At 39.0% G+C, this 66,021-nt stretch overlaps 1 protein-coding gene across 1 annotated transcript; it reads left to right on the top strand.

The window, feature by feature from the left end:
- Positions 1–14,214: 14,214 nt before the first annotated feature.
- On the top strand, positions 14,215–52,985 carry ENPP1 (ectonucleotide pyrophosphatase/phosphodiesterase 1; the record flags this gene model as incomplete). Its single annotated transcript, XM_009878965.1, has 24 exons — positions 14,215–14,287; positions 15,877–15,993; positions 18,220–18,345; positions 18,527–18,587; positions 23,364–23,461; positions 26,285–26,364; positions 27,763–27,882; positions 28,968–29,077; positions 30,302–30,367; positions 30,678–30,750; positions 31,630–31,738; positions 33,415–33,546; positions 35,065–35,096; positions 36,161–36,288; positions 37,332–37,401; positions 40,528–40,615; positions 43,624–43,799; positions 44,343–44,394; positions 47,078–47,232; positions 48,381–48,516; positions 49,472–49,552; positions 50,586–50,718; positions 51,570–51,717; positions 52,818–52,985. Coding segments are annotated over 24 exons (2,532 nt in total), but the record flags the coding sequence as incomplete, so codon positions are not given.
- Positions 52,986–66,021: the final 13,036 nt, after the last annotated feature.

The following is a 66,021-nucleotide window of genomic DNA, read 5'->3' as shown; positions in this document are numbered from 1 at the left end:
GAGGGGATTCGTAATTGCTCGGCTGATTTATTTCACTCTTTGGGCAACGCTCTGGCTTGAATCGTCCCAGTTCTTTTGTAACGCTAAGGGCTGTGATATCTTCTGTCGGTGGCCTTAGGTGTTTGGTGGGGGGAGGCGCCAGGGAAGACAAAACCAGGTTAAACCGGGAACATAGGCTGGGAAAAGCTAAAAGATGTTCAAAAGCCGAAAGGATGAAGTAGAAAAAATTGCTTGTCGTTGAATTTAAAGTGCTGCGGATTGGAAGTTTGTCTCCAAGTGCTGCTTGGAGCCACTTTCAGTCGTGGTTCGGAGGCCCCAGTGGCCAAAGCCGTTGTTAGCAGGCAGGTCACTTTCCAGTTTTAGCCGTGCTGCTGTATTGTAATTATCCTCCCTGTAGAGATGGGGAAATAAAACCTTCCAGACTGCCAGGAGTGATCATTATGAGGCTGAAATCATTATCAAGATGGAAGAACTGTGGTGTCGTTGGAAGGAAGCTTCAGTGGAACTACAGCAGATGGTCACTTCCAACCCCGAACATTCTGTGATTCTGTGTTATATATATAAGCATATATATAATATACACACACCTAAGTAGTCCTCTTTCAGTGCATTAAAGCATAAAGATGCCTTTCTAGATTTACCTATAGCTTTGTGAACTGGATAGTGTTTCAAACGAACCATCCAAAATTTCCTAGCAACTGCATGTTGGTCATACGTTTGGTTAGAATGAGTGGTAAGCTGCATTTCCAAATTTGTCAGAACAATTATAAGAAAAATATCAAAATTCATGTAAGGTTCTATGGTAGTTTCCATATAGAAGTGTTTTTTTTGTGGCAACTACCCTGATGAAAAATTCCCTTAAATAAAAGTAGCACTTTGTAGCTTGTTTCATTACTTTATTTCCTTCTGGGGAAGTTATGTTGTGTCATAAAAGCCATTGTAGTTAGATGATGAAAACAGGCCAGCTTTTATTTTTTTGGGGGCTTAAAAATAGGTAATAAGAGTGAAAAGTAATAATATACTATTCAAAACCTAATGCAGAGCTTTTTAGGCTCTAATACTACAAAAATATTACTGATACGTAGCCACTTAAAGACTGGAGTTGAGCACAAGTTAACCTGTTTGCACGTTCTGAATTAAGCCCTTATTTTCCAAACCGTAGCTGTTCCCTGAGAACTGGTAAAATGTTCACCTTGTGTTGACTAAAGTGTCAGAGTGAAATACATTATTTCTGTATAGCTGAGTTATAAAACTTGTAAAGATAAATGACCACATGGTATTGCTTTTGGTTATTACAGATACTGAGACAACTTAGAATAGTCAGAGCGAAACTGAAAAGCTTTCTAATACTGCAAGTAGTGTTGAACGAAATAAGAGTATATTTGTCCTAAACATCATGTTAGAAAGTGGAAAACTGGAGCTGGAAACACAACATTTTCTTTCTCATAAGCCAATGCATTTATAACGCATCGATGATATCATCTCGATGTAAGAAAGAAGTTAGTAGACTTATCTGCTTGGCCTTTTATGTTAGGCAGTGTGAAACTACAGAACTCTTACATGCTTGCATTTAACCTAGTTGTATGCACCATTGCTTCTATTTGGGTAGGAAGAAAAACAAATCCCAACCCCCTGGTTTCAGTTAAGTTTATGTTTAAATTTAGTTTTTACAAAGAATTTAAGTTCAGCTGTAGGTCACTCTTCTGTTGCTGCCACGCAGGGAGGATTCCCCAACCAGGGAGGATTCCCCAACCGGTGGGGCAGGCCCACAGGAATTTACTAACCTATAGTACTTCCCTAAGGCAATGGAATGAAAACATCCAGCTTTGAGTAATGGTGGACTGGAGGTCTTTTTATCCATTTATGTAGTTTCTGTAGTCACCTTTTCTTTTAGTGTCTTGCCAGTTTTCTGAGCTTGTACCTTTATCCATCAAAGTCCAACAAGTTCACTAGCTGCCGGCTGCGTGAGAGCAGTGTAGCTTCTGCTTAGGTTTGAGGTTTCCTATTCCAGCTTGCCAGTGACTCTTGGGCATTGCATTTTGCTCTGATTCATTCATTCCATTAAAATGGTTTTCCATGCGTTTATAACAGCTGAAACCCTGAGGAAAAAGTAAAAAAAAAATAAATATAAAAAATACAATGTTTATTTTCAACAGTTTCAGGCTTTCTTTGTCAGCACTGGAAAACTCATTTAAACTGATACTTTTGTTAGGAAACATCTTAAAGGAGTTTTTGCAATTTGAGAATTCCTGACTAGAAAAGAAAATCATCAAAAAGTGCCAGGTGAATTCCAGAGTGAGACACTGGAAGTGTCTTAGTCTCTAAAGTGTAACTGAAGCATTTCATAGTGCATAAATATAACAGTGAAGTTTTAACAAATGCTGTGGGAATACACTTGAAATATTTTTAAGTCTGAAATTATTTTTTTCCTTGCACTTTCATTAAGGCAGTTAATTTTATTTTGTTTTTAGACTAGTGCTTTATGCATGTGCCAAATGCTAAACAGTCTTCTGAAGTTTTCCTTTGTTCATTTGCCTTCTGCCATTCACTGAGAGGGTCGTTAGGACTTGTATAATACCTGTGAATTAAAACAACTTTACTTAACAAAGACAGTGAAACTCTTGGTTGGCGCATACTCTCAGAAAGCTGCTGTTTTACAGCTGGTTGCAGATATAGGGAGAAGCAATCCAGGCTACCTGGCTGCATTCCTGTAGGTTTGGTTACTTTTTATTTTTGATGATTAGTGAACTCTTTATCAGTCCGAGGATCAGACTAAGGCAGTGGGTGGACTAAGGCCTCCAAATTATTTGACCCTGATAAAATGGCATCACTGGAAACTTCTGTGCTGATCTTGGTTGTCTTTTTACATAGCAGTGAAAATTCGGTATGCTGGCCTGTGACAAGAGATTGGTACACCAAGAGAGGGGTTTTTTTTGTTTGTTTGTTTGTTTTTTTTCTGATGCTCAGCACTTGTTAGAGGTCCCCATTTGGTCCCCATGTGTTGTCTGATCTAGTTGAGAGGTGTCCCTGCCCATGATAGGGAGGTTGGATTAAATGATCTCTGAGGTCCCCTCCAGCCTAGGCCGTTCTATGAAAGATTAGTTCAAGTGGAGCAGGATCAGCAGGGTGCCACCAAGATGGTCTGGGGCTGGAGCTCTTGCCCTCTGTGGAGAGGTTGAGGGACCTGGACTTGTTCAGCCTGCGGAAGAGGTGGCTTAGGTGAGGAATACCCAAGAGCAGCCTTCCCATACCTCTGAGGACACAACGGAGAAGGTAGAACTTGGCTCTGTACTGATGTGCATGGTGGGAGAATGAGACAATGACAATGAATTGAAACAACTTCTTCCTGCATATAGGGATGGGAAATCACTATGAGGACTATCAAGTGTTGGAACAGGTAGAACAGAGATTGTGTTATCTCTGCCCTTGGAGTCTTTCAAAGACTCAATAGTGAAGCCGTGGTTTTAGCTGGAACCATAGTTATAGCCAGAACTGTAGTTTTAGCTGGTATGTAAAAGACTCAGGATGCTCTTTCCAAAGAGAATTAGTGGGACAATGGAGGTGTGAGACAGGTATTCCACAAGCAGAGCTTATCCCCGAGGGCAGGATGCTCTTATCTTCAAAGATGGAATACTTCAGGACTCACAGGGGCCAGTAAGATATGCAGAAAGAGCCTAGGCCAGCCTTGGAGTCTCTTAACAAAGACAAGGAGTTAACTGAATGGAGCCCATCAACAAGACAGCCCGATGAAGACTACCATGATGAAGTAAAACGACCACCAGAGACCCTGAGGACCACCGAAAGACCGTATTATGCATGCGGGAGCGGGTGGCAACATGTTAATGAGTTCTCGGAAATTGCATGAATATGTATATCTAAACTGTATAAAAGCTGTATGTCTAGCCTTTCTCGGGGCACACACCAGGTGGAGCTATCCCAGGTGTGCCCAGCGCTGCAGTAAAGAATACCTGCTTAATAGACATCAAGGCTATTAAGTTCTGATTTCGGCCTTTTCACAGCATCAGTAGTGTAAAGGCCTGAGCAGCCAGGTCTGAATTCAGTTTTGACCCAGCTTTGTACAGGAGATTGGATTAAAAATTTCTTGAGAACTCTTCTAGCCTTACGATTCTATAAATCTGTTCCAGTTGTCCATTGGTCTCAATATTGTTTAGTGTGCAAGACCTGAATCATAAACCACCATAAATCATAAATGAGACAGTGTCAGCCCAAGGGAACTTATCTCTCATCAGTTAATATCTGCCATTGCTGCAGTCAGGAGAGAGTCTAACTGTAGAAGAGGGATCTTTTGGCTGTCAAGGTATTTTATGAGGCCTGAAAAGTTTTCACCACTTTATTCCAAAAAAATTCCATAGCTGCTGTGTTTCTGTTCATACAAAGAAAGATGGGTGTGCAGTGTCAGGATTTTTGAGACAGCTGTAAGTTTGTTTTGACCTGGGTGCCATGTTAAGTCTGTGTTCTGATCTCTTTTGGTACTCAGCAAATAATTCCATTTCAGCCTTTTTTGCACTGTTCTGCTTTGTGTGCCTTCCCCCCCACCCCAGTAAAGAAAAATAATCTTCGCTGAAATTGCTTGCTCCTGTGAAAATGTAGGATTGATCTTAGGTGGCACTTTCGTGTTCCAAGAAACTCCACACAGCTTAACAGTAATATTAAAGTAGCTTGCTATGAGGCATTTTTTTTTAACATCAAACATCCTTTGGAGAAATATGGAGTAAATAATGAAAGTGGCAGGATGACCGTAATTTAGCTAGACGTTAAAGTGCTTTTGGTTCAGAACCACTAACACAGTTCTTGGCCTATGTCCAATATTTTTCTATTTTGTAGGAAACTCTATTCCAGTGTTTGGAAACAAGGGTGCTTTATAGTAAATGCCCTGCCTGTCTTCCATCAACATTACTGCTCTCCAGCTTCCATGGGGACTCGTTCTGAATTCTGAAGTCAAATGAAAACTGGTGTTTGACAACTTTTATTATTTCCTTTAATGTAATTTGCTGTTGATATTGCTTAAATGCATTTAATTATGATAAAATTGTACCTATAAATACATGCTATCAAAAGAAGATTTAGGTTTTTGCTGAAAGAAAATCATTATAACTTTTAAAGTTTCTCTTTGGTCATGTCATTTTTCAAGGAAGACTTTGCAAATCCTCCTCATTATACACAGGGAGTTGTAACTGCACAATTTCTCTGCTCTTCCTCAGGTGGGTACCTTCATGCCGAGTATTGAAGACAAAAATCATGATCTTGCTCTCATACGGTAAAATGCTAAGAAATATTTAGCCGCTTCCAGGGTTAATTTGTATTCTTACTGTACTCGCACTTTGCTCCACAGAGCTAGTAAGCGTCTCCTCTCCTAGATGACAGAAGCTGATATAAAATAAAAAATATTATCCAAAGAAACACTTGCAGGAATTGAGACTTTGCATATACTTAAACCAAACAAAACAACAAGAAGTTCCTCTTATAAAAATTTTCACTGAGCGAGAGTAGGTACTACCTTTGTTTATAGTTGTACTTAGAACTCCTGTGCAGTTTTACTGCCAGACTGGGTTGACTTTGGGTGTGGCTGTGCCACAGTCAGAGGTGTGATTGCGCCGTCGCTAAGCGTACTTTAGCTCGCTTTGAGCTAACTAGCTGAGATACTGCTTTCAGCATAGGCAAAGAAACATGGAGCTTATTACAGGCTGCAAGATTGTCTCCTGTGTAGCTGAGCTGTAGGATTTGAGCCATCTGGGAGGATTTGGCCACCCCTTGGAGTGCAGTGTGTGAGTGCTCCTGACTTCGGGGACTGCAGCTGGAGTGCAAAGCTTGGAACAGGCTGAAGTACACCCAGCTGTGTGTCTTGTGTGCTGCTGGCCACACTGCTGGCTGGTTGCCTGCCTGAAAACATCCACGTTGTGCCTAGGAATCGAGTATAGGCCACCTGCTGATGGTTTGGGCTGTGGTGTGCAGCCATTTGGTCCTTTCAGGCAGAACAAATGAGTGATTGGGGCCCTGAGCAGTGTCTGAGGAGTGACTCTGCTGAGGCTCCTTCTAGATTTTTGTCTTCAAGGCTGGTTGAGGTTTCCCAAACATTGCTTTCAATGGCTGAAACTATTGTGGAACTGGCCCCAAGCTCAGGCAGCCGAATTCCTGGGAGGTGGGGGAGTGTGCTTTGAACACCACCTCCATATAGTTCTGCAAGCCTCTTGGATACTAAAATAATAAGGAACTAATAGTTTAATAAGGAATTAATGGCTTAAGTGGATAAACTTTCCATAAAGGTAATTACTAATTTGAGTTCAGAACAACTTAGCTATTATGCTAAAACTTGTTAGGTTTCAGGCAAGGCCAAAGATAGAAAGGATATGCAACTCTTCCTCTTCAAAATTTTTTCCTCAGCATTCTTTCACTGATATGAATAGAATTGCACAAGGAGTGAATTGTTCGAATTTGACTTGCCATGGAAGATACATTTCTGTTGCTTTCAGCTGGAAGATGAAAGGCGTCCCTGCCCAGGGTAAGGAGGTTGGATTAAATGATCTCTAAGGTTCCTTGCAACCGAAGCCATTTTGATTCAGTGATTATATGAAAGGAAGAGTAGAACAAATTATTGGCTTTGGTAACACGGAAAGTAGGAAATGTTTCTTACCCTGGAACCAATTTTAGAAACTAATATATTGACAAACGTCACTGTTGACCATATGCTATGGGTAGCGGATAAATAGTTGTTTTAAAGAATGTTCTGTCTGACAGATTTGAGAAAGTATATACAATTTTCAGAAAAACTATTTTATAACTATAAATACCAGAATGGTATTTTGGAAATGCAACAGGAACTACATCAAAACAAGGTAAAAAAGTAGCTTGTGTTGCACAGGCTAGCTGTATGAAAAGTTTCCTATAAGGGTATTTATAAGATAGTGGTGGGTTTTATTGTAAAGAGGATGTGGTGGAGGGCAAAGAAAAGTAGTTCAAGTAAGGACTTTTTAACTTATAGGTTATTTAACTGTCCAACACCAAATAAATTAGCTAAGAAGAAAAGATGAAATATTTGCATTTCTCAAGAGACAGGTGAGTGTGAACCCTGTCCCATTTCTGCTGTGTAACGGCATAGAGACAAATCAACCTATAAAGTGTCTCCTAGTATGTGGTAGTATTTGGGTGCAAGTTTGTGTTAAGGTTTTTAGTTGGTTTGTTGTTCATAGAATAACAGAAGGTATAATGTTGTTACAGCTGTTTGCCCAGAAGTCGGTAATCAAAGCCAGTCATTTATCTTCCATTGTGCTGTTCAACTCTGGCTTGTTCAAGTGGGCCAGTTCTTGAGTCCTCTTCTCTCTGAAATATGTTTTGGTGTTGTGAAGCATCAAAATTTGATAGTATGCCTTTTGTTTTTTGAGGGGCTATATTCAAAGGGTGCAGAGGTGCCTCTGTGTTTTGGGAAAACGGCCAAATGATTTAGAGCTAAAGATGTGCCTCTGATTGAGGTCAGTGCACTTAGTAAAGACCCATAGTGAGCATCTCTGAGACCTTATTTGTCCCATCTTTTCCCTGTACCACTTTGTGGTTCTGCAGTTTTTGGCACTGCAGTTTTTCGTCACTTGTTCTTTAAGTTTGTTGTGTTTTCGTGCTCAGCCGAGTGTTGTGGTTGTGGTGGCAGGAGCAAAAGCATCTGCCATGGGAAAATGGAGGTGAATATGTTTTGTTGGTATATTCTGTGGCATTATCAGTACCCAGAAGCACAACCCTTTTTAGACTGTTCCTGTTAAAACTCTCATGACGATACTACAAACTGGAACAGCTTTAGCTTTATTATTGAAAAGGGACTTTTGGAATAAGAGCATGAAGATGGCTCAAGGCCATACTTTCTTCACCAGTTTTGCTTTGATTCATGGGTCAAGTGCAGCTTGTTGGAGAACACATTTGAGTTGGCATAATGCTGGTAGTTTTTTCTTTTTCTGACTTACCATGCATTCAGCTGGGGTTACCACTAAAGCAGGTGGCACATGGTGTTTTTTATTGGGTTCAGTCTGCTGTGCTAAATAAAAGAATTGTTTGAAAGTACAGTGTTTTGGTTTTTTTTTCTCATAAATCAAGATCAGTTTTCAGTCCTGTTTATCCTTAAGTTTTAAAAAAACCTACCTGCTGATTAAGTACTGGAGACAGCTGCCATCAGTTTTCTGGGAATTTAACCAGAAATTATGTTTCCTCCTCTTTCTGGCCAGCATATCGTTGTACTTTAGTTTCTCTGAATTTTCCCATGATGTAAAATGCATTGAAAACCAAAAGAGCCAGAGGTGAAATATGTGTGCTTTGATAACAATTCCTGTATTAATGCCTTCCAGGTGAATACATACTTTAACAGTCGGACAAGCAACAAACAGAAAAAATATTTTAGATTTTAACTGAGAGTTGCTAGGTCTGTTCTATTTTTTCTCACTTTTTTTTTTTCCTGTTAAAAAGCAGATGCCTGAATAGTTTTGAAAGGTATTTAGAGAGCTGTAGTATGCTAATGTCTTCAGCTGATAATTCCCTGCTGAATGAAAAGTTATCACTCTCTGGTAAGCTCTGTGAATGAAGACTTTTTATAAAATCTTGAACTGTCTCTAGCTACCTTTTAAAGTATTCTTGTCCTCTGAATGACCTTAGGTTGCAATAATCTGTAATAAGTCTTGAACATTCACTAGAAATACCAAGAGTAGACCACCTGCATGCTGCTTGGAGAAGAACAACAGTAATACCAATACATCTTTAGAATAAATCTTATTAGCTCTGAAAAGGTTTTGGGTATAAACTCCAGCTTTTTCCTTCCACTGACTTCAGGATAATTCAGTCACCTTCGGCATTTTAGGACAACCCTCAGCAGCTCTCCTCCTCCTGGGCTCAAGATGTGGAATGTGTATCAACAGAAGCAAGTCTTTGAAGAGCATAAAAATATTTACAAATGTGGAAAGAAGAAATGAGTGGTGCAAGAGGAGGTGGTGCGCTTTTTTTGGTGCTGATAACTTTTTTTTTTAGGTGATTTATTTAGGTATGTAGCTGTGCTCTTATGAGCAAAGTACTCCTTTCAGTTTAGTAAACTTTATTAATTATCCTCTGCTTATGAGCAAAGTGAAGCTGTTGGGGGCTTATCCCTGCTTAAAAATCACTTTTATGAGCATGAGTAAGTGCTCCACTGCCCCTGGCAAGTGTAGATAAGTTGTTTCTTTTTCCTCTGTACAGTACATTTCCTGCATTTTTTTCAGTGTTTTTTTTTAAAGATAGAAGGTGAGACTGTTCTTACTTGAAATTCAGTATTTATTACACTTTTGCAGATGAAATTTTTTCTCAGAAGTATTTCAGTATTAAGGTCCAGATCCTTAGTCATCTATTCTAGGTGCACAAAACAGTAAAAACATAGTATGCCCTTTACAGATCTCAGTGGTTTTGGAAAATTCCATGGATTTTTGTAACACTGGTGTTACAGACTCAGTCTAGACATTCTCTCTTCATGGAGAGACGTGACACAACTGTGAGAGTCAAGCATGCAGATTAGAATGGAAACCCACTACTTAGCATTGCTGCTTTGTTAATTGTGCAGCTCTTAATGGATGTGCCTTAAACCTTGGAGTGACAAGTTTTGGCCATGGAATGCCAGGGGTGAAAAAGGGAAGATGGAAAGCAACGGAGTACATGGTAGAGTGAGGAAGATTAATACAAAGAAACTCAATTCAGAATAATTCCCTTAAAAGAAATATTAGTGTGTTTTTTGCCAAAGAAAATGCAGAATAGAGTAGAGGAGGAGTAGGGAAGATGAACAGAGCTAGGGAAGAGTGAAGAGAAAGGGACAGTAGGGCTGAGTGTGTAACGGAAGAGCAAAATACAATAGCAAAGGAAGAGTGACAGTAGCTAAGGCTGGTGAGACATATCTTTGTGTGTCACCGAGACCTGTACAGTTGACGAGTCAGCATCCTGCGTGCTTGCTGCCTCTGTGGCCATGCCACCAGCTCCCTGAAATCACTGCTCAGAAATTCTCTTCAGCTGCAGTTCTAGAGGTGAGTGAGAGAAAGGATTCTGCTCTCTAACCATGTTATCATATTTCCATCTGCCCAGCTCAAAATAAAAGGCTTTTGAAATGTTTTTCAGGATTGCAGTTTTCCAGACATGCAACCACCTATTCCCAACCACTATAATGTTTACAAAACAAAGCTTTTATTGCTTCCTCCCACATAAAGGAAGCAGTGATGGGACGGAGATTCATCCCTAGATGACAATGTTTTTTGATTCCAAAACAAACTTTCTAAAAAATATTTTTAAAATAAACAGGACACTTTCTTCTCTGCAGTTGTTACTGTGTTGATTTAAAAACTTTTTTTTCAGATACTATATTAAAACCAGATCTGACATTTTGTCCTAGCAATCTCAAGTTTCAGACCATAAAAAGTTCATGTACTACTTTTGTGGATAACATGGCCAGGTTCTTTAATTTTATTTGCCCTCCTACTAAATGTTGGATTCCCGCGTTCTTTCACCATTGCACCTTTTCCTCAATTCTTGCTTTTTCTTTGGAGGGGAAGAATATGGGAGAAAGAGCAGGTAAGACTTTTTTTGTTTAAAAGACAAGCTGAACCTTGAAGACAGGCATTAGGTTGACAGTGGGGTGGTAGCTAGAGATTCGAGTCTGGTGCTTGCAACAGTATGCTGCAGGGTTCTAAGGAAGTTCCTGATAGTAAACCATAAAGTCTGTGTGCAGCTTCTTGTCCTTACATGAATAAAAAAATATAATCTTTACACAGCAGGCTGCAGCATCTCAAACCTGAACTACCTGCATGAAAAATTGTTCAGGTAATATTAGTAACCTACCTGTTGTAGCAACATCATGTACTGCAAGAAGCAAAGGAATTAGTCTACATGTGGACTGCAGCAGTAAGGTATTTTCTGTATACCTGGGCAACCTTTAAAGCTAGCTTGAATATTCCTTTACGTCTGCAAAGTTGATGATTTTAGGGCCTTTCCAGAATGCCTAGTCAAGATTACTGCTGCTGTTGGACCGTACTAGTCACTCCACATTGTTCCAGCTGAACATTTGTGCTGTTTATGTGGGTAATGTTGACATAACTGAAGTAATTCAGGCTTCAAGTAAAGCTTTGATTCACAAGGCTTAAACACTCAGCTGCAGTTGCTGTGTTAGAGTTGGCTGTCTAAGAATATTGTCAAATGCTTTACCTCTCGGCTTAAAACTTTTGTGAAGCTTCTTTATTAAGCATTAAAAAAAGAAAGAGAAGAAAAAGGTGGGGGAGGGGAAGCTTGACTATTTTGCAATTAAATATTTTCAGAATAAAACTTAAACTATTGGGACTAGCATTTTTTAAAAGTCTTGAGTATGATGAGTCAATAGCAGCTCCCAGATCTTCTTTTGTTATAGGTAGACATAGTGTACCAGGTAAGGACCTGCACCATGTTTTCCCTTGTGTATAGATAAGAAATCTGGGAGCAGAACTGATTTGCAGTAGAGACACAGAGAGCATCTGTAGTATGTTGTGGTTTGTGATGTTCTGAGGTTTCTGGAGTATTGCTTGCAGGAAACACAAGTTGTGCTATCGCATCAAGTAGCATTACGAATTTTTGTAGTATTTCCTACCCAAAAGAACATTCATATGCCCCAGTGAACATAATCCTTTCCTGTTTTTTCTTGTGGGAATTATTTTTGTTCACAGAAGTGTAAAACTGAAAACCTGGAATACAACACAAGACTGATTTTTTAACGTGGTGGCAAAATCTCAGGAATTGTTTCTGAGAAGTTTAGTAAGTTTTAATTGGGAAGTATTATAATGCTACCACTTTGGAGTGTGTTTTATTTTTACATTAATTTGGTGTCACAATTAAATTTCTGGTTTCAAACATGCTTTACCTACACTAAAGGCTCCATAAAGGAATTCTAATAGTCCTCTTAGTGGTACTGCAGTGTGTTTCCCTTACAAGGATGCCCTAGATAACAGAAGTCTCGAAAGTCATACAGCTTTTTGAAGACAGGGGATTAAAGCTTTTACAGATAAGGGGAGGTGTGGGGTTTGCTTTAAAGCATGTTTGTGGTTGCATGTTGGAGAACATTCTATTCTTTGATCTTCATAGCAGAGCCTAGTGAGAATAAAGAAGGGATGTATCAGCACCCTGAAATGAAATGTTCTCAAGTTTGCTTTTTAAAAGCAAATGGATCAATTTTTAATTTCCAAATAATATATAAGTTAAAAGGACAGTAACAGGCTTTGCTCTTTCCATGGATTTTGCTGGGCTTTGACGTTTTGCATCTGATGTGCTACTTACTTACCTGTGCACGTGCTCTTACTTGGATGATATTTCATGTGGAAGATTGCAAAAGTCTGGAAGAATTTACATGGAAGATCCCCATGGGTTGCCTGATCCAGTCGAGAGGTGGCGTCCCTGGCGGCAGGGAGGCTGGATTAAAATGATCTCTAAGGTCCCTTCCAGCTTAGGCCATTCTATGATATGATACTGTTGATACTGACTTAACAGAAAATATCCTTGATATTGCACATGTTAGTATGCTGTATAAAAAAAAGGCATGTACAGAGCTTTGCAGCTGTGTTCATTCTTGGCACTTGGATTAGTGGAAACTTGCACCTTTCTGTCTTTTGCATTGTATATTGATCCATTGACAATGCCAGATGTTTTTTCTCATTATTTTATCATTTTTCTTCTTTCTCTGTCAATTCAAAGAGAGTTTTGAACTCAAGAAGTACTTTTTTTTCTGTGCTAGGCATTACATTGAATTACCTAAGACTCCAGACCTGCCTTGTTCCGAGTTCTAGGCCAAAGCTTCATCAGGTTCAGTCTATAATTCTCTTTTGTTCAGGAAGGCTGTATATTTACTATAAACCATAGCAATCAACATAAAATATTAACTCATACTTCACAAGTACAGAATAATGTCTGAATTTCACTGCTACAGGCTCTAGAAATGGCTTTCTTACTGTCTTTATTAACTGGTTGTGTAGTGAACTTCTGTTTGTTAAAAACAGCACAAATTGCTTTTTAGTCAAATGTTCAGTCTTAAATAAGCTTGTGACATAATTAGGTGCATTTAAAAATGGAATGAATTTTTGTCACCTCAGAATATGATTCAGGCGTTATACTCAAAAGGTTGACTCAATGGCTTTTGTTGGTGGGGGAGGAGGGAAAAATGGAGAGACTTTGTGTAGGCATATAAGTAAAGTTATTGAAGTATTGCTTGAAAGCATTTTTTCCTCAGAAGACAATGATCAGAAAGATAATGTATATGTGATCTTCTACTCATACCTCCCAAATACTTCTGAATAAGAAATATGAATGATATTACAGTGCTTTCTCTTTCAGGATTTTTGGAAGACTACCTTATTCATGCTACTCTTGAAAATCACAGCCATCATAAGTTCATTGTTGGCTTTCCTGAACTCTTGAGTTAATGTACATACATTAATTAATACATACACTTTTCCTGAAGATTTTATGGACCAAATCCCATGCTTAATGAGGTTAAAAGGAATCTTCCCTTGAATTTGAGCAGGTATTAGGTCTTGCTTTAAAATGCTAGGCAAGGGCAATATGGTGCTTGTTTGATAACTTTAATGCATTCAGTATCCAAAATAAACATGGTCATAGTTTCTGGTCAGTGTAAGACACTGTGGTCAGTCTAATGTGACATACCACAGTTGCTTACCATGGTATGGACCAACATCTAGTATGAACTGGATACTAGGAAGTGGGACAAGCTTTTTCTGCCTCAGAAAATTATAGGTATCACTTAAGGGCTATGTCTTCTGTTTGTTGTCTGTGGTCAATGGCAAAACTTTGCTTCACCTTCTTTGAACATCCTAGGAGTAAGGAAGAAATAAAGCAAAGAAAGTTATCTATAAAATTGATAGGTGTGTAACCATGAGCATCTTATTTTTTTTGTTAGCTGATACTTATTTTTCTCACTGTGTTAAATAACTTGACAAAGAATGAAACACATGGGCCCAGTCTTGAGAATACTCATGTTCATTCACCAGTAAATAATTGCAAACGGTGTAACTTCTTGTGTGAATGCAAACTTCTTGTGAAAGCAGTGTAATCAACCTCCTAATCTGCATATTTATCAATTTCAGTAGCACTGTTTAGTACTATAGAGGAAATGAGGGCTTCCAAAACTTTTCAGTGGTCATTAAAGATTGCTTTCTTTTCCTTCTTATCCCACAGGTGCTCTGTGTCTGCATGTTAACAACAATCCTAGGATGTATATTTGGTCTGAAGCCTAGCTGTTCAAAAGATGGTAATTAATATGCCTTTTATTTAGTAATACTTCTAAGCAATTAATTATTTTCTTCTTTTTGTAAACTAATTTTGATATTAGACTGCCACCCTTTCTTATTTCAGGAAGAGGATTGGATGCAATGCTTGAAGCAGTTTCAGTTAGAGGGGAATGACAATACTAGGAAATAAACCTCAGGTGTGCTTAGTACTTGAGTGTGGTCACTTGAGAGGTAAACTGATCCTGGCACATTGTGTCTGGTTTGGCAGCTTCCATGTACCCTAGTTGTCACTGTGGTGATGTCACATGGCTGGCTTTTCTCAGTTCACTATAAAAAAAAAAATACCCAACAATTTCTATTTCATGTTGTCCTGGAACATTTGTTTTTCATTTTTTCCAGTCAATTATGAGGGGGGAAAAAAAAGTTATTTTTTTTACTGGTTAGAATTATAGTCTGAAAATGTTCCTTGTGGAATTCCTCTGTCTGTTTTCTGTCTTGAAAAATATGTGGGTTTTTTTCAGTGGTGAAGTTTCTTCAGGTAGTAGATTATGAAAGATATTTTAGGAAATCAAGCTTCACTTTGGGAACAACTATCTAGAATAATTTCAAAAGTGATCTGTTTAACAAACAGTCCTACAAATGTTTTTAACTAGAATTAAGATAATTAATTTTCCATTAAAATAAGTTTAGTTTTTTTCTTATTTTCTTACAGCTTTGCAATATTGGTTCATTATTATTCTTATTTTCTTAATGCCACACACTTCAAGATTCCTGAAGACAAATTATATTTATCTTGTTCTCTTCTGATGATTGCACAGTGTGAAACAAACTGACCAACTACTTGTGGTACTAATGCTTCATATCACCAGTTTCTTCCCTTGCTTCCTCTCCCTGGGCAACCCCAGCCTAGTGGAAGAATGCTATGCCTTTTTATACGTGAAAACCAAACAAGAGCTAAGCCACTGAGCAGTACACAAAAGTTCATATCTCCTGTGCCTTGTTTGGAACAGCCCTTCCCGTGTCTTGAGATAGTAACTTAACCATGGTCCAATGGGGTTTGGAGTTGGAGCTTCTTCAGTTCTTCTGATTTGTCTGGAAACACTCATTCAAATAGAGTATGAGCATGGGCGAGTTGTAGGCACAGCCAATGCAGTCTAGATTCTGATTAATGTTTATTAACAGAAAGTGGAACATTGTCAGATGTGAAGATGAAGATCTCTGCAAAAGCATTTTCGGATTTCCTCCAACAGAGATATTTCATATTGTGAATAATGGTATTTGCATCTTCTTGTGATACAGAAAGGCAGGGACTGACAGAATGGTAGTCTTTTGCTTATTTCCGCCAATAACGAAACACCATGTTCGTACTAAAAGAGAACATAACCCTTTGTTCAACAGGATGAAAAAATATTTTTGTTCCTTAAGAGAAAATAAATGTTTAGTTGGACCAAGCCTTTTCTTTTTCTTTGGCTGTTGCTGTTTGTGCAGCCATCCTGCAAGCTGTGGAGTGACCAGCTGTGCCATTCCACACGCTGACTTTATTCATTGCTTTGGCATATTGTCTGATTTGGGCTAAGCCTCTGACATCTAACACTATCCAATATTACAGTGAAGACCTGCAAAGGTCGCTGCTTTGAAAGGACCTTTGGAAGCTGCCGCTGTGATAGAGATTGTGTCAAGCTCCAAAACTGCTGCTTAGATTACCAGGAAACATGTATACAACCAGGTAAGGATGGAAGAAAACCTTGTGGGGGCAAACTCCCTATTTGGTGGTGTGGGATGGCTCTGTGTATGTGAGTACTGTTGTGGTCAGGTGGCTGTAGCCCCTGACTGCTGTCAGATGGGCTGCAAGCACAAAGAGTGGCTGCTGAACAACACGGTGGGTGTGATGCTGGTAGTTTCCTCCTCTTTGCGTTCCCTCCGTTGGAACCGTGGGCAGACTTGCAGTAGTGATTGCAGTCCTGGGGATTCCCGTGGAAATGTGGGCTCTGGTGTAGCTGTTTCACGCAAACTGGGCTACTGTTTCACCCAGCTGGGCTACACAGGAGCTGACACAGCCAGTCTCTGGGTTTTCCCATAGCTCCTGTGGGGTGAAAGGCTGTGGGGGGCTGTGCTGCTCCCCTCCACCTTGGAAAGAGGAGGGACAACTGCAAGTCGATCTTGGCTAGCCTTTTGTTCTCTGTCTGGGGGTGAGAGAACAGTGACCTGCATTGTCCCTGGCATCAGCGACGACTCCTACATTACCGGGCAAGCCAGAAATAGAAGCGCATTCTGCATGTTGTATCTTTCTATCATTGCCAGCATGAAGAAGGGGAAGGACAGAGCAGCTCTGTGAAAGCTGCCATCTCTCCTTACCCAGCTACTCAGGCCCTCTGCCTTGTCAGATCCCCAGCTTGACTGTGAAGCAAGGGTCATGTGCTGGCCTTTGGGACAAGGCAGGATGACAAAACAGACTGCAGTCATTATCCACCAGTGCAAAATAAGAAGCAGTTCTCATGATCTGCCGGAAGGCAAAAGTCAGATAGGCAAAGGTGTGAAAAGTACCACGGGGAAATTTTAGAGAGAAAGATGTTAGTGTGGGTGGTAACATTAACGATAGCACTTGACAGTTTTATCATATTTAGTTTTGCTTTAATGCTTCGTATGCAGCATTCTTTTCAGTTAACTATTTTTCTTCTCAATTCTTTTTATGTGTATTTTAAATTTTCTCAGTGTAGTCTCACCTTAGAATTAAAAATTCCAATGTTGACTTTTAAAACCAAAGGATTAAACCGAGCTCAGATCCCTGCTTCAACTGACTGCTGTTGAAAGATCCTCTAAATTACATGAAACTCTTTGCTTATAGAATAGTTGCATGGGATTTACTCTCCACTGTTTCATTACACCACTGTCCCTCAGTTTAAAGAATTCTTTACAAACAAACTGTAGAGTCTGCCTTAGCACTGAGAATGGGAATTACATTGTTTGATGGCTTTTGGTTATGGATCTGTTTTTTTTTGTTGTGGTTTTTTTTTTTATTAATTAGCTTTTAGCATCAGTGGAGAATCAAATTCTTATTTCCAAATAGTATCATGTAACTAAAACCATAATATATTCTTCTATGTCTCGCAAAAGTAAAGATATACAGGTATTGGTGGAAGTACTGAAGTTCAATGTTCCTGAAAGTGGGATTAACCTCCTGAGAATACTTTTAGGGACTTCCAGTTTCTGGTCATGGATGAAGATCACTGATCGTCCCGTACTTAAAAATTTAGATTTGACTTCCATGTCTCTTAAGATCTTCACTTAAGCATTCACTCAAAATGTAAATTAATTCATGTTTATCCTCACTGATGGCAAAGGAGCTACTTGTGTTTACAGCTGATAACAAAATTGTCTTCAAATGATATGATGTATTGGAATATATCATTCAGAAAAATCAGTATGATTCAAGGAAAAAACCCTCTACTAAAGACAGCAATGAAACTGAAGTCAGTAGTTCTTCCTTATGTATCTAGTCTCACATAGTGGCAGAGTGATGTCTAAGGGGTGCTGGAAAAACCTGGAGTGCCTAATAATGACTGATGAAATTCATTGTGACTTCCATGCAGATCAGAAAAAGTTACTGCTGCTCTGTGCTTTCTAGACATTCCAGATTCAGACTCAAGTTTGGGTAATTTCCAGGGGAGTCGTTTGGAAGCTTTGTAGTATGCATGTGTCAAATTAAACCCATATAAATGACTACATTTAAGGAGGTCTGTAAAAGAGATATTTATAACCATCTGCTGCATAATGGCACTTGGATTATTTAGCCATGGGTGTGTCTCTTTTTTCCAAAGTGCCAAAGCTTGCAACATTATGCATATATGAGATATCAGTGAGTACACATTTGAGACAGAACTTAACACTCAGTTTATTAATTCTGCACTTAACGCTGGTATTGTGCTGTCCTTTTGTCTCATCTGCTTTTCAGCCCACATATGGACCTGCAATAAATTCAGGTGTGGAGAGAAGAGGCGACCAGAATATCATTGTTCCTGTTCAGATGATTGTATGGAAAATTCAGACTGCTGTGTCAATTATCAGGCTGTTTGTAAAGGTAAATATCCTCAACAAGTTCCTACCGTCTGTCATATATATACACCCATATTTGTATAAAAGGAGCAAGGACATGATATGACTTAAAAAACATCTACTAAAAAGAAAAAAAACCACAGCACTTGCCTTTATCAATAATAATGTATTGTCTTAAAAAATAAATTGCACTCATTTGTTTTAAGGAGAGGCAAGCTGGGTTGAAGAGGAGTGTGAGGACATTACTGAACCTCAGTGTCCGAAAGGGTGAGGATATTGCATATTTGCATAGCTCTGCTCTTTGCTTACATTTGATTTCTGAGATAATTTTCCCTACTGTGCCTTCCTGGAACCTGCTTGCCTTTCTTCTCCACAGTAAGAGCAACTGTCAGACCGAGAGGGACACCTGTTGAGCCAGCTCTTGGTAGTGCTTACTAACGGATCAGGTTGCTCTGTCCCAGCAGCACTCATGTGTCACAGCATTTGCTTGACTTGCAAGATGTGCCTATTCCTGTACCCCGCTGCCTCTCACAGATGCGTGTGCTCTGGGCAGCTCTGCCTTGTGCCGGCATTGGTATTGTCCTACATGTGCTCCAGTAGCTGCTGTCTCAAATATTTTGCAACTCATTTCAGGCTCCCAAGACTGCCTCCCTCCCCAGTCAGTTCTAAAGACCTTTCCACTTTTTGCCTATTCTAGCCCCAGAGCTGCAGAATGTGGACAAGTCACTGTTCCGGTTTCGCCAGCGGTTGGACAATGTTATTTGCAAGTTGTCTTTAAAAGTTGTTCTTTAAGAGGTGTAAAATGCCATGGGATCCTTGTATTCTCTGGCTTAGCTCCACAATGGGCCCGTTCCTGCAAGTTATATATACACACTGCAAGGAATGACTCATGTAATTTATGGCATCAGCACTTGGGCTCAAATAGTACAGCAAAGCTCCCAGCCAGGAAAAAAGCCTACTTTTCTGTACTGTTTTTGCTGTGGGATCTTCAAATTAACTTTAAAGTTGACTGCAAACTCTGATTGTATGACGAAGTTATTATAGAAGCGACTTAAATATTCTTGATTGAAAAGTGTTCCACTGGAAAACAGCTTGTATATATGTTGTGGAGATGAGTTGAATTCATTTATGTTCTTCTCTGAAGAGTGTCAGAAAAACCAAGAGTATTTTCATTTTGATGATTTTGGAATCATGTTGTACTGGAGCTATTTCTAGTAATGTAAAACAATTTCGTTTTGTTCTTATGTCATTACTTTTATTGGCTTATGTTAAGATACTTAAACCATGCTAAATTTATTCATTAGAGTTATAATACTGTCAAAATACATTTTCTTTTGTAATATTTTTTATACCAAGCAAGTACTTTTCATTCTACTTCAGAGCAATAACAAATGCTGACACTTTAGAAACTTCATCCAGACAGAAACTGGAGCTTCTGTCCAGTTTCGATAAGTTTCCCCCACAGGAGGATGGTAGCCGAGTGGTTCTGGAAGCTTTTGTCATTAACTCCTCTTGTTGAAGTCAGGGGCTGCTTACGAGTGTGTACTGGGAACCGATTCTAGGATGCTGATGTCCGTAAGGTGGAATTGGGAAGCATTACCCCCAAGGGGTGGATAAACAAACAACAGCCTTGTGCAAATCCACTGTCAAAGCTAATGGTGTACATGCTGTAGGGCAACTCATGTTGATTAACTTGTTTTTACTGTTTTTTTTTTTTTTTTTGTTATTTCTCTTCAGCACATGAAAGGGATACGTAGTTCCTCTACCAAAATTTATTTAATCCTGGCAAACCCAGAAATGTTGCAATAAAACCCAGCCCAGTAAAGGGTAATGTGTGGGCAAAATTGAACCCAACAGTGTTGACTGAAAGCTCATCTCAGACTATTAGCACACAAGCCTCTCCCAAAACTAACAACTCTGTAAACAACCTACTTCTTCCTATGGTGAGATAGGTAGGAGTGCAGGTGACTTTAGCTCAGTGCTCATTTTGAGGCCTCTGTATATGAATTCTGATTCTGTACCTATTAATACAGCATGTTTTGTGGGCTCAAATTGCTGGTTTTATTGGTTTTAGTTGGGTTTGGTTTTGTGGTGCAGAGCAGACAAAAGACAATGAGGTGTTCAATGAAATGCTTAAGCTGAGAAATCCCACTGCTTTCAATGAAACTGATCAAATGCTTAAATTTAAGTATATACCTCAGCCTTCCCAAGATTAGGTTATGTGTTATTAAATAGGATTATAAAGTTAACAGGCTCTAAGGTTTCAGATGTGATCTAGTCCTTCCTGCTGTTCTAGGAGTGAAATAATACCCTGAAGATTAAAACCTACCTATGCAGCTTGTCCTCCTACTTAGCTAAGTGGTTTTTTTGTTGTCTTAGTATCTCTTGCTGCACTTTGAGCCTACTACTATTTGTGTTCGCTGAGCTTGAAGAGCAGCTGATTCTTTTCCTCTTTGCAGATCTCTCCTGTATATTTGAAGATTGCTCTTATGCCTTCTGTTGAGGCTTTATGTACATTTAGAGGGAAAGATTTACTTCTTATACTTTGTGGCTGTGTGGTGGCAGTAGTGCATTTGTGGTGAGGGCGAATAGGAAGGTTTTTGTTTAGCTTTTCAAGGGGACTTCCTTTTTTCCTTTTCTTCTGGGTTTTTTCCTTTAATTGTGGTCTAACTTGCCTGTGGTGAGGCAGGTCAGCTCGGCAGCATGATCTGCAGTTCTGGGCTCTTGATCATCCAGATGGGTGAACCTGCTAGACCACAGCAGACCTGTGTTACTGCATTATGTTTCCATAGAAGCCAGTTTATAGGAGGGGATAATTACCACTGCATTTCCTTCAGTTTGGAGTCAGGATGTGACTGTGGTGTATGTATTTATCCAAAGGCTGTGAAACGCCCTTGTCATACTCTTTGGACACAGTCAGCCTGAATCGCTGGCAGGGCCAAAACTTAAGCCTCCCAGGTTTGCTTGTTCAGGGTGGCACATTTTTGAAGTAGCGAGTGTAACCTTGGCTACCAACAGGAAAAAGTCATGGAAATCGCTGATGTATCTCTGAACTGAGCTCAGGTCAGTTTATGTGGGGCTTTTACTGGAGCTGTTCCAAAGAGAGTGCAGTTTAACAGGGTCTGTCATGCTTTGCTTCCCTAAGCAAATCCCTAACTCTGAGTTTTGGCATGTGTGGTGTATGTGAGAAGTGAAATGGCCAGTCTTCCTAGCTGTGACAAGGATCTATTTTGCCAAGTTTAATTTTGTGTATTGAGGGGCTCAATAGCTGGATTTGCAGACAACCAAAACATGTACTTAACATTTGGTTTACTTGTAAGTGCCAAACCAGAATGAGTTGCATAAAGTCCATTTCTAAGGAGGTTTTTGGTTTTGGTTTTATTTTTTGTTTGTTTTGGTGGTGTGCTGGTTTTTTTTAAAGTTAGACTTGTTGGTGTTGAACAGCCTTCGCCTCAAAGTTCATATTTTATTGCAGGAAACATCACAGTGAAGAGTTTTAGACCTCTGCATTGGAGGGAATCTGTTTACTGGGGTAGAGGGGAGAGGAGAAAGCGTTTGCAAAAATTCCAGACATCAAACTGTGGTGTAAAAAAAATACTTCTGATACAGGCAAAGGTACTACATGAAGTTTCCCTCCTCTATCCTCCTAAGGAACTTTAGTCTTAGTCTGAAGATCATTTATTGCTTTTTCCCACCTGCCCCTACTGGGATTTGCAAAAGATGCTGTTAAATATACCATATAAACAAAAACCAGGCTACAGACATGCATCTTTAAATATATCTCAATGTTTTATTCTGTCTGGAGTGCAGAGTAGGCTATGTAATGGGTCTGAGTAATGAAACCCTTGTGGCTGAACTCTTGCACAAATTGTTGATCAAAATTTTCTTAGGATAAACATGTTTTGCTTTCTTGACTTATCTTGAGTTTAATATAGTCACGTTTATTTGGCTGAATTAAGGCTTATAAATGTTTCACTTGTAAATGACTATTTGGATATTTTTTGTGGGGTATTCTACTAAACCAACTGGCATTAAATACTAAATATTAAATACTTTTATGTGAATCTATTTTCGGTGATTGTTGCTGCACTGCAGTGATTTTTTTATTTTTTTTTTTTCCAGTCTCCCATGTCCACATATCTATATGTCAAACATAGGATATTTTTTCTTCAGGAAAGAAGTTACAGATGACTATTCCAGTTTGTGATGGAATGTTTAAAATACAGTTAGAGGGAAATTGTTTGAAAAAGGTTAAAGCTGGAAAACATAAGTCCTGTGGAGACTGGAAGGGAAGAATTTATTTTCGCTAGTTTCAGTGAAATCAGTTTCTGAATTTAGCTGTCAAATTTCAAGCAGAAATACTGTTATGGTGTTCCAGTGATAGGGCCACAGTTTTCAGTTTGGAGATTGTCAGTGCTTGTGTTACAATAACTTAGTGCTTCTTGACTAAATAATCTGTATAAGATCAAAACATAAATGTGTGTTATTGTTGCTGATTTAACGTCTCCTGTACATTAGACTATTACAGCTTTGTGCACTGTCTATGTAAAAAGACAAATATCTCCTTTTTTTTTTTTTTTTAATCCCTAGCTACATTGCAAATTGCTCGTGAGCAAAGTGAATAAAGGAAAGCCATGGCTTCACTTTGCCTTTTCTCCTTCCCTGCTATTACCTTAGGGTGAGAGAGAGGGTTGCAGGGGCTGAGCGTTGCTCTGGTGGGACTGGTTTCAAGATAAGGAGTACCAAAGCCACCAGAAGGATTACATGAGCATCTTGACTTGTTCTTTGTTTTTATGGATGTTTGAGAAATCAGGCCCTGCATCGTGATTTTCTTGTGCATGCCCCACTGCAATCCTCAGACTCTGCACAGGGTATGCACAGAGGGAGTGGGGACTGGTCTGTTCACCGTTGTGCTGGGCTGTGAACCTTCCTGCTCAGGAACAGTGAACATCCCTGTGATTTGGAGAAAAATTTCTTGAAATAAATGGGAGGAAATAATTTCTCAGAATCTGTCTTTTAATATTTCGATTTCTATTTGTTTAGATTTACCAAATCTCCAGTGTTACTGTTTTCATTGGACGGCTTCAGAGCAGAATATTTGCAGACCTGGGGTGGACTTCTACCTGTTATTAGCAAATTACGTGAGTAGTTTCATTGGCTAAGACGTGATGTCTTACCTGAAAAATCCATAGATACAGCTATACTTACTTCTAAAAATCTTCCCTCTTCTTCCACTGAAATTGAAGCTCTTGCACTAAATAACAACCACATAAATAACTAAATAACAACCAGAGAACTTAGGGTAGAATGGCAAAGAGAGGGGGAGAGTTTAAGGAAAGGGCCCTGTGGATTTTCACTGAAACCTTAAAAATTACTAAGGAGCCCTTGCTATATGTAGGAGATGGATACTTTTTGCTGTGAGCTTTCTTCAGAATAGAAGTAGACCCACTTTTTACTCTGTATGCCTTATTGTCTCATATTTAGGTGAATCATAGAATCATAGAATGGCCTAGGTTGGAAGGGACCTTAGAGATCATTTAATCCAACCTCCCTGAAATGGCTTTGGAAAATTGAAAGCAAGGTAGAAAGCATTTATGTTTGAAAAAGAAGATAGAGAAGGAAGAGATTAGGAAGAGGTGATACAAAAGGGCTGGTAGAAATGTGATGAATCTTGGAAAACCTTAATTTAACAATTAATTTAATTCTCAAAATAAATAAGAAACTCATAAATACGATTTTTTTTTTCTTGGGTTTTGTAGTGTCTTATTTAACTTTGTAGTGTCTAAGTAACTTTAGTTACTTTTCCTGTCTCTATTTTGGCTGTGGTCTGTAAGGAACCGATGGCATTTCTTGTGTGAAAAATATGCCAATCTTCTTGTCATTCATAAATTACTACCTGGGGTGGCTGGTTTCAGTTTGACTAAAAATAAATCAGTAAAAATACTTGCTTTTTTGTACAGTGGTTGTTATAGCTTGATCTGTTCCAGTGGATAACAATTCACAAATGTATTTGAGTTTTTAGCTTTTTCTGTTTTGTTCTGCGTTAGAGTAAAATGAGGTGTTTGAAGCAATTTCGTTAGTTACGGTTATAAAAAATTTCAACTCAAGACAATTTCTTGGGAATTGCTGGGAGAGGCTGGCTCTTACAAGTGGTTATAGCTCTGGCTAAAATACAACATAACAGTGCCACAAAGCTTCTGTAGGACATCCAGGCTGTGACATCCAGTTCCACATGTCAAGTTTCTTCACTTTTTGATCTAACTGCATCTACAAAGCAGTGAGCCGTTATTCAAATTAAGTAACTTATCAGACTGCCCAGTTCTTTATTAAATTAGAACCATGCAAAATCCCTGCATTTTCGTCTTTAAAAAGACCTGAGAAGTGCCACATTCCGTTAAATAAAAATATTCTCATTATCCTGCTAATTCAGCCATTCTTATGTCTCCTTGGACAAATCCGTTGGAGTAGATGTCTGTAAGACAATATGATAATTCATTTTTAGCAAGTTTTGCCACACACTTACTCTCTGCTACTTGCTGAAAGGTGGGCAATTCAACATGGACTTAAGGGTTTTCAATGAACCCAGGCATAGGCATAATATGTGCGTATGGGGTTCAGGGAAGACATTTTCACATACTTCTACTCTGTGATATTGAGATTTTTAAATAAATCCTCTTTTTGTCCTAAATTGTCTTTAACTAAGGCAAGAAGCCAACAAGATGACAGACAACTCTTACAGAAAGTCCGAGCAACACCACCTAGAATTGTGGACAAAACAAAAGTTTTGAAGTGTAGCATTCTCTTTAAAAACAAAACAAACACAAAAAAAACCAACCTCCCCACCCATTCTCACAAAAAAACTCTGCAGTTTAGGAAAACAGCCTCAGTAACAGTCTTGGAAATGTTTGAAATGCATCAAGTGTAGTGCAGGAGCAAAAAGGGTGCAAGTGATGATTTGCTGCTACAGAACACAAATGTGGGACAGAGTGTTTATGTAACCTGAGAGGAGTTATTTTTCTGACTTGGCTCTTTCTTATGTCTATTAGCCCAAATTTATTATTTCAACAGAGATCGAGTCCAAAGTCCCGGGTTGATGAATTCAAAGCTCTTTGATGAAACAATTTTGTCACCAAACCTTTCATTTCTATTTTTTTTTATATTATATATAGTGACTCAGAGGGCCGGTGAAGATGGCCCAGTGGTAGTGTTTCTACAGAGCTGTTACTTTTGGCTCTTTAGCATCAGTTAAAATAGTCTTGGTATTTTTGAAGTCATCAGTTAAGGCTTTTTCTTTTCTTTTTTTTTTTTTTTTTTTTTCCCTCCCTGAAAATTTGGGCTCATAGACTTGCCTGTGGAAATTTAGGCACCTAACTTCAGTAAGGTTTGCTTAAATGCTTTGGCCTGGTTAATGACTTGTCATGCTAGCAAAAACTGTGAACTAATTTCCTTAAGAACTTATGATTTTTATATGAAGATATACAAGATTTTATTTTTATCTTTTAAAAAAAGCCACAAACAAAAAGGAGACTGCTAAATGAATGGTAATTTGACAAGTGACAGAGAGCCAGGGCACCACTGTGCCAGTAGCCATTTCCTCTCAGAAACTGCAGAATTCACTTACTACGTACTTGGGCACCTTTGGAGGGTGTTATTTCTTCAGTTATTCATTCTTATCTATGCAAGTTTTTCATAAGGGTTCTAGGTTTTACTCAAGTAACCATTGAAGCCAGTCACTAAGAGTATATAAAATGAGTAGACATTTAGCCAGTTTCTAAATGAATTTTTGGGAAAAAAAAAAAAAAAGTATTAACTCTGCAATTTTGAAGAATTAAAACTTTTTGTAATTATGTTTTGTTTTTCTCTTTTTTTAATCTATTTTTTAATAGGAATATATCTTCATGATAGAGACTTGCAAGGGATTTTGTTTCTGTAAGTTTGCTGATTTTCTTTGTTCCTCTCTCTAGAGAAATGTGGAACGTACACTTCTAGTATGAGACCAGTGTATCCTTCAAAAACCTTTCCCAATCATTACTCCATTGTCACAGTAAGAATTCTTTTATGTTATATGTTTCCACTACTGAAGTTACTGTTCATTATCAAGATGTCTCCAAGGGAATAGTATAGTTCTCTGATGGATTATTAAAATAATAAAATTTCTCTTCAGAATATGAAAATGTATATATTATACTCTTTTACCTAATTTACATTATCAGTCATTAAATATCACTGCAGCTAAATGATTAAAGCTAATCTAAGTAATTCAGTCCTTCCAAGACTAGCCGCAATAATTCCTATTTAGGTGGAAGCTCACATCACTCTACAACTTCTCGTCTGTGTAAATATTTCCACTAAATTGCTGCTTGCTTTCTTGAAGTGAGAGCAGCCTGAGCCCTTTGAACTGCCAGCCTTATTCCTCTTCTTTAAGGTAGCTTGGAACATTGCAAAGATTGTAAAATGAAAGGAGAGGTTTGAACATCATATTGATGTTGACTCTGTGCGGCACTGTACCCAAACCTGGATGAGAATGTCACAAAGCTGATCTTGTAAATTTATCACCTCTCACGTATAGGAGGAAAAAAAAAAAAAGGAGGTTTTCAACCCTGAATGCAAGGCTGGGACTTGGCAGATCCTTCTAAATTTTATCATGTCAGAACTAACTTCAATCAAATACTTGAGGATCTATAAATTCTTTCTTATCTTCTCACTTTGTCAGGACTGCCTTTTGGTGAGGAGCACAGGTTCAGGAATTATATGTTTAGTTGTGTAATCCTCTTAAATATCCATGGTTGAATATGAAGTAAGAGGCATTAATCATTCCCTGCAGCAATGGGAGTGTCCCTAAATACAGTACAGAGCTTTGCCTCAGCCCTCCAATCTTGTGAGAAGTAGCAGGTCCTGGTGTTGATCGGCATCCTAGTGGTGGTGGTGTTACATCCTTTAATGTGAGAAAGAGCTAGTCTACTTGAAGGCACACCATAAAGTCTGCTAAAACTACCAAACAGCTGGTGCCTCTCAGCATTTCTTTCACTACTTACGTAAAGTCTGTCCTCAGCTAGAGCTTTCACCAGCTGATAAGCAGTTCTTCTTTGAAATTCCTCTATTTTAGTCATGTGATGTAGGTCCAGTGCAGGCAATTGCTTTGTCATTGGTACTAAATATACCACATATGTGTAAACTCAGATGGTGTCTTTCAGTTTGATCCCAGACCAAGTTTCTTGACTATATTTTTTTAATCTCCTCAAGAAGCAATTAAGAATGGGAAGATAGAGCTTGGTATCCATGGTAAGCGATGCTGTTAAATTTGGGTCTTGAGGTGTACTGGTGGAGCAGGTGTCATATAGATTATTCACCAGATATAGTTGTCTAATGGACACATCCATTTGTGTAGATGGAAGGTTCTTTTTCTTTAGACAACTGCAACAAGGTGCACTCTCGATTACAGGGGCTGTATCCTGAATCTCACGGTATAATTGATAACAAGATGTATGACCCCAAAAGAAATGCATCCTTCACCCTTAGAAATGAAGAAAAGTTTAATCCACAGTGGTACCAAGGACAGCCTGTAAGTATTACAGGACTGCAGAGAATGTACATCAGCCTGTTGTTGTGTTACTTAATATCACTTGCATGCATAGCGATGTTGAAAGAGGACGGAGGGTACTTCTGAGCCAGCCAAGAAGCATTACTCAGCACGATTAGAAATTGCCGTACTAGAGCTGCAAAGCGGCAAATGAAGCAAAGTGTAACAGATCTTGTTGAACTTAAATGGAATTTTCTCTAAGGAGAAAACTAGCTCAAAATAACTAATAGAGATACCAGATTTTGTTCTTTTTTTTTAATACGAAGTGGGTTTGCAGTTAACTTCTCTGGGGAAATTGACAAACCAATTTTAGTAATAAGCAGTAGTAAAAGTTTACGCTCTGCCCAAATTACTACTACGTCAAAGGATGTGCTTCTAAAAGAAAACATCTCCAGTCATATAGCTATAGCAAATCTGCTGAGACTGCCATCAACGTGAATTGTTGTGGGAAAGGGAAAGATTGAGTGAGTGACAGCCTGAAAAATAGCAAGGGAACAGATGCCTCTGTTTCATAATATGGGGAGGACCAATGGTGTCTTGCTTTGTGGGGTATTTTTGTTGTTTTTCTGAGGAAAGAACACACAACTGTAGACTGTAAACTTGTGTATGGATCAGGAAGGAAAAGACATAGAAGGCAGACAGGGCCTGCAAATCACAAAATCAGCAGTAAAATCAGAAGAGTTGACCAAAGTCTTATTCCCGTTTTTAGGAGTATGTGCAGCATAGGTCCTTGAAACATTCCCTTCCCTTCTTGCATCACCGTTCTTGAGACATTTCCCCTTACTGGTGCTTGGCCACAGTTCTGCCACTGCATTACTGCTCCATCCGTGGGAGCTAATGGCTCCTGCTTCTGTCCCAGCTCCCCCTGATGTGTTTGCCATAAGGAATGGGGCTACAAGTTATACCTGGACTGCACATAGCGACATGCAGCGTTTGACTCTCCAGAGCGTTCTACTTATGTTTTTAGTTTTTCATCTTGCTGAAAGGCACAGAGCTGGTGGGGGAGTGGTTGCAGATCTGGCACTTACCCAGCTAATTCGGTGATGGTGATCGTTCTTCTCCTGCAGATTTGGCTAACAGCTATGTACCAAGGTCTAAAAGCGGGTACGTACTTTTGGCCTGGGTCAGATGTAGCAGTTAATGGAACCTTTCCAAACATTTATGAAGAATACAATAGGTATGTGAACTCTAGTGTCTTGGATGAATATTTTACTTAACTGTTGCAATGGTACAAACGTCAGAGAAAGCATATTTTTTTCCTGCTTTTCTAACTAGTTGTGCATAACGTGAAAAAAAAAAAGATAGGATAAAATTAACTTTTTTTCATTATAATGCAGATTCTTTGTCTAATTATTTTGTAGTTCCTCAGAAAACGTTTTACAGGAAAGATGTGGAAAAATTAGGTTTGAGACCAGCCATCCTTCAAGCATTAGTGCTTTTCTGTTTCTATTTACATAAATCTTTTGTGAGTGTACTTAGTCACTCAATACAAATATCTCTTACTGTGAACAGATCAGGTCTTGACATGAAATTGTCCATGAAAACTAAAGTTTTATTGTATACTATAATGACTGTGGTAAACAGTGCTAATGTGAAATTATTTTCACAGCAAACTTTGAAAATATTTCACACTAAGGCAGTCATATTTTAGTTAGTGATTGCTTTTCACTGCAGCTAAATATTTTTCTGTCTAAAGAAAATTCTCTGTAAATCACCATCTCAAATCTTGCAAAAAAAACCCCAAACAAACAGGCTTTTTGTTTATATCTTCCTAGGAACATTTTCTCTTCCTACACCCTTCATATAGCATGAAAATTCTAATTCTTGACTTACTACCTACATTTTTTTTCTCTAGGAACTTGTACATTGTAACTTGAACTTGTGTTAAGTAGTTCAATCGCAAATTTTGTGGGTGCCTCATGTTGCTACAGGTCAACATGTTTATTGTTGTCTACTTCAGTAATTTATGTAGAGCATCTGCTTTGAGAAGTAGGACTGAAACTTGTACTCAAACTGTTTGAACATGAAAAATGACTAAAGCAAAAACCCCATAAATCCAACTCACAAAACTACACCCCCCCAAAAAAAGTTTTTCAAAACATAGTACAGGAATGAAAACCCGCACATGACTTCGCACCTTGAAACCAATTATACTCTTTGTATATCACAGTGCCATCAAGTAGAGGACCATATTCAAGAGGGCTTCAGATCAGGCCATTAACTCTTGTAGAGTCACAGGCAATTAACATAGCACCCTGCACCCTGCTAAATAGCCATTAATGGAATCCAGTTGAATTCAGTTTTCTCTGCTAAGACACGTTGATTTTTGTAATGTGTGACTAAAATTGTTTTTAGCTCTTGGAAATACATGGTTGGTTGATCTTTTATTGTTCCGATACAGTTCAATCCCCTTTGAAGAAAGAGTGGTAACTGTTCTTCGCTGGCTGCAGTTACCTGAAGATGAAAGGTAGGTACACAATTGCAAGTCTGAGCTCCTGTTGGAATGGTATTTCAATGAATTATTTGTTTAAAACAGAAATCATATTACAATCTTATACATTATTCTAGCAACATAAAAATGTTACTTAACGCAAGCCTGCTTCTTTGATTGACCCCTTTTTTTCATTAGGTTACACTTCTCTATTTGCCTTTAATGTTTCCTTCCTCTGAATGACAGAGTTGTTTCTAATATTTGATATCCATTGTTGAAATATAATCTCTTCAAATTGTCTCAACGTGTATGTAAAATATTACATTTTTGGTACTGTTTGATATAGACCACACTTTTACACTCTGTATTTAGAAGAACCAGACTCCTCAGGCCATAAATTTGGACCAGTAAGCAGCGGAGTGAGTAGTTCTGTAGTTTCTTATTTTTAACTTGAGTCTTTGTTCTATCTCTGTATTTAACTTCCATAATTCGTGATGGATTAACTAATATCGTGTTCAGTATGCTTGTTAGGAAAAAAATAAATTATGACTAGACAGCCCATCCAAAGTTAACATTGGTACAAACCATGTAATTAACAGCCTATTTAGTAAGTCTAATTTTCTTTGTTTTGATAACTTTTAAATTGCCAAAGTGTGTTTGCTTATATGTTGTTTTATCTACTCCTACTAATTCTTTACATTGATTTTAGCGGGAGGAGAATAGAAAGCTTACTTTCAGTTTATCGAGAACAGACATTTTTATGGCAGTGGTCCAAGTTTTGGTGGTTAAGTGTTCATGCTGTAATTGTCATTCACTTCTCCCGAGTCTCTGTGCAAAGGCTGGAAACTCAGGAACTTTGTAAAATTCTCCTGTTGGCAATGATCAGGAAGTTTGGGCATCTTAACTAGGTATTCAACCTTAGTGGTGGAAACAGTAAAAAAAGTCTTGACGATTCTTTTAAGCTGCGAGCAGTTACTGTTCCTGTAATAACTTATGAGACGAATGTGAGTGCCCACTGAAGTAGTAGACAACTACCTGGAACTGGAGTATAGGAAACACATTTATACCGGTTATTCTTTTAGTTAGTTAATAAGTGGATCTAAAGTCTGCACAGTTTTAGGTCCCCTGTGTCCTTCGTTTATGTCTGAACTGCATCTAGCCTTGAATGGTCTGTAAGAAGAGCCCCCTATTCTGTGTTTACATACACTGTTATAATGTATTCATTAATTCTCACTAGAAATAAATTCTATTTTTTAAGTGATTAACACTTACTTCACATTCCTGATTTTGTCCTGCAGGTCATTATGGCATTACAGAGAGTGGATAACATAGTAGGGATGCTGATGGATGGTCTCAAGCAAATGAACCTGCATAAATGCCTGAACATTATTTTTGTATCAGATCATGGTAAACGTTATTTTATAAAATATATCAGATTTTAAATGGCGTTTTTATGGAGTAATATTTTGGGTTTATACTTGCATGTTCCTGCCAAGGTTAAGGGTGCAGCTGATATGTAAAAATATTTTTATGTTATCAAGATAGTGTAAGAGATAATCAGTGTAGGTGAAAATCCTCTGATTTGGGTGAGGGGGAGGAGTGGAGAACATAGGGAGAGATAAAATAATTTTTAATACTTCGTGCCTGATTAGTATTTTATCTCTAATTCCTCTTGTGAGCATTATAATCCAGTAAAAGAAGTAAGATTAAAAAGTGAACTGTAGAAAAGATTTCATTTTATTCTGTCGTTTAACTATGCTACACAGCAATAATTTGCAAATTGCTGAAGACTTGGTGTCACAAGCTGTATGTTCCTTTCAGTTTTCAGTTCCCTTGTCCATTATTAGAAGGCTGTGAATATGAAACTTTGATTTATTTCTATATTAGCTTTTCTATATTTCTCGAATTAGTTCTATAGTAAGTTATATATTTTACCAATACAGTTTTTATTCCTTTCTTGGAAAACAAAATATAAGCACACTTCTGTGCATCACAAAATTGACTTGCAGAGATCATTGCTACCAGAAATGGTCCAAGCCAAATATCTATACAGCTTTAAATAATGTTTTAGAACTTAATGGAGGGTAAACCTGTCAAGAATTATTAAGAAGAAGAGTTCAAATGCAGTATGTAATTTGAAGTCCTTTTAACTTTTGGAAACTGGTAAGGAATACTCGGAAAAAGATCAGTCCATAATTGCTGTGCTTACTGGGTATTTCTCTAGACATGTTAGAATCATAGAATCATAGAGCAATTCAGGTTGGAAAAGACCCTTGGAATCATCGAGTCCAACCATTGACCCTACACTACAAGTTCACCCCTAAACCATATCACCCAACACCACGTCTAAGTGACACTTGAACACATCCAGGGATGGCGACTCAACCACCTCCCTAGGCAGTCTGTTCCAGTGTCTGACCACTCTTTCTGTGGAGAATTTCTTCCTAATGTCCAGCCTAAACTTGCCCTGTTGCAACTTGCAACCATTCCCCCTGGTTCTGTCCCTAATTACCTGTGAGAAGAGACCAGCACCAGCCTCTCTACAATGTCCTTTCAAGTAATTGTAGAGCATGATGAGATCCCCCCTCAGCCTCCTCTTCGTCAAACTGAACAGACCCAGCTCCCTCAATCGCTCCTCATATGGTCTGTTCTCCAGGCTCTTCACCAGCTTTGTTGCCCTCCTCTGCACTCGCTCCAACACCTTGATATCTCTCTTATACTGAGGTTACTGAACACTATTAGGTAAATTAATATTAGGTAATATTAATTTGCCTAATATTAATTTACCTAATATTAATTTTGGTCTGGCCATTACTACTCTTCCTAGTCTCATAAGATTTCTTTCCCTTCAGAGAAGAAAATGTATCATCTATCTCGGATGAGGAAATGGCTGATTGTGTGTATATAATGTTTTGTTTTCTTCCATACATGCATGTTGCAGTCTCCTTGGATCAGATATTTTGGGGTTGTTGATAAAAAGACCTGAGAAATTACGTTTCTGACTTCTTAAGTTACATATCTTTTCAGCAAGACTACTCTAAATCGATATTCCAGTTTTAAATAACATTCATTTCCTTTTGCAGGGATGGAAGCAGGGAGCTGCAGAAAAACAGCTTATCTGAACAACTATCTGGATGATGTTCAAGATTTCATAATAGTACCTGGCCCTGCAGCTCGCCTAAGACCTAATAATGTTCCAGATGAGTATTTCTCTTGTATGTAATTGCTATACTAATTTTTGTTACTCTATTACATGCTTTTGTACTCTCTGAATATAAACCTAGATTCCACATATTCCACTGGCAAACCTGGGTGAAGGTCAGCTAGGGACAACCTGGCTCAGGGTGCGGAGGAAATACTGAATAGTGCACTTGTGTTTCTAAAGACCTTTTGACTTTTCAGGTCTGAAAGTGCATTTGACTCCTACAGATTGCTTCTGCAGGCTGTCTCAGAGCAAGCAACTGCAAATGGCCTTGCTTTGTGACTGGCATTGCTTTGAATCAAATCTCTGACTCCCAACTCCCCTTACATCTCACCTCATTTCTTGACCTGCTAGTTTATGTGTAACTTGCTGCGCTTCTGTCTTAAAGGAAGTTTAGATTGTTGCTATCTTTTACCTGTTATTTTATGGGTATTACAATAGTTACTAAAAATGGCCTAATGGTCTGACAGTGGTTGAGTAAACTGTGAATAAACACAAATAATGTAATAAAACTGAGTAAAAATCAATGAATACTTATAAATTTTAAATTTTGATTCATTATACAGTTTCATTTTAAGAGTTAATGCCTGTAGGTTTTGGTACTTTTTGACATTGATTACAGATGCTTCTTTCACATTTCACACATTTTTCTATCTAGATTATTTTTATCCATGCCCATTAAAACTTGTGGGCCTTGACACCAGTGACTTTCAGTTCTGTTTACTTCACTGCTTGATGCTATTCTAAACTGTTTTAAATGTTTACTTGGAGAGCGTGGGAGTCAAATGCAGTTCCAGGTTCTCCCTGGAGAAGGAAGTTCAGGAAGAAGAAAAGCAGAGTATCTCCTGCTTTTGACCTGTGCACTGTTTTCATGAAGCAGGGTACCTGTCTTTGTAGCACTGCATATATTTGCGCAGGAATTATTAATGGTTCCCCTGCCAGTGTGATCCTTTATGTACTTCAGTCGAGAGTTGCATATCAGATGCAGGACAGAGCAACTGTGTGAAATGTAATGGGTATGTGTTGTGCAAAATGTCAAACTAAATGATGTAATGGTCCCTTTTGGCTTGAGTCTAAGCATCTGAATCTTAGCCAGCTTGCACTTGGCTGTCTCTCTACGGATGCTTGCCAGATAAAACTGCTGTCCTGATAGTTGCATTTGTTTCTTTTTCTTTAGAAGCTTCTTAGCAAGCAGGAAAAATCCTGCTTAATTAGTACAGCATTTGGTTGCCTTCTTTGTAAAAACTTACTGCTTGGATTATTTTTTTTAACCATGGCTAATATAGTTTAAAATTTTAAAGCTGTCAATAAGTAAGCAATGGCAGGAGAGACTGTGAACTAAAATTTCATAAAAGCAATAGCTTGACAATTCAGTATTTGTTTTGCTCCATATGGTTTTCATTCTGGAAAAAGAACTTATGCAGAAATTTTTTTGAAACTAAGCTAATTATATTATGTGATGGAAATGCTTTCATTTTACATCTAATTTTTTTTAACTTAGGTGACTAATTCTTACATATGATTCTTCCAGTTAATTATGAAGGCATTGTAAGAAACCTCACAGTAAGTATCATCAGTTGCTCTAGCTTAATTTCTATTGACATGTACAAGGGTTTTATAGCATCAGCTGTTTGCTTGGCTACTTTGTAGCATCTGGACTTTGAATCAGTGGCCTTCCATGCAGGGGAAGGGAAGGTCAAAGTTGAATAAGGTGTCCTATGACTATCTGTAGTTATGCATTAGCCAAGGTTTTGTGTTCATTTCTTCTCACTAACTTATACAGCACTGAATAATGTTGCTCTTCAAACTGAGAACTTGTGTATCTGGACTGTACTGTCTGAGGGCCAAGTCAGTGCAAAGCTCAGCTCTGTTTCCTGAACAAGCATGAGATTTGTCCTGCTCACATCTATTTTGATAGATAGCTTTGAGAGAGGATATTTATTTTTATATTTCATTATATCCAGCTTAAGGAATTTCCTTTTCTCATCTATACCTGGCTTATGTTCTCATCCCTGCACCACAGTCTGTTTGTCTGTACAGACACTGCTGCTGGTGAGAGCTGTAATGTTTTAATAAATTACTTCACCACTCAAACTCCAATATTACAGTAAAGGGGTGGGTTTTGTTTGTCTTTTTTGGTTTTTTTTTAAGTTCATTAATGGATCTTAGTTAGTGGAAATACCTACTTGTCCCTGAGTGAGCAATCTAGAAAGCCTTTGAATATCTGTTACTTTCTGTATCACAGAGCCGTAGAATTATTTGACTAGATAGTTGTCCACTACATGTGAAAGTATGATATTCATGTCTCAGTGTAATTCTTTGTTAATTCTAAGCGGTGCCGTTTGGTTCTGTATGACTGTAGACTGTAAGAAAATAAAGAGTAAGTTATGTCCATAATACAGTATAAATATTCTTCTAATAAGTATTGAATGCAAAACGAGTCAGTATTTGTTATTGAAATAGTTATTAATATTTACGTCACAGACCATGTAACTCCAAACCTGATGGAATCCTTAGTGGAAGTTACTGCAGACTCTTTACAATTGAAGTGCCTGATAAGTATTGTGCATGACATAAGCAATTGCTTGGTTAAATGTACAGTTTGTATTTTAATTTAAACATTTCAGTGCATAGAACCAAATCAGCCTTTCAAAGCTTACATGAAACAGCTGCTACCCAAGCGTTTCCATTATTCCTATAACGACCGGATTGAACCGTTGCACTTTTATTTAGACTCCCAATGGCAACTTGCTAGGTAAGTTACAGTTTCCGGTACTTGTTTATACAGCAAATAATTTCTTGTTTTCTCATAGCTTTTCTCTTCCAGCTGCTTAGGTTTCAACAATAGCTATTGAAGAGTGGTATGCTTGTTTGGCATTGCAAATAAGGATAGCCTGAGGAGGCTCGATTCTAAACAAGCAGCTATAGGTACTCTCCCTACTGAGTATGCAGGCAGTGGTAGGCTTTGACACAAATGTTAGAAACAAAGATCCCCTTTGTCAGATACTTGAGCACATCTTACCATGCTTTAGGAATTTCCAAAGGGGGTCATGAAAGCTGAGCATGTGCATAACTATTCAGTTGAAGCAGTCTTGTGAGTGATATGCTGGCATACATTGAATTTCCTGAGCCCACTATTGTTAATTACTTTACATGTTCTGACCAGTGAATTTACAACTCCCAGAATAATAGCATCTGCCATAATAATATAATTTTGAACACTTGTGTGATACTCCAGGGCTTTCATTGTGAAAGAGTTTTTCAGCCTGTGAATTGAGTCCTGTTTTATGACACTGTAGATGTGTGCAAGTCATGCCAATTAGGTTTGAGCTACCAGAAGTGTACATGTTTAAGTAATATGTCGGGGCCTGGTGTATGTTGGCCACTTATTTTTATTAGACTGTAAGATGCCAAGCGGAATGCTCTAAATTACATTACAGTTGTTATTAAAAAATAAAAATTAAGAAGCTACTTATATGAAGTACTGAAAAGTTCTGTTGACCAAATGGCAATGAACTGAAAATCTGTTATCCTGAGAACAAACATTTTGTTCATGTCATCTGCTGTTTGACTTTAGATGACTCTGGAAACTTGGAAATTCCAAAGGCAAAACATTCACAGAGAAAATTATCGTTCTACTTTTAAAGGAATTCTCTTTCAGAGCTTAAAGACTTTCTATTTCCTATGGACAAGCCTCTAAGAATTTCTAGATAGACAAGTAAACAACAAATCACTGAATATATTTTATACTGATATGATTTGTAAAGTGTGTTATATAAACTATGAATTTTTTAATAGGAAACCACTTGAGATTAAAAGCTGCACAGGTGGATTCCATGGCTCAGACAATCGCTTTCCCAGTATGCAGGTGAGATTTAAACTTATCATAGTTCCTTCTTTTTTTTTTTAGCTCCTTCTATTTCTGAACGTTATGTTTGCTTGGCATTAATTTATTTATATTTTTAAGATCTATGATGTTATTCCATCTGCAGTTAAAGAAATGAAGGATTTGTATGATTGTCATTGTGAAGGGTGGGGTAACCCACAGAGGGTGGGATTCTGTTGTCCTAAGAGTCAGGCAAAACTCCCAACAGGACTTATCCCAGAGATTTCACTGTGTATAAAGTTGTCCCAAGTTGTTTTGTTGTAACATGAAAAGCGAGAGAAGAGAAAATTTCTCATCAAATCCTCAAATACAGTAATTGTAGATCTTAAGAGGATTCAGATTAGAAGAGACCTTGGGAGGTCTTTAGTCTAACCTCCAACTCAAACAGAATCAGCTGTGAGATTAGAGCAGGTTACTTGGGGATTTATGCAGTTGGGTCTGTGAAACTGCCAAGGGCAGAGGCTCCACCACTTCTAACCAATCCATTCTGGTCCCTGACTGTCCTAACGGTATAAATGTGTTTAGTTATAGCCAGCCAGACCCTTTTTTGTTTCAATTTATGCCCATCGCCTCTCTGTCTCCTACTGGGTAGCACTGAACTCGATCTCCTTGATGGCTTTGTTTAGGTGCTGAGGGACTGAAGCAGTCTCTTCTTCATGCTCAGCAAGGCCTGATACTCTTCACAGGGCAAAGGCCTCAGCCTCCAACTACCTTAAGGGTGTTGTTCTCCTGTTGGAGGTGCAGTACCCTAGCAGGGCCTCAAGAAGTGCTGAGTAGAGAGAGATAATCCCTTCCCTCAACCTGCTGGCTGAACTTGTGTTTGTACAGCATCAGGGGCTGCAGCTGGTGGCTGCCTTTGACAGGGTGTGCTGCTGGCTCGCCTTTGGCTGCCTGTCCACTCTGTCACCTAGGTCCTTGCAAGCAAAGCTGCTCCCTTGCCAGCCAGTCCCCTGGTCTGTAAGGACAGCCCATTTTTTATTTCATGGGTTGCCTTAAAAAAAAAAAGAATTAATAGGCTTAAACTGTAATAAAAAGAGAGTTATTTTGGTCATTAAATTTTTTTTTTTTTAACTGTTAACAAGTGCAACAGTTTGCCCTGGAAATCTGTGGAGCTTCTACGATAGGATTTACCTAATGACTGGCAAAACAAACATCTTTCAGAAATAACACAGTTACTTTGATTGTCTTTTCCAAAAGTTGACTAAATGATCTCTAATTCTACTGTGTCATGATAGATTGTGTGTCACTGCTTTGAGGTAGTCTGTTGAGGAGAGAGCATGTCATTCATGTTTAAAACAGGGAGAGTCCTGAAATTCTTCTCTTTAATGAGAAATGGGAAGGAATCACAGGAAGGGAGCATGAAGTCAAATCCTTAGTCAGTTCCATCTAATTAGATGGAAGTTACTTGATGCATCGTCTTAGTTTCTGCTATCAATAAAACAAAAGGCAATACTCTGCCTTTCAAAAAAACTAATTTCAGAATAAAGCTTACTAAGAGGTGTGAGGTACTTGGTACTATTACAGTGAATACGTGTAAATGCATTTATGAAGATTCCTATATTAAAAGTTATTGAAAACAAGCTTTATGGAATGACATATGTAGTCCATATAAAGCATAGATTTCCCTAAAAGCCTTATTTTTCATGTCTTGCAAAGCTATGTAGTGTTGGCATTAAACTGCTTTTTTAAAAACTGTGCTATTTTTTTATAGGAGTTTATCCTTCCAGGCCTATTATTCTTCCCGAGTTTGACAATGGAAAACCTGTTGTTAGGGAACCTGGTGACAGGTTACAATCAGCAAGGCCACATGATGCCAAATGCCAGCTTAGTATATTCTTTCTCTGCGGCAGTTTGACTCTGTAATTTTTTTCAGTAGGTTGACTCTATTCAGACTTTTTTGTGAGACTTATGATTGTCAGTTCATAGCATCCCTAATTGGTTTTAAACCAGATATAATGTATCCCTTTGTGGCTAACATTATAGCAGCATAAATTTCATGCTCTATAATTACCTAGTTCAACAGAAAGGAGGTATCATGTTCCTGCCTCATCTGGTTTAAATTAGGCTTGTTGAGGAAATTATTAGCCTGGAGATTTTAGTATCAGCAGTTGCAGAATGACAACCTTTGTTATGCTTTAATCTCAAAAACCAAAAGAAGTTAGAGCTGAGTTTTTAGCCTCTATTTTTGCCATGCAGCTCTGGAATCTGAGATAATTGTCTTGTTTCCTAAGAGCATTGAGATTTTACCCAGGAAGATGCTTTAGAGCACAAAGCATCCATCACCTTATTTAGTATCTTGACACTACAGATGGGTTCACTTAATTAAAAATAAGATTAATATCTCAGGATAAGTTTGAAACCAAACTTTTTTGTGGCAGCAGCTGAGTTTATGCATTTGCTGCTCCTTGCCCTCCTTGTTCTTATTTCTGCAGCAAGCTCAGTTCTCTGCCGGTGTAAGCTTTGTGTGGCTGCAGAGTTAAGTAGGTCAGGGAACTGAACCAGAAGGAGAAGAGCCAGCAGGAAAAAATGAAGTTTTCTGAGCTGGTTGTGTTCCCGGATCAGATTCACTGTATGGCTGCACAATAGCTTGTGCCAGTGCAGGTCAGGAAGTGGTGCAAGAGGAAGAAAGTACAGCTGCAAGCCAGGCATAGAAGCCTAGAATCTTGCCATCGCTTAAACCATTTAAAACATTTCTAGCAACAGATGTTTTTATAGCCACAAGTTAAAAGCTTCCAAATTGTTTACACGGCACTAAATGTGATGGTTATTTTGGCTCAGTATTTCCATTAAGTCTCTTAAAGCATTTAAGAAAATTAGCATCTTCTTCAAAAGCAGAGAGGAGCAAGGGACTTAAACGGATTAAGGCAACATTTTAAAGGCAACAATGAGACAGAATCGGGTTTTCCAATACTCTTTTACTACTTCTTAAGATTGTTCTTATACATTTCATTTTTTTCTAAAGAAAAACATTCTTTTGACTTGACCCATGCTATGTTGGTAAAGTAAAGATTAAGTTCTTGGAAGAAAATGCCTGCTGAGTATGAAGATATTTTTCATTTCAACTTGTCTTAAATGGAGTTCTGCTTTACTTTTCTCTGTAAATCCCAGGCTATCTTTATTGGTTTTGGACCAGGATTCAAGTCTTGTACTCAAGTTGATCCATTTGAAAACATTGAAATATATAATTTAATGTGTGGTAAGTACAATATATGGGGATCGTCTTTGTCCAGTAAAATATAATATATTTGGGGCATTGTAAATCTTCTAGTAACAGATTTGAAGTGTCCTTAGAAATATGTCCTGAAGACTTGCTACTGACTTTCACAAATAAAAAGCTGTTTAGGATCTACAGGTCAGGCCACCTTTTATTTCTCCTTTCTGCTGGGCACTCTGTGTGTTCCTCTGGCTGCTCCAGAGCTGATGCTTTGACTCACCATTGCTAAAACTGACTAGTTCATGATCTCTCTACTGTCAAGAACCGGTATTTTCCTCTCATGTCTAACTAGAAGCTTTAACAGATTAATCGCTCAAGTGACCTTGTTCATGCAGGACAATAAATAGCAAGCATAGTAATGGGAATGGGTGAAGCTGCCAGGCAGCTCATCTTGAGAAAGGCTGAGACAGTCACCCTCTCTATTTTTTATGCACTTGAACAATTCTTTGTATTTTGCCGTATGTTTTCTTATGCTGTGTTCCTTTACCATATTTTTAATTTTAGTTATGTGAAATAGATTTTTAATTCAGATAAAACTTAGAATTTTTGATTTTTGTTTACCTCATTTGTGTAATAAACCTCCTCCCAGATTGATCAATATATGTGTCACTTTTTAAATCTATGTGTTGTAGCTTCTAATACTAGATTTGTATGCTTCCATGTTCATTCTCCTTGTCTAATACAACACATTATTCAAATATGCTTTTCGGTCTTTTGATGAACTGCAGCTGTCTTGATAGCCTGTTCTCCCATTGCTTTGGAGTCTTACTCTAGAGCTACTTGTCTCTGCAAGTCAGGTTTCCATCTTCTCACTTCTCTGTGGTGCTGTTCTAAAATTCATTACTGACTTCTGTATTTGAGGATCTTGGGGAGCACGCTCCAAACACAGATATTATTCACTTTGTTTTCTGACACTGTACTGTACACTGCACCACAGAAGTGGTGTTTACTTCTGAAAGCTAGATGCCTTGCAGTGCTCTTTTGCCCTCTTTCAAGCATGTTAACTGCTACTTCTTGTTTCGTTGTCTCTTCCTCATTCTGTATTTCACAGTTTCTCCAAAAGTCTTATTACTAGTTCTACCACTTTCTGTTCATTTTTACCTCTTGAGGTCTTCACCTATTTTCCATTATCTCCTGCCTACTTCTCTCTCTTGCCAGGACCTATACTTGCTCTAACTTCTGCATCTGTGAGAGATCAAGTATTACCAAAGGGCTTGATCCAGAAAGCACTTAAGAGGAGCACTGCACATGCTTGAGATCAGTGGCAATATTCAGGTATGCCACATTTAAACCGTATGTTTAAATTCTTTGCTGGAATAGGAAACAGGCCACTGTCAGGAAGTCTGCCTCTCACAGCACTGTATGCTTTACTTATCTTCTCATGTCATGGTTGACCTTGAACCACCTTCTTGTGCCCCCCTGAACTGTTGTCTGTATACGCTGCATGGAGAGGGTGGAGTCCCTACTGGCAAGCTCAGTAACAGATCAGATATTTCAAGTGCAGTCTTTGAGGTCTAGATTTCCTCCATCCTATACAGAAAGAATAGGATGTGCAAAAGCAAGCCCATAAACTTTCAGATAGAGAATGAAGTGAGGCGACTTAACCTTTTCCTTGCCTAGGGCTTAGGTGCCTTCTGGACTGCAGAAAGGCATCTTCTTTCACTTGTCTGGAGCTCTAGTGTTTCTCTTGGAGGTGCCTGACTGTACCTTCTTGCAAAGTGCAGCCAGAGAAGTGCTACTGTCTCCCATTTGTCTGACATGCTGGCACTTAGAGCATGAGCACTGGATATGTACAACTAACTGTCTTGCCTGAATTGGGGAATTTCAACTCATGATTTCCAAGGTGTTCAAATGGCCAGACTTGGGGATTTCTGAGGTGTTATGAATTCCTGGATACTGCACTTGAAATAATAGGAACATAACAATGTAATTTAGCTGTTTAAGTGGGGACTTGAGTTTTGGGACAAGTTCTACTTAGTTTTGCACTGCTTTGTTTGATGTATTCATTGGAGCAGGGACTGCTAGGATTAGAAAAGTTGTTCTATTCTTCTTTCCAAAGCAAAGCAGTTTCATCTGGAGTGGAACAGTGCAGGGAGAAATGTGTTCAGTTCCACACGTAGGAAGGGAAGTCCAGCTCTAACTCTTGGACTCTAGGTGAGCAACCTAGACACCAAGCTTTTGGATACAAGTGTTTCTCATCACCTGCTATATTTCAAAAGCATCTTATTTCATAGATTCAGTAATTTAAGTGGAAGAATAACAAATCTATGAGTGTTAGTAAGGATTAAGCATGAAACAGAGTTTGATCTAATCAGTATTTTAAAGATGTCTGAAGTATCTCTGAGCATTCGTGTTAGGCAGCCTTTAGTTGTTTTGAGTTACTTTAATTAATAAATAATGTCTATTAATAAATAGACATTTAGGTGTTTATGGAGTAGAATTATATTTGTGGTTAGACTACTTTGAGAATTTTTCAAGCCTAACATTTTAAATCTAAGCGACAAGCAGAAACCTACTTTCCATCTAGGTTCTTTTATAGCTTTACCCTTTAGTGATATTTATTAACTGAAGCTTATGTATCTAATTTCCTGACAATTCAAAACCCCAAACAAGTAAACCAAAAAGTCACTTAACTTATTCCCCTAACTTCAATGTTATGTAGTCACTAGCTTTCATGTGTTTGAGATTCCTATTCTATCTCTTGCTACAAATGTGGATGCTGCAAGTGCCTGCCCCCTCAGATATAACCCTATATAATTTTTTTTTTGCATTTGTTCTGTCTCTTTTTACAAGCAGATTAATACCATCCTGAGCCCTAGCCAAGAACATGCATGCTTAGTTTTAATGGGGTAACATTACTTTCCCTTTTGGGTGTTATGAGCAACAAGCAGTGCAGCTTTATTGACTCACCCATACGTGTAATAACAGTACAAGCAGCAGTGTATTGTAGTCTTTCTCATCTTGTTAATATCACTTGATTTTTTTCATAGATTTGCTTGATTTGAAACCAGCCCCAAACAATGGAACTCATGGACGCCTAAACCATCTTTTAAGGAACCCTGTTTATACCCCCCACCACCCCAAAGAAACAAGCCATCCTTCTGAATGCTCTGTCGTAGGACAAAGAGCCTTTTCAGTGAGCCCTGGCTGCTCCTGCAGGACAGGGGTAAGTCCTGAAATAGTTAAAGTTGTGGAGGCAAATGTCTGTGTTGTGTTCAAAGAGTCAAATTCTGATTCTCTAGTGTTTATCTTTACCTGCTAATTTTGCAGTCTCTTAGTATTGATTTCAAAATAAAATCTTACCTGAGGTTAGTGAATACTAGCCTGTATTTGTATATGGATTTTTGCAATTTGCTTATGTAAAGTCATAGTCTGCTCCGAAGAGCCTGCAAGATTCCACAGAAGCAAAGTTTGATGGCATTTGAAATTATATTTTAAAGAATTCAGTTCTTGCTTGATGCTGAAATTTCCTTTCTGTGAATGTCATGTGTTTGGGCTGTGGTTTTCAAAGCTGTAGATTTGCTTGTGGCAAAACCAATTTGTTTCTGCAAATTCTTTGTAGCCCTTCTTTGGTAGATGTCAGTGAGTCCTGTATCAGGATAACTTGTAAGGCAGATGTTACATTTGGTACTCTAAGTATAGCAGTGGCTCATAACATCCTTGGTAGAACGATTAGTAGAACCTCACTGGTTTTGCTTTATATTTACAGGGCTTGCCAAAAAGGGATTTTCAGCAGCGTTTAAATCTCACTGAAGCAGAAGGTAAGAACTTTGAGTAGTAAAATAAAATTGTAACACAAATGCAACAGTCATTAAAAATACAGTTTCTTCTGAGCAACTCTCAAGTTCATGAGGTAAAAAAAAAAAAATCTTTGAAATGTTTGTTGGGACTACAGTTCTGAGGTGTTGAAATACAGTCCTATTGAACCATTTCAGTACAAGGGTGGCAAAACTCGGAATAATTTGCCCATCTCTGGGCAGTGTGGATGCCCCCTTCCTGGAGATGTTCAAGGCCAGGTCGGATGAGGCCTTGAGCAGCCTGGTCTAGTTAAGGGCATCCCTGCCCATGGAAAGAAGGTTGGATTAGATGATCTCTAAGACCCTTTTCAACCTAAGTCATTCTATGATTCTCCAATTTGTTCTCAAATAAATGTGTATCCTTTTACGTGTGTCCTTTTGGCAGACATACTATCTAATATTTTTGAATTTTCTATCGCTAAAGTAATAAACATTCCAGAACAGGAAGTAAAAGTGGTGTGTAGCAGAGTATCTGATAAGAAATACCTGCAAATACCAACATTGTAATGGCAGCATAGCCCTTATACTTCATTAAAAGTATTTTGTGTGGTCATAAGCTGTTGCTTGTTTTACTTATGCTTTATTTCCATACTTTGAACATGTATATGTCATATTTGAGCTGCTGTTTGCAAAGTTGTAGATATGTTCATGACTCATAAACCAAAATAAACTCTTTTGAGCATGAAGCAGGTAAGTCAAGTCAAAATGGAATGTACCTTAAAAGATGAAATAAAAGATGATTAGGCTGTCTGAAAGACAAATAGGCTGATAGAAACGTTGCCTCATGAAACCTTGTTTCTTATGCAAATAAACTCTGTATTTGGTGATATCCCACTGTAAGTCACTAATAAGAACTGGACTTAAATTCCAGTTACAGGCAGAATTCAGTACTTGCTGCTTATTCAGGGCTAATTTAAGGCTTCTGTTAATTTGTGTAGTTTGTCCTGGCACAAAGGGTAAATAGCGCTTTCCTGAATCTTTTCTGCTATCTATGAAGCATAGTTAAAAATATGTCCCAGAACCCTTTCAAAATAACTTGAATTTTCAAGTATCATAACACTTAGGAAAGCGACAAAATGAAACCCAGTTAGTTCAATACAGAGTGCTTTCCTCTGTTAATGTGTAGGTGGATGTCTGAGTGCCTTGCTGAAACCAGCTTTGAAGATATGTGGCAAGGACAGGCATGTAACCTATTTCGGTTCTGTATTGTTGAAATAATCACCTAAGTAACCATAGTTACCTCAGTTTGTATATTCTCTTATTAATTATTGTAACTTGACAGCCTGCAAGAACCACAAAACATTAACTGCATTTTTAGGAAAAAAATGTGAATTGTTTTCGTTTTTCCCTCATGATTGGAGAAATAAATATCATAATCTTACTTCTTTTGTGTTGTGGAATTACTACGGGGAAAAACCCCGCAGCATTCATGGCTCAATTTCTTTCCATATTTAAAACAGTTGCCTTAGTTGTAGTTCTGTATAATTTGTGGATGGTAATGGTCTATTTAATTAAAATATGCTTTGACAACTTCTTTATAATTCGTGTAGTGATTAAAAATACTTGAAATTTAAATAGCAAAGTAATATTTTTATTTTAAAATATTTCCATAATATGCTAGTTTTCCTCAGATTCTATTTTACACTGGACAACTTAAACCATGAAAACCTTATTTTTGTTTGTTTTCAGTTGGCAAAAATTTAAATATATGAAGTTTTGATGAAACTGAAGTCTACATTAGGGGTTACAACCTGAAACTTTCTGCTGATGTTTGACTGCAGCAGATGATTGCAAGAGCATGTGTTTCTTATGACTCTGTTTTATTCTCTTTTTTTTCTATAAGATAAATGGTATTGACTCTTAAGATAATTCTGTTGCGAACTCAGCTTTACTTTTCAGCTTCTACTGACTTACACTCTGCTGATTCCACATAGCTTCTTTCTGATGGAGTTTTGAAGAAAGTCTTCACTCCTCCATTGCATATAGTACTTGGCCAACCAACAGGCAGTGCCTTAGGCAAGGGTCTGCCAGAACCCCTGTGCAGTATCATATGTAAATTGTTAGAGGCTATCTTCCTTTACATACAAATTTTCTAAAGAGGTGTCCATGAGAGGAAGGGAGAAAGAAAGTTTTGTAACTATCACAATCATTATAAAGCAAGTCCTCACATATCTGAAAATTCAACCAGTTCTTCACTGCATCATTTTAGATCTATTTTCCTTTAGACTTCACTTTTACATACTACTCTGTGGTTTCTAGTGCCCACAGCAGATTTTAAATCACCACCGTTGGTTACTGTCCCATCTAAACGTTATGTAGAAGCAGATCCCATGTTCTACATTTGAACTGAAACGTTCTATACTTGAATTGAAACTTTGCTACTTAGATTGATCTCTTGTTGTAAATGGCAAAATATTTTCTTTTAAACATAAGATTAATTTGTACAGCATAAGTTTAAATGATTGCTTTAATACTGGCTTTGTCATTTAATTTATTGCTTTAACATAGAAACTATCCCTCTGATATACATAAGAAAAATCTTTTGTTCTGTTACTGTGTCTTTGGCAAGTGGAAGCAGCCTTAGGGTATATATAAGAGGAAGATGATTGATAATGATTAAATGTAACAAGCACTATTTCTACTGTAGTTAAGAAGATAGATAAACTTACTTTGCCCTATGGACGGCCCAGGGTTCTGCAGAAGAGACAAAATTACTGTCTCCTTTACCATTACCACTATGTGAGCGGATACAGCAAGGACTATAGGATGTCTCTGTGGAGTGCGTACACTGTTCACAAAGATGTAAGTATATGAAGAAAAGTTAGAAGCAACCTTAAAAGGTAAAATGCTGTACATTTGTTCCTGAACACTTCTTAGATCTGCTCATGATATTAGCTCCCAGGGAACTAAGTAGAACCCTGTGACATAAAAAGAGGAATTTTGTATGACCTTTTCTTCACTTTCATGTATTAGTAAGAGTTGTCTTTGACTCCTGTTTCTTGGAGTGAGTTTCAGTTTTGTTTCCAGATCCACCAGGAAGTGAGGAGCCCACTGGCATAGAAGCCCCATGGGTCTACGCTGACTTGCTGCTGGGCAGCGGAGCTCTGCTATAGTAGTCTGCCAGTGCTGTCTTAATCTGGTCTCAGCACTCATTTTGTGGTCTTAAAGCACTGTTCCTAATGTGGCAGGATCCTTTTAAAAAAATAATCTTTGGACTGTCTCGAAATATTCATGCCCTGATCTGATCCTTCTCTCAGAAGATCGTTGTGATTGGGGAAAAATTATGTTGGTGGACATAAGTCTGGTCTTCGCTATCCTGAACCCTATGCTAAGATGCAGATGTTCATGCAAAGCACTAACCTTGAGAATTAAAGTTTTTTCAAGTCAGCCTTTCCCATTCAGAAAAATTCAGAAGCCACATCACACATAAAAGGAATTAGAACAGTAGAGGATGCTCTTTAGTTTGATTATCTGGGAATCATAGGGTTTAAATAATGACTGTTACAAGTAAATTTAACAAAGCTCTGAGAAGGTTTGCCTGACCCTGAATTATTTTGAGGTTAGTGTCATGAATCAACCAGTTACTGTAACAGTGGCCCAGTGGAGAGAGAAGTCTAACACATCTGGTTGCCTCTGTTTCCTAGCCTGAATGAACAAGTACATTTACAATAGGTCAAGTTATCTTTGATGGGTACCACTAGGTTCTCCTTTGGAAGATATTATTATCAACTCAACTAAAATGCTGCAGTTCTGTTCACTTTATGTCCAAAATTCATGAAATATATGTGAGGGCTCCACTGACCAAAGAACAATTTTTGCATCTTACCTAAATCCCTTCACACCATTTAGCAGTTGTGGCTAAATATTTAAGAGTCCTGCAGTCTCCCACACTGAGAGAACTATTCTAAGTCAGCTGTCTGTTTTACCAGTGATACTTTCTTGTTCGATAGGACAAATGGGTTTCTGCTACAGAAGATATCTCCAGCTGTTTACACAGGGATGTTCGTATTTCTTTTAACAATAACCAGACATGTTTGTTTTACAACAATCATCCTCGCCTAACTTACGGATTCCTTTCCCCTCCAAGTAAGCACATTGCCTTCATCATACAGCATATGTGATTTAAATAATTTTTAATGGAGCAGGTCTAGTCTTTTTTAGATGTTCTTGATAACTAGTCAGAGTATGAAGATGTAGCTGCTGAATTGTTGGAGTTTGCCTCAATATTTGAGAAAGAAAAACATTTTAGGCACTTCAGCAGTTGGTGGGTTGTCCAATGTCATTCAGTACTTCCCAAAAGCTTTGGAACTTGTCAGTTTCTAAGGCAGCATCTCACAGAGGGAACATGTAAACCTTGAGTCAAGTCTGGCAAGCTAGTAAATTATGAATTCACTTTGTGTGGTGGGTGTTAGAACTATCCAAAGTAAAATATAGGCAAGTTCATTTTCTATTTGAAATGTGCTATTGTATGCCATATGTGGCCTTTAGTAAAGCAATTCAGCCTTGGTCTGAAGGACATAGTTCTGATTCTCAAACAAATTGCAAAAAATACTTAGCTGTTTATAAGTTGCTAAATGGCTTGTGAACTGCTGATGACCTAAGATGGAAGTATTTTACATTGACTTTACTGCATAAAGTGCCAAGTAGTAGATTGTATATAGTTGATATAACATTGACTCCAAGTGTAATTTCCAGTAAACCTCCTATTTTTAATGCCTAGATTCTGCAGTCAGAGCAAGTTAGTCTGACATTCATGAAGGGAATTTTATTCCCTTCCTCACAATTCAAAAGTCTGTTCTAATGTTTTAAAATCTCATAAAAAAAAATTGTCCACTGTATATCTGACAAGTGCAATTATTGTTGCTGCTTATAAGTTTATTTTGGAAGAGATCCAGCATGTACTGAATTTAGCACTTAGACCCATATCAGCTTTGAAAAGTCAAGTTAAGTCAGTTCCACCTTAATGTTATTACACTAGTCTTTAAAAGCATGAAAATGCAAGTTTAAAGTAATAAAGCAATTAATTGCTTTTATGTTTTAGATTTTATGACAGATGAAAAGAAAGCTCACTATGATGCCTTGCTTACCAGCAACATTGTACCAATGTATCCCTCATTTAAAGGTATTTATATCTCTATGCCTGTTTTGTGTGCACAGTTGAATATAAGGAAGACTTACGATTTTTCTGCTTGCGTCCAAACAATGTAGATGATCCCTGGTTCAGCTGCCTGTGTAAAATAAGATGTCCCCTGACTGTGTGTTTCATACCTCAGTGAAAATTTCCTTGAAGTAGGATTGTCATTTTTTGTCATAAAGGCCCACCATTGTGAGCTTTATGATTCCTAATCAACTGGCTCATTACATGGGAGCACAGTATAAGTGCGTGTCTTTAATATCTGACATCTCCATTTTCATCTTCCTACTGACCTAAACAGGATTTATACTGAATATGTTCTAGAGAACCCAGACACCATGTGTAATTATGTGAGTTAAAATCAGTTCCAGTTTAGCAATGTCTTTTAAACTCAGATGAGTTGCCAGGCAAGAATCTAGGGTCTCGGTCATTAAGGAAACAGGAAAATTACCATGTCTCTAGCGGGAAGGATATGAAGACTGACCTGGGCTTGCCTGGGTGAGAGTGAACATGAAATGCTTAACTGAGGGAGATTAAGCATCTTCTTGGTGAAAAAGGATGACTATGGCACTTCTGTCCTGTTTTGTAATGGAATGGTAGTCAACCCTTACCTGTAATGAAAAAATATTTTATCGGTAAGATACTTCTCAGCTCATAGGCAGGGGTGTACAAGCTATCCAGGAGAACTTGATAGTGGGCCATAACACAGGCAAGCATGGTCTTCTTTTGCCTTTCCATGGTTTGGTTTCCAAGGAGATGAACCCAAGGACACAAGGGAGCAGCATCACTATGCCTCATCTAGGTTTGTGGTTAGGGTGACTGTGAAACCACAATGCCAGGGGATACTGCAGTGCATGCTGTTCTTCAGCTAGATGCAACCTTTAAAAACTGTAAATGGCTGTGTAGTTTGATACTTGCCTAGCTTATCATTTCTGTTGATACTCCACTGAAAACTCTGCAGAGCTGTATTAACAGCTCCTACATTGGAGATTTGTTTCCTACTTCTATTACTGTGTTTCAGTGTTATGGAACTACTTCCATCAATACATGCTACCTGAGTATGCTGCAGCCAGGAGTGGTGTCAATGTCGTCAGTGGTCCTGTGTTTGATTATGACTCTGATGGCCTCTATGATACGGCAGAAAAAGCGAAAAGGTAGAAGTCTTTCACAATCTAATCCTTTGTTTCTTTCCTCTATTAGCAATCAGAAGGTAATTATGATCTTTTTTATCAAGGAAAGCATCATGCAGAGATGGGCCCTTGGTGGGTTATATCAGTTCAGTGAGACAGTCAAATGGCCATAAGCAGATACGGAAGTGTAAATCTAAGAAATAAGCAATAAGCACAAAGAGAAAATGCATTCTCAAAATGTGTCATTCTAAAACCTTGAGAAGCTGTTGCATGTGGAAAAATGTCTGTTAGCCTGAAATCTTTTGATGTTGCCTCTGGGAGCAGATGAGGCAGGGGCTTATTCCTGGCATCATGGTTGCCACTTCCTGGGCTGGCAGTGTTCCACTACAAAGTTGTGAATACAAATATGCTATTTAGCAAAATTGTTTCAGGCCAGTAGGCAGACAGTTTTCTGGGCTCAGACTGAACTCTCCATCTACTCTGATTTCTTACACATTTTTATGATAAATCAAACTTGTTACATAGATCAGCCTACAAGCCAAACTTGATTTGCAAAACAGTAATCTGGAATTCTCCTTCCGGACCTAAGCTCTCTTTGGCCTAAACAGGTGGATTGCTAAAACTGACATGCCAGAATATAGCTGATTGCTGTCATTTGTCATCTCTGTCATTTGTCGTTTTGTCATCCCCCTTCAGTCCCCATGTGTTGCCTGATCTAGTTGAGAGGTGTCCCAGTCCATGTCAGGGAGGTTGGATTAAATGATCTCTAAGGTCACTTCCAGCCTAGGCCATTCTATGATTCTATGACTTAGTCTTTGTGCAGGTATGATTTTGGTGGATTTACAGAAAGATCTTTTATGTTTCAGACACCCCAGTAATTCGGATGTTCTAGTTCCAACTCACTACTTCATTGTGCTGACTAGTTGTAAAAATGTTTCTGAAACTCCTCTGGACTGTGAAGGGTCTCTAGATGCCTTGTCTTTTGTTGTACCTCACAGAGAAGACAACAGTGAAAGCTGTGCAGTAAGTAGTAGTTTAACTGAAGTCAGATTTGAGCTTGTTTAGCTTGGATATCAGTGATTAACTAGTTGAAGACTGTAAAGGGTTTAAAAACAGTGCAGTCCCTCATGATCATTTGGAGACAGAAGACAATATTTTCAGAAACAAAAATTATATTAAACTTGATGTACTCTCAAATCAGGCTTAGTCTCCACTGCATTTACCAAAAGTTCTGATAACATGCATTCCAGGGCCTGGTGATCAGGCATTAGAATGCACTGCCCAGGGAAGTGGTGGGAGGAGTCACTGTCCCTGGAGGTGTTTAGGGACGGGCTGGATGTGGCACTCGGTGCCTTGGTCTAGGCAGTGTGATGGTGCTGGGACATAGGCTGGACTTGATGATCTCAGAGGTCTTTTCCAGCCTCAACAATTCTGTCATTCTGTGAAATGTGAAAATAAAAGTTCCCTGTTCAAAGACCAAAACTTAGAGCCAGTAGGGTAAAGTCAGAATGTGTAGACACCATCAATGTGATACATACATGGACTTCTGTAGAGCAAATATCCAGTCAACAGCTGAGAAGGCTGACGAGCTTCTAGGAGAAGAAGAGTCATCCACAAAGAAAGGCCAGTGCTAGGCCAAATGCATATCCAAAAGGAGAAGATGCCAGGTGTTCCTGAAGAGAACTGGTTGCTTCTAGTTCAGGTACCTAGGAATTGTAGTGGGCATGCACAGAACCACACTCCATCTAAACCAGAACAAACCATGGAAAATGTGTAATGTTTTTACTGTAGGACAGGTCTATGCAAGTCACTGCTAAGTCAGGCACAGGTCTCAGGAAGAGTCTTACCACAGAGATGTGAGATAGGTGCTGGACCTCACGTGCCATTCCCTAGTATCACCAGCTTCCACTGTATGAGCTCGGTATCCCTGAGGAAGTAACAGCAAGTACTAAATTGAGGCAAGCTTGTAACTATTTATAATCCAATGCTCTCTGTTTGTTAGATGTTTGCCAACAGTTACTGCTTTCTGTCTTTATAAAACATCAAAAACTCTTGCTGATGGATTAAATGTATGTCTGAAAAAGATGTTTTACAAACCCTTTTTTCCTCCTCTGTCCTGATAGGATGGCAAGTCTGAGTCCATGTGGGTTGAAGAGAGAATGAAGTTTCACACAGCTCGGATCAGAGATATAGAGTTACTTACTGGACTCAGCTTCTATCAAGACAGAAAACAGCCTGTATCTGAGATTTTACAGTTGAAAACATATTTGCCAACTTTTGAAACATTCTGATTTTTCCTGTGGAATGTTGTTATCCATTTCACAACTGACTTGTAAATAGACTGTTTTTAATTAATGAGAACTGTGTTGGTTTTGGTTTTTTACAAACATAAGCTGGAACATTTATTGAGAACTCTTGACCAAAATGCCAGTAGAAAGGAGAGTGGGTGCCATATTTGTATCTCAGGGACTCCTGATGGACGATGTATGTAACACAGGATGGCAGCTCCTGTCACTCCCACTTGAATGTGGTAGAACTATGATCATTGTTAAATGCTAACAGTGTTCGATTATCATAGTCTGAAACACAAACAAAAATGTTATCTTTTTATATGCACTGGAGATGGGGAAGTTTATAAAGCATGGGTTATCAATGTTTTACTTTAAAAATATAGATAGTTATTTCCCAGAACAGTATTTGCTAATTATGTTCTTGATGACCATTGAAATATAAACTGGAGCAAGAAGGGGTGGTGTTTTCATTGAATCATTAGTTGCATTCTGAGTTTTGGGTCTCGTAGAATAATGCAGCATTGCAGTGCAAGAAGTCATACTGAGTTTAGTAAGACTGGTAACTAGCTTCCCCTACGTGAAAAAGACGCCTGGCTGAAGTGCTGGGAAGACTTGGTGTGTTGCTGCCCTCTGGCGCCTCCAAAGCTTAAGGAGAATTTGATGCACGATTTGCGTGGATAAGCGTTCTTGGAATCAGCAGAAATAGGATGTATCAAGTCACTTGCAGATTGGAAGAAATTATTTCAGGAGTATGTCTGAGCTCCCAAAAATAATTATCTTCAAATTGAACTTAGATTTGATGAAAAGATTTTGCTTTGTTGAAAAAAAGATGTCTCTCAATTTGGTGCATGATTTTGTCAGCCATGGCTTTGAAAATCCCATTTTTGTCAAGAAAAGGTAATTTTGCACTAAGATTATTGCCTTAATTAGACTGGTAATATTATCTTCTTGAATGGCCGTCTCATCACTACAGAAAGTGCCCACAGGTGATTCCGCTGTCTGTTGGCAGCAAATGCCCAGATCCTAGCTGCATTTGTAGCTGTTCTTAGTGCTGCATCATCCAAATTCCAGCTCGTGTAAGTTACCCATCTTAAAGGGAGAAACTGCCAGATGCAAATTCTGAAGAAGCATGTAAGGAGCTTTCTTGGAAGCTTTCAGGCTAAACAAACAGCTGCTACCGGCACTCAGGAGTGTAGGAACTCCCTCCTTTTCCAGTACATGTGCCTCTGTAATTCTCCCACTCTCTCTAAAGATGATGAGTCAAAATTGGCTCTGTTATATAAATTTTGGTATAGTCAATTACACATTTATGTTCTTCTCACTTAAAGAGTAAAGTAGATCACGCACAAGTATGTTAGAAGAATGAAGAGCCTGTGACTGAGCAGAGAGGTGTTTCACTTTACATCTTGGTCAGAGGGTGTTGGAGGCTGGATTCAAAGCCTGCTGAAGCTGGTGGAAGCTTTTCCACTAACTTCAGTTTGAGTGGGCTGAAATCGTGGGGCCATTTTTTTCTTTTAACCAAATGTATTTTCTTGATCTTCTGTTACAAGTATGGTCTTATTTTTTATCCCCTAAAGTAGTTTCACTGTGTGAAATTTAAATGTGTTGTAGCAACCTCACATTATGATATGACTGTGACAGCATTATTCAGCGTAACTGCTTTGTAACATTGGCTGTGACCAATAAAAACATCAGAAGTAGCATGTTGTTCATGACCCTTTCTGTACCAAATGGCTAGTTAAACACTGGTGCAGATACAGAGCACCTTTTCCATTATTTTTGGAGGGTAGGAGTTGAAGATCACTTCTACAACTGGAATGTTGAAATTACAGTCATTACTGGAAGGGGAAGGTAGGGAGAAAGATAGTCAAGTTGTTCTTAAATTTATTTTTAAAACCAAACCAAAAACAAAAAAAAAGTCACAACCAAAAAACCCTGGTACTGTTTCCTGCATGCAAATGACAGATGTTAACACCTTCAGAAAGTGAAGGGATACCGGTTTCAGTTAAGAGGCAGGGCTAGCCTAGCTCCTGGGTGAAGATGGAACAGATTAGCCTTCCAGCAGTGACTGTAGGGAGAGCAGCTGTGAAGAAGCTATTATGGTCATCAAGAGAGAGTAGCGGCAAAGAGGGATTTGGGACCTTTGCCAGAAAGTGACAAGTGAACTTGACAAGGAAGAGAGCTATCCTGATTTAATCTTAGTGTAAATCATTTTGCTGCTTTTGTTTCTTCTTTTTTGTTTTTCAGAAACATTTATAATGGTGGTGTGAGAACACTGAATAAATGCTGGTGCTAGTCATAGGTATCCTGGGGCTGGTGATATCTCAGTGTGGAAGATACTGGGTTATGTTTTTGAAGTGCGAAGGGCTTCAAGGAGCATGCTACAGTCACCACCAAACTCATAACTGCAAAAACTCTACAGCTTTGTCTACCTGAATGGAAAATATTTTCTATTTCAGCTGATGTACAGTATCAGAGGTCCGCTGAGCATTCTCAGTAGGTGAAGCTGGAAGGTGTCATAGCAACACTGCGTGACATGACTGTCAGCATTGTTCAGTGTAACCGCTCCTCAGGTTCAGCTGCTCTGCAGTCTGGCTCTTTTGCAGGTAAAAAAGACAGTGGAGGGGCAGACTAAAGTCATCAGTCTGCATGTGCCTGATAGTGTCATGTGTCACCAGGCCTTCTCAGGAAAGGCACCAGGAGACGCTGTAGACTGGAGTTGGTGCCTGTTGATACAAGGAAAGTGCTGACCAGTTTCCATTTTCTAAGAAATATTTGCTTAAGGTAAGGAAAGGATGGCTGGGGAAAAGTGTGGTTAGGAGCCTTCACAGATATTAAAGACTGTTCCGGGCTGGACAGAGCTAATCTAGTAGTAAGTAGTAATCTACTTGTGACTCTTACGTTGAGGAAGAAAGGAAAAAGGGCCTGAAGTTCCAACAGGGGACATCTCGTTTAAGCTTGGCCATCTAACCATGGAATGAGTTAAGCAGTGAGGTGGGCTGGTTACTTCAGGAATGAAATGTGTTGCAAAATGATTTTGGGCAGGCAAGCCTTAGCATACCTGAGAAGCTGATGGCTCTGGGATGGCAAAGTAGGAATGAGTGGTGCAGAACAGAACATCTCCGGATGGTTTTGCTGCTGAAAAAATGCACATGGAGTTGTGCCTTCAGAGTGTTACAGATTTATATCACTGGCTACTCCCATCAGTAACTGCGAGGTAATTCGCTTAACTAACGTGTTACACATTTCTTGCTCTTATTTATGCCAGGATCCACTGCATTTTAAGAAAATGAAGCCCTATCTAACAAGCATGGGCCTGTTCTGGTAAATCTCTTCTTGACACATGTGGCATCCACTAAATCACTATGTGCAGCCTAGTGCACAACAGCTGTCCACTAACACCACCTGCCAGAGGCTGCCCTGTCTCATCCGGTGAGTGGGTGGCCTGGGCTTCTGCCTTTCCTTAGTCTGAGGAGATCCAAAGTACAAAATTATCCCTTTAAATACAAGGTTATAAACCAGGCTTGGCAAGCTGGGAGGAGCTACCCCTCTGCTGCATGAGAGGGCACCCGTTTTTCCAGGAAAATGAGATTCATTGGGACAAGAAGACAAAGAGGAATATAAAAGAAAGCCTAAATCTGTGGCTCTGTGGTTAGCGCACTCAGCTGTGAGCAAAGAGCTCATGTCTGACCCTTCTTCCAAGATCTGCCACAAAGCTAAAGTCTGTTGCTGAGGAGTCACCTGTGCCAGGTCAAGTTGCCCATCATACCACTCTGGAGTGGATGCTCAGGTGTGACAGCACCAAGAGGGACCTCTTCTACTGCAGGGTTACAAAGCAGCTGCTGTAATGCTTTGTGCCCACAGTGGCATCGCTAATGAGGTCATGAAACCATCCCAGGGCTCAGGGCAAGGGCTATACTCATCTATTTTACTGACGTGCTGTGGTAAACTGTTTTTACCCTTGTGAGGAGTTCAGGGTTAGAGTTAGTATGAGCCCAGCAATTTGCAGAAGTTTCCAAATATTTTTGTTTGCGTACCACCATTGCCAGTGGCAGCAGCAGCATGTCCTGCTTATCCTTGTTCACTCTGCGGCAATGATTGGGAAGTGTTGGAGCACCATACTGAGATGTTGTGTACCACAAGCAGTACGTCTACCGTAGTTCAGGAACCTCTATATTACAGGAAACCAGTCCAGGTTTGGCATTCTCTGACTCAGACTCCCTTGGAAAGGAGTTGAGTCCCTCTTTTCACTACACCGGCCTCGAGCCTCAGAAAAGGCTGCTATGGAGACCACAGACAAACTTGCAATAATTATGGAAGTCTGGCAACAGATTTTAGAGGATGCCATTTTAAATCATCATATTCCTTCTCAGCCACAACATATGTTTAATTTGTGTTGCCCTTTATTGCAGGTTTAGTCCTTTCTATTTTTAGCTTCTCTGCTGAAATAAAACAAAAACAGCAGGATAGAAAAATTTTGAGTCACCCCAAAGTTCCTGACCCACCACCTCCTCATCAGAAGACAGCAGAAACACTCTTTTTGGTCATGTCTGTAAGGCACATATGCATGGCCGAAAGTCAGTCTAGATGGTGTGAGACCCTGTGTTCACAGTGCTCTGGCAAAGATGTGCTTCAGCACCAGCCTCTGCCTGAGGATCAAAAGAGAATTTGTTTACATCTCTTTGTATCTCTCCGTGCTGGAAGCCTTACCTTTGCCATCCTGTGTACCTACTGGAGCTTTGAATTCCTGGGTGGCGGAAAGAGAGCTGCTTGAGGATGATAAGTTCACTTTTAAATCTCATACCTGCTGCCTGCATAAGATGCCACAGTCCACCACAAACTTGCACTTTTTGTTATAGTACTGTAACTAGTTTAAAACTGTACCTAGCCTCTTTATACTGGAGAAAGGAATGATGTACACTTGGTTCTGCTGTTGACAATGAATTTTTTAGGAAGGTGCACACTTCGATGATCATGTGTGGTTGTGCTTTACTTTGAATAATCATTGAATGCAGCTGCATTTGCTGATGATATGTAGCCCTGTTCTGGTCTGATTTAAGTCAGAGGAGATGTGTTTTGCTTAGTGTACATTCTCTAAGGAAATATGACTCTGAGACAGTAGAAATCCAAGCAAACCACCTAGAAAAGAGTGGGTTTTCCTAGGCTTTTTATGAAATACTTCACATTCTTGTAATTAGCTAACACTTCTACTACAATTTTTAGAGATAAGAGCACTGGGAAGACTGAATTACTAGGATGCAAAGAATCCAAAAAATCTGCAGAAGGAGGTTATGCTATGAATTCCTATAACTGAGGAAGGTTTTCTTATATAAATTATTGTATATCCTGTGTATCAGACATGCCAGTGGAACTAATTACTCTGCAGATGTCAACGCTTTTCTTTCCCTGTAAAAATGAGATAAAATCACATACAACTTCCCTTGCTAACTCCCACTGCAAGCTTCAGCAGAGCAGAAATACTTGGGGGAACAGCACCTCTCAAAAGTCTCTTTTCTCTGCTCATGTAGAAGATGAGGTGCACAAGCACCTCAGGAACAGAGTAATGAAGAAAATTTCAGACAAGTCTCTGGTTCCAAATAACTAAGAGTGGCCAGTACATCACTATTGAATAAAGGTGTTATTCAAACAAGTCATAAAAAAAATGTTTATGAAGGAAGTGTATGCACCCAACAAACATTTGATGTTTCTTATCACTTTTATGAGTCTAAGTAATGTAGGTGTTCTTGTACCACACTCTGCTTCACACTCCAGAGGAGTCCTAACTGCACGCTTGGGTGTTCTAGTTTTGGCACCTTTCATATAGATAACAATGATATTGAAAAGTATATAATCGTAGATTTAGCTACTGCATGGTGTTCAGATACACCCGTGCAGCTATTACTTTAAGATTTTATTAGAAAAAAAAATAGAAAATACTTCTTATATCCCAGGCAGGGTTGTGCTTAGCTCACACCATCCTTCTTTACAAGAGCACGAACTGTTTCAAACGAGAGATAAACACCTAGCACCAAAATGAGCACAGTGACCTTGTTTATCTGCAGAGGCAGAGTTTGTACCTGGAGCGCAAGGCGGCAGAGGCTGCAGCAGCGGAGCAGCCACACGGTGTCGGTGTGATGCAACAAAAGAGTCCGGTCTTGTCCCTGTTGCGTGTCAGCCCTCGGCAGCAGAGCCCTGTGCCCACTGTAACCCTGTGGGATGTACTTGCTGCTTCAGGAGTCGTTAGTCTGATACTGGTTGAGTTGATGTATTAAGTGCTGGCTAGGTTAAATAAGAGAATACATTGACATACTTCCTACATCATCTGTTAGAGCATCACATAACAGAAATTACATGTTCTGGATTTGCCTCATTAAAAAAGCAATTTTTATCTAAATGCACTCAGGAGATAAAATGACAGACCAGCTTTCTCCTCCTCACTTTGGAGATGCAGCCAGAGCACAACGTTCTCAATAGAGGACAGGCTGTCTCTGTGGAATCCCACAAGTTGTCCTAGTATTGATATACAGGGCACAAACAAATTCAAAGACTCATTTATTGAAGTCTAATAAATAGTCGTAGAGAGATCTTAGATAAAACTGCTAGCTATTTAGAACAAGAACCTGCTACCTCTCACAATCAGCAGTTGCTATACAGCACAAGGAGATTTTATCAGTGTTGAAGTTTAAGGTTGGGCCAGCCACTAAATTTTGACAGACGCTCTCTGTGATCCCACTACCACCCTCCCATGGAGGAATAACAGGGGATTGAGGGAGAGAGCAGTTGAGTTTGAAAAAAATGCTTGAAGCAGTTTAATGAAAAATAAATACATAATACTAGCAATAACAATGAAAACATCAAATTACATACAGATAAATACGAGTATGCAAATATGCTAAAAGATACAAAAGAACGTTAATACAGGACTCACATCTTCTAGGTGACAACAAGGTCCCAAGCAGAAAGAAAAAAAAACAGCTGCAGACTGGACTTAGCAGCAGATGAGGGCACCCCAGCATAGAGTCCCAATGATAGTGCAGAAAATAAAGAAGAGGAGCTGTGCCACTCCCATCCAGAGAGGCAGGGATGAAAAACCTGTTCCATTGAACAGTGCTCCTCTGCAGTATCAAAACACAATACAGGAAAATCATCAGCATAGTGAAGAGACACCAAATAGCCAAGGACAATCTTCCCAACACAGTAGAAACTGAATAGCTCAGGGTTTTTCTTATATACTGAGCACCATGGGAAGGAATACTGTGACTGGTCCATGTGGGTCACCTGATGCATCCTTGCCACAGGCACAGCTGCCCCTCCTCAGGTGATTGCCACCTGTGCCAGGAGCCCTGGAGAACTTTTATCCTGGTGCTCTCAGACCAGGACAATACACAATTCTTTATTTTTTGAATAGAGGACAGGCTGTTTCTGCGCAATTCTACAAGTTGTCCTGGCATGGATATACAGGGCACAAATGAATTCAAGGAGTGGTTTAATGAAATTTAATAAATAGTCTTAGAGGGATCTTAGACAAAACTGTTAGCTGTTTGAAGCGAGAACCTCTCTCAGTCAGCAGTCACCATGCAACACAGGGAGATTTTATCAGCCAGCACTGAATTTTGTTGAGAGGGCTAGAGCACAGGAAATTCCACCTCAACATGAGGAAGAACTTTACTGTGAGAGTGGCAAAGCACTGGAACAGGCTGCTCAGAGAGGTTGTGGAGTCTCCTTCTCTGGAGACTTTCAAGACCCATCTATCTGGATGTGTTTCTGGGTGACCTATACTACATTCTATGGTCCTGCTCTGGCGGGGAGATTGGACTTGATGATCTCCAGATCATCTCTTGCAACTCCTACCTTTCTGTAATTCTGTGATCATATGTCTGTGTGTGGTTGCTAGCAAATACACCTATTGTTTCTAAATTGTTTTGTGAAAAGGTCTGTGAAGAATGCTGTGCAGTAGCCAAAGAAAACATTATATATATAGCCTCCATTTTCTTTTTCAAATGTATGAAATTAAAGCACTCTTGATAGAAGAGTCTTGGCTGATTTCTGCATGTAGAAAATATATTAATTCTTCATACAGAAAGTAAGTTTTTACCCAGACAGTCCTTGCACTCTAAAGGCTGGCTGTACTCTCAAGCTTTGCCATGCTCATTACATACTTGCAGAAGTCGGAAAAATCAGAACTAAAAGTCCCAGTTGTACACACTTTTCCAAAAGGTAAGATGAACATACTCATATTTGTAGAGTGGAATATTGTATAAGATGACACATTTGTGTTATAACTGCATCCTCATGAGGATAGCTACATAATGCAGAATGCTACAGTGGGTAAGGTTAGACCTTACAGGTTATCCTTACATTAGAGGTATCCCATACTGACTCGCTCTAAGAGTCGGGAACTGTGCCTGTTGAGTGAAGGCAGGTAACTTCACCAGTTCTCTAAGGGCGTTTTGTTGGGTATCTAATCAAATAACTGTAAATAAAATCACATTTCTACAGTGCTGTTTATTACTGCTGTAGAACGTAGGGGCGAACAGCAATGCCAAGCCTATAACACAGCAAGCAAACCCAAACGTTGCCTTCCCTTGCAATGCTGATCCCACGTGGCTTCTCGTAGGCGTTAGCAATGCTGGGATCCATCCAGGATCACTGGCTGGAGCATGTTCTGCTCTGTGTAGTGCTTTCCAAAGTGGCTACTTACCGGCTGTGGAGCTGTGTCTGGAAAGATCAGTGGCAGGAAAGAAACATTTCAGTTTTGCGCCACTTTATAAAAATATTTGGAGTCACACACAAAAGAAAAACTGCAGTTGAGCACGTTCCCCAAGGAGGACAAGTACGGCTGTGATGCTGATGGGAAAATACCATTGAGGGACACTTGTGGCAGTTCCCAAGATAAGACGAGCTGGCCTTCCTAATTAACTCCTACTATGTTAGAGTTCAGGAGCTTGATCAACTTACTGACCTTGGACTTTCTGACTTCAGAACAAGCCTAGAATTAGAACAATATGTATAAATTGAAAAGGGCAAGTATTTTTATGTATTTCTATTGCTCTGCATGTTTACTCTCTTGCATACATGGTGTTCTTGAGAATTAAGTCAAAAAAAAAACTCTTTTCAACTGAGATCAGGTCAATGAACTCTAACATTGACCTTCCTTAGGGTGGTAGAAATTGGAAATTTGTGAAAATAAGTATTTTATCAGCAAGATTGCATACTTCTACTCCCTCTCTTTACAGCATGTGGTAGTCCTCAACTATCCTCATGCTTTTCACTAAATATGTATTTCTTGATTCTCAGATAAGAAGGTGCTAATTTTGCATGATATTATCTTTCTGTCTCACTCTTGTTGGACGTGGAGCTGAACCCCAGAGCGATGGTCATCTGTTTTCCTTTATTTTACCAACCCTCTCCTCCTGCCAGGGTCCCTAGCTGGGGCTGGCTGGCTGTGATAACAGAGTGCCATTACAGGTGTCGGCTGGATCATACCTGTTCTTGGATCAGGGAAGGGCTCAGGTGTGTGGGGGGTAACCAAAGCCTGAGAGTTAGGGCAAAGTAAGTTCCTTCAGAACATGGTGTCGTACCAAGTCACAAAGTCCATAATGAGATGATCTCCCATCAGAAGACATCAAATGTCTTCTTTGGTTAAGAATAAAGCCTTTTTTTAAAATTGCATTATTTAAGAAATACATAATTAAGAAAGCATAATTAACAGCATACTGTATCACAGTGCATTAAAATTATAACAGCTTCTCAGATGTCACAGTGTTTAAAACTTCAACAGTGTTTCCGATCTATTTTGAATCTTTGTCCATCACATTCATTTACCAGATACACTGGCTTATCGCTTCCCTAGTAGGTTGTAATTTCAGCTGTTTACGGAATACTTTCTTGTGCAATTTGTGCTCCTGCAAGCACTTTTTGCCAGGCAAATGCCACAGGAGCCAGCCCGTGTCCTCCTGGGAGCCCTCCCAGGCACGCAGCCCCCGACATCCTGCAGCCTCAGGACTTGGGGCTGCAAGTGGTCCATGCCAGCGTGACTGCAGTTAGGTCAATTAGCGAGGCTGACCTAAGTCCTGAAAACTGGCTGAAAAGCTGCTTCCTAGCATTTAGCTGGGGAGCAGGAAAACATATTTCGTGGCTGCTGAAAGCTGTTAAATACCTGCTTTTAATAGGACTAATTTAAACCAACAAACATTTCTTTGGATTGTGCATTTCTTTCAGTGGCCCAATTAACGTAGTAATGAATGGAGGCACCACCGGATTGTGTTTACTCTGCAGCACCACGTTAGCAACATTTTGGTCCTGCTCACGAGGCTGTAAAATGCTTTGTTCCTCGCAGCATAAACACTATTATACTACTATTAGGGTTGGATTCACTTACCCTTAAGCAAACGTAAATACTCTCGCGTTTGGCACCGCCCCAGTAACAGACAGGAGCTGAGGAATGCTGCCACAGTGCGCACTCGGGGGTTCCTGGTGAGGGGGGGAACTTTGTCAGAATTGTTCCAGATTCACTAGTCTGGGGGTGTGGGCACAGAGGAGAGCTGAAAAGGCCAGGGCCAGCAGCACTGACTGTGAGCAGTTGTTCTCCGATGCAGGAGCAACGCTGGATCCTTCAGTGGAGACGAGACCTTAGTCATGCTACTAAACTCCGTTCAAACGCTAAATGTGTTGAAGGCTTCCGTACAGTTTGGGAGCAGGTTCCTTGAAGAAATTCATGGTATTTCCTGGTTCCAGACAGGCTGAAAAACACTGTGAGAATGTGGTGGCTTTTGGTATGTCCATTTATGGGCATGAATCAAAGGAACTGCAGGGAGGAAAAAAAGTGGAAAATGAGAGGAAAAATAAGTCAACTGAGCTACTTCCTCTCTCGGATTCTTCTTGGGTTTGGGGCAAAGCCTTACACTGGTATTTCATCCCAACTTCTCCCTGCTAACTACTTCCATATGTAGGCATAGTATAACATCAGTTAAAGCCACATTTAAGCACTGTTTTTAAAGAACTCAGGTTTTTGGTGGTAGGGTCCAAAGTCAGAATGGCTGAATTATTATATGTATAAATAAGAATATTACTGCTCCTTCTTACATTTAATATCCTTTTTGGTGCACTGGTAAGTGTGCTTTCCTCAAGTCCAACGTCTGAAAAAAAACTATGCTACATAAAAAAAAAATACAAACTATGTAGTTAAGAGTATGCTGTTTCTAGCAGTGTCCAAAAGTCAGTTTTCTCAGCTGAGTCCCCGCCTTTGTGAGACAAACAACTGGATACTGTTCAAAGACTTATTTGTTCCTGTGTGGTTACGGATCATTAAAAGTGGCTCATTCTTGAAGAGTTTCTTAACTGGTGTCTTTTGGATGTTTCTTAGCTCTGAGGAATCTGACAAATTTCCATCTGGAGAGTAGAGCCTATTTCATATGAAAGGGCTATAATCCGTGTCTGTTGTTCACATCTGTATTGTGTTAGAAAGCTAAGCTGCAAATCCATGCAAAAGTGTTATGGTACAAAAATCTGAAATACGATGGCTTAGAGTTATTTCACAAATTATTTGATACTCCAAGCTCCAGTCACCTTGAATTCCAATTTAATGATTAATTACCATCTACTAAATGAGTAATGACTTTACAGTTGTCCTTTACCAACTATATTATTAGTATTGCTGGAGATTCATTTTAAGGAGCTAGTAATTTGAATGAATATACATTCATATATGAATAAAACATTTAAAAGTACAGCAGCAAACCTCCACAACAGGATTTTTCTGAGGATACAAATATCCGAAAAACAACTTTCAAAAAAAGATAGTTTGGAAGGAATGCGAACAAATGTTCTCTCCCACATAAATGACTTTGGACTTTTGAATTCAAGTTTTTATTCTTGCGTCTATGCATCTTGGGCACGAAGAATGAAATCAGGAAACACCTTTACGGTTGAAAGGCCCACGTTTTAACCATCATTTAAGATGCCACAAATTCCACACAAGTGCTTCTTCTTCCCAGGATACCTTTGAAAGAGAGTCTTACAAACAGTATGTAGTCTACCCACACCTCTAGGAGACCTTACAACAAACTATTTGAATTTTTTTACCTTCCAAAATAAAACTTTCAGAGGTTTAACACCTATGAAAATGTGCAAAATGCACACTTCTGTCAGAGGGCTACATGTGTTCCTGGAAAAAAAAAAAGCAGTGATAACTGAGATTTATGATCCTTGATATACAAGAGCAACAGCTCGCTAAATAGATTTTGTGTATGCGGAAAACTTCCTTATTTTAATTCATGGTGTCAAGGGCAAACCACCACTAAAATGTTCTGACAGCAGGCCTCTTCCATCCTTCTCCACTGGGCTGTGAAGCAGCATGGTAATTTGTCAAGGCAAAGGCAAAAGTTCTTCAAGGACAGAGTTATTAATGAATGGGCTTGAGCAGCACCATAAACACCCCGTCTCTTACGGGCATTCATCCCAGCATGTCAGGTGTATTGTGCTTCTTTCTGTTCTTCTGATCCTGAGAGCTTCTGTTGTGATGGCTACGAATGAAGTCCATGTCCATCCTGTATTTGCTGGAGCTAGAAGTGACAGCTTTCTTGTTGTTTGGGGGTGGAGTCACAATAGTGGTCGGACAATCAGTCTTTGTGGTTGTACGAGCGTTTGAAGTGTTTCCAGGGTGAACTGAATGGCCACATCACATTCATAACCTGAACAAGAAAAAATCAAAAGAAAAAAAAAAAGGAAAGAAAAGTTGCCAGGAGAATCTCAGGAGGGTGAGAGCCAGAGCCTGCCCCAAACTATTTCATACGGGACACAGAAAGCCACTTCCTCATGCCAGGAGAATTCCTCCTATTTTTTAGGGGAAGGGGAAATGCTTCCATAGCCTTTTGCAAAGCCTGGTGAGGCCACTGGCAAGACTCCCATTGAGTCTCATTAGTTTAGGGCTCTGCTGTCCATCATTGGTCACAGATGGTGTTACACCGATTTGCTGCTAATGCTAGCTGAAATCAATGGGATTGGAAGGTGCTCAGGAAGGATGGACATTTTTGTA

The sequence above is a fragment of the Apaloderma vittatum genome, unplaced genomic scaffold (genome assembly GCF_000703405.1).
Source record: "Apaloderma vittatum isolate BGI_N311 unplaced genomic scaffold, ASM70340v1 scaffold16281, whole genome shotgun sequence".
NCBI lineage: Eukaryota > Metazoa > Chordata > Aves > Trogoniformes > Trogonidae > Apaloderma > Apaloderma vittatum.
Note: the sequence above shows the minus strand (reverse complement) of the source record. Positions and strands in the feature narration are given on the sequence as shown.